Source organism: Cibotium barometz, chromosome 3, assembly GCF_041138505.1.
Source record: "Cibotium barometz isolate CiBa-2024 chromosome 3, ASM4113850v1, whole genome shotgun sequence".
Lineage (NCBI taxonomy): Eukaryota > Viridiplantae > Streptophyta > Polypodiopsida > Cyatheales > Cibotiaceae > Cibotium > Cibotium barometz.
The window spans coordinates 52,231,213-52,295,530 of NC_141048.1; the positions used below are offsets into that span (position 1 = coordinate 52,231,213).

The 64,318-nt window shown below is 44.0% G+C and overlaps 1 protein-coding gene across 1 annotated transcript; it reads right to left on the reverse strand.

Annotated features, from left to right (window-relative positions):
• Nucleotides 1–6,286: 6,286 nt before the first annotated feature.
• Nucleotides 6,287–59,981, reverse strand: CRR7 (chlororespiratory reduction 7). Its single transcript, XM_086823457.1, has 2 exons — nt 59,756–59,981; nt 6,287–6,975 (listed from the first exon to the last, which is right to left on the reverse strand). Exons 1-2 carry the CDS (start codon nt 59,933–59,935, stop codon nt 6,700–6,702), a joined length of 456 nt encoding a protein of 151 aa, XP_086679583.1. The 5' UTR covers nt 59,936–59,981; the 3' UTR covers nt 6,287–6,699.
• Nucleotides 59,982–64,318: the final 4,337 nt, after the last annotated feature.

Genomic DNA, 64,318 nt, shown 5'->3' on the forward strand with positions numbered 1-64,318 from the left:
CAGCAATACTCAGAGAGCTAAAACACATAATGATTCCCATGAATAGAGATCTATAGATTAGTTTAATGTCTTGAAAAAACCCAGCTTATTCAAGTATGAAAAAAATAGTGTTGTTCTTAAGTACTTGTGTACCTAGGCAAAAGGACCCCCTGCAAAGGCAAGGGTGAGAGACATCGTGCAGTGTTCAATAAGAAATCAGACAAGCTAAGTGAGTAAAAGAACCCACCTTCAATCTAATATATGGGTCACTATACTAAGATAGAGTGGAGGAATCTTCATCATAGGAACGTTACTGCCCCACCACCATCCTTTGTGAGATCATGATAAACAATCATGTACAAAGGCGCAGCAAAGTCGCCAACCTATATGCAGTCGGTGTCACCAAAATGTAACTGCCCATCCCCACCCTTGTAAGGTTATGATGAACACATAGACACGGAAAAGTCGCAACATCCAATAGGTCCAATGTGAGAGAGTTTGCAAAAGTAAAGAACCCTAGCAAAGTAGGCTATTATTCCATTTTTGCCATTACATGTGTCACATGAGCACAAATGGAGTGTGTGTGTGTGTGTGTGTGTGTGTGTGTGTGTTATAATAACCCGTCATATAATAGACTACCCTAGGTTCAAATTAAAAGAGACACAATAAAAGCCAACAGATAATTAATAATGAGTCATAATAAAACGTTACAAGGTTTTGCAATTGTCATAAAATTACAGACTAAAAAATAAAATATAATCAAAGCCAGGTGCCAATCCTTTGAAACAATTTGATAGTAGCCACAATGAATAGATGATTCATAACTATAATCGGGTAAGTTGTTACCTATCACCATCAAACACAAACATAAGTTAGTACTTAATGTTACATTTTTTTAAAGACATGTGCCATGGCAAACCCGCACTTGTTATCGATGTCCATATTTATGGTTGTATATAACAAGGTAGGCTACTACACCAAATTTCCAAGTTTATACACCAAACCAACATGTAGTAAGTCAGAGGGTTCTAATTGAGAGCTAAAAAATTATACGTCATGGGAATATTCTATTAAAAAGGGAGAAATACATAAGAACCAATGAACTAAAATGCAAACAAGAAGGTAACACAGTGGTTAAAGATTAAATATCATAAACCATTAACTAACTATTATCGGTTGTCCATAGAACAAGGAAACTTTTTCCTACTTAGAGTACTAATCAAAGTTCTTAAGAATGTCAGTGAGCTTGTCTACATTAAGGAAGGACAAATAGAAGGAAAATAGTAAAATTAACTATTTTGAAAACCATGGGGAGGAAAAACATTTCCAATCAGAATCAAGTCATCATTAAAAATAAGGCTAAAACCATTTCAGCAATTGATCATGGTTGAAGGGATAAGATTAAGTTATTTTGAAGGAAAGAAACTGTCTATAAGGTTCTAGACAGCTTTAAGAACATAGTTGAAAAACTACCAAGAAAAAAAAAGAAGCAGTAAATATTTAAGATCGGACTAATTTATGAACAAGTCAACATTAAACATATGTAAAAACATCAAAAGAGCATGTCAATAGTCAAGTAAAAAAGCTTTTCTAAGGCTAAGGCAACATCAAAACTTAGACATCTGTAATATCACCAAAAGAGCATGTCCACATCAAATACAAAAAATACTTTACCAAGGCTAAGGCACCATCAAATAGATATAAATGAAACTCAATCAATTACGGCAGGATTCTTTTAGGGAACAAAATTGATCAAACACGTTCAGTTAGTTAATTAGTAGAAAAAAGGTAACTCCCCTAGGAAGGAGAGTCAAGTAAGCCCAAACATTTCTAGAATTCAAGAATGCCTGGCAAAAGCACTAATCAAATCATATTGTAGAAAATCAAAAGCTATTGGTTCATTTTTAGTACTTGAAAGACATAAATTCTAAATGCCTTAACATCAATGTTCAATAGCTTGTGAACCTAATCATTGAAATTAAATTAAAATTTACCCAAATTTTAATCATAAATTGAGGTTTTTGCCCTTAAGTGATCCATCTATTTTAGTAATGTAATCAACTAACTTTAAGCCATGAAAATGAGCCTGAAATTACATAATCAAGTGTCTCCAATATACCACATCTATATTCAAATCCAAGTGGATAATATTTCATGACAAATTTAATCTTAAAAGATCTTACAAATAAGGTGATCATCCAAGTGGACAAATTAATTTAGTGATCATTTTATCAATTATCAAGTATATTGAATCTTGATATTATGGTTAGTACTATACAGATTTTAGCATTATGCAAAATATGGTCAAGCCCCTTGGATGCTACCAACAGCTGACAAGGGGTTCAAGCCCCTTTGATAAATTCTCCACGTGATATGGGGGTTCAAGCCCCTTGAATATGACTGCATCTGAAATGGGGGTTCAAGCCCCTTGCATCTGATCTTTGGCTGAAATGGGGGTTCAAGCCCCTTGCATATGATTTCATCTGATATGGGGGTTCAAGCCCCTTACATATGATCTCAACTGATATGGGGGTTCAAGCCCCTTGCATATGATCTGACACCATTGTGCGCAGATTCATTGTCTTTCATATTCATCTGATACCTTCTGCAAATATATATATATATATATATATATATATGATCTCTGAAAGGAATGTGATGGCTCCATTGCCACAAGGCTCATCATGGCCTTAGCGGACACCTTGCCACTTAGCGGATTCAATCTCGCTTGATATATATATATATATATGTATATATATATATATATATATATATATATATGGATGTATGTATTCCCAAATGATTCAGCTTGGCGGCTTTGCATTCTTTGCTCTTCTATGTTATATGATATATATGTGAGTACCATGCCGACACAACAGTCCCATACCCGATGCATCAATCTTCAAAAGATCAGTTTCCAGCCCCATAACCGGTCGCTTTTTAATGCATACATGGCCCCATAACCGGTCGCTTTTTAATGCATACATGGCCCCATACCCGGTCGCTTTTTAATGCATACATGGCCCCTTTGTTTGCTTCATCGATATCTATATGCATATGCTTCATGATTCAACCTTTGTTCGATGTTGTCGGCTACTTTTGTGCCATCAACTCTGTGGCCGTCTCACAGTCCTGCTCAAATTGCCGTTTTTATGATTTTCCCAAATTTCTTGCCGTCTTGGCATCACACACCCTCATGTGGGCTTCCAAATGATCTCTACTTTGATACCAAGTGTCACCAAAGCCCCATGGGTCTCGGGTTGGTTTCCCGACCTCAGAAGGAGGACCAGACTAATGCGAGCAAAAGGTAAAAGCATGATTTAAAAGAATCTATAACAAATTATCCACCCACATAATTCCACCTTTACAATGAGAATTTTAAGAAGACCAACATCTGCATTTAATATGGCCGCCGATAGAGGTTCCATACATTACGAAGATAGCTTTCTTCATACCTGGGTCAATCAATAAATTATGAAGGGTCTCTAGGATTTTATCAATCCTAGATTTTGCATCATTTAAAGACTGCCCATCTAAATTTTCAAGTCCTTGCAAGAGTAAGGGTCAAAACCCTTCATTAGCATTATGTCTAAATTTATTAAGTAAAAATAACCAATCATTAACTGAAGCTGTGACTCATTACTTAGGGCTAAAAGGTCAAAATCTTGAATAGCTTTATGAAAATCAAACGAATCAAAACAAGAAAGCAAAGTTCGAATAAGCCAGGTAGGGAATAGCAAGGGTGTTTTGTAGCCAACTGTAACCAACTTTGGAATCCAATGAAAATTCTGCAAAAGAAGAAGCAAGATAAGTAAATACATCAAAGAAAATACCTAGACTTTTCACAATATGGGAGGGTAACATTGGTGTGTGTGTGTGAGTTGTATAATAACCCATCATATAATAGACTACCCTAGGTTCAAATTAAAAGAGACAATAAAAGCCAACAAATAATTAATAATGACTCATAACCAAAAAAAAAGTTACAAGCCTTAGCAATTGTCATAAAATTACCTTTTTTTACCTACTTAGAGTACCAATAAAAGTTCTTAAGAATGTCAGTGAGCTTGTCCACAGGAAGGAAAAAACATTTCCAATCAGAACTAGAATTGATCTGGCTGAAGGAAGAAGATTGAGTCATTTCGAAGAAAAAAAAAACAATCTATAAGATTCTAGACATCTTTAAGAACATAGCTAAAACCACCAAGCCAAAAATAAAGTAATAAATATTTAAGATCAGACTAACTTATGAACAAGTCAACATCAAATCTCAAACATTTGTAAAAACATCAGAAGAGCATGTCAACAATCAAGTAAAAAACCTTTTCCAAGGCTAAGGCAACATCAAAACTTAGACATCTGTAATATCACTAAAGTAGCATTTCCACAATCAAATACAATAGATACTTTGCCAAGGCTAAGGCTACCATCAGATAGCTATAAATGAAACTCAAACAATTACAGCAAGCTGTCTAAGATTCTTTTAGGAAACAAATTGATCAAACAGGTTCAGTTAGTCAATTAGTAGCGAAAAGGTAACTCTCCTAGGAAGGAGGATCAAGTAAGCCCAAACATTTCTAACCAAATCAGATTTCAGACAATCAAAAGCTCCTGATTCATTTTTAGTACTTGAAAGACAAAAATTCTAAATGCATGAACACTAATGTTCAACAGATTGTGAACCCAATCATTGAAATTAAATTAAAATTTACCCAAATTTTAATCATAAATTGAGGGTTCTTGCCCTTAAGTGATTCGTCTGTTTTAGTAATGTAATCAATTAATTTTAAGCCATGAAAATGAGCCTCAAATTGGAGAATCAAGTGTGCCCAATATACCAGATCTATATTCCAAGTGGATAATATTACAGGACAAAATTAATCTTAAAAGCTTTTACAGATAAGGTGATCATCCAAGTGGACAAAATTAATTCAATGATCATTTTATCAATTGCCCAAGTATACTGAGTCTTGATATTATGGTTAGTGCTGTACAAATTTTAGTTTAAGGTTACCAATTACTAATAAAGTTGTAATTTTAACTTTAAGGAAAAAAATTTCAAAATTGAAGAACTGTATTATGAAAACTCATTCATTATAGTGAGTAATCATCCATAATAATACCATGGCAACCAAATTATATGCGTCTAGACAATCCCATAACCAACAAGCAACCAATCACTACCACCAAGAAAACCAAAATAGTAATCCAAATATGTCAATGAGTTAAAAGTTAATCCTAGATTTAGTACTAAACCAACAGCTTAACAGCTTAGCAATCAACATATATGCTTTGAGACAATCTTGATCAACTACTACAAACACCAAAGAAACCAAAACATGTAGCCTTGCACTACTAAGTAAAGACTTAAAAAATTTTGAATCTCAAAAAAAGACTAACATGAAACCCAGATGTACTAGGTGCTTATCAATAATGTGTTATATAACTCAGTTGTACTCTCATCAGAATACCATATCAAACTTTTTAACAATTATTAAACATCCAAGTTCCTCATCCATTATGTAACCGGAACCTTTTTTTTTTAATGGATGAATTTTATCAAGTTGAGAGTATAATTTAATTTCCATATTAAACTCACTTTCATTAGACATATTAGGACAGTAGATTAACCATCTGAAGACAACTGATTAACCAAACATGTACTTTAGCGTACTAGCCAATGTGTAGGTACTTTGCTTAAAGCAAATCCAAGATTACCAAGAAACCAACCACCCAACATCAAGGCATCCAAAACTTGTGCATTTAGACAATCACAAAACCAACAAGCAACTCTCTGCCACCTTCAGAAAACCAAAAAATGTACCATTACAGTAAGTAGAGGCCCTTAGTGCACTCTACTTGAGTTTGTTGACTCGCCATAAAAGATCCAGACGAAGGTGTTTGCGCAGGCAGAACCGAAAGCAAGGACATCATTAAGCATAAGAAGAAACAAAATTCAGTGCAGAGGCCAAGCCATCAAGCCCTTTAAATAGCCAAGGAACAATCTTCAATAAAATACCCGGTTAGGATAACTGCATGCATTTATATTATATTATATTATACAAGAATATGTACTATATTATATGCACACATGTACAGATATTAACTGTGTTTACAAGAAATTATCTATTCACTTTGGGTATGACTCAAATGCACAAATGAAGTATCTGCTGTGCACCACTAATGCAAGAGACAGCAAGGCTGATACGCATCATCGGTGTGGTGCGGTTCCATCCCTAAGATGATCACTGATGTGAAGGACAGTGGTGATGGGCTCTATGAAGAGCACTCAAGTAGAGCATATAAAAGCTTATAAAACTACAGTTACAAAAGAAAAACAAAAGACTCGGCACACACACTTCCAATCCCAATACTTGAAAGCCCCCAGACATCAAGTTTTTGACATCTTATTTACATGCCAAGTTTACAGCATTATCCGCCACTGATATTGCTACTCCAATGTCCCCACGACTGTATGGTAACACACTCTCATTTGTCTGACTCTTTTTCAACATTATGCTGCACAATCGGCAAGCCTCAGTTTCCATAAAATGGAGATTGTGGCAGCCAAGTCTTGCCAGCAACGCACCTTTTACCAACAAAAAGACCCTGTGCTCCCAAGCAAGCCAAAAAACCCAATAGGACAATGCCAAAATACACTTTACAACCTTACTGGAGCACACCACAAACACCAGGCTACTCACTTAGAAGGTCAAGCTACTAGAGTCGAACTTCAAACCATTGGACTGTGCCTGACCCATCACTTATATCCAGTTCACACGCAGACTCGACAAGATATGTCACAGCTTCATCAAGGTCACTGAACCTTGCCAGATCTGCAGGAAGGGTACTGCTAGGCCAATTCTCAAGCCATCTTCTCAATCTGGCTCGAAGCTCCTCCAAATCCACAAACACCTCATCTTGCCCAGGCTCAATAAGCACATAATCGTCGCAGTCACCGTAGAGTGCGGACCTTGATCCCAACTTAGAAAACAACTGCAGTCAACAACCCAAGTTTGAGAGAGAAATTAGACCATAAACCTCTCTCTCTCTCTCTCTCTCTCTCTCTCTCTCTCTCTCTCAAACTTATTTCATGTTCATTTTGTCCTTTTTTTTTCTGGACATCCAGAAGACATTGACAGTCGTACATTGATTTGTATCATAGGTCGAGTTCGGCCTCTAGTAGACGTTAATACAGCTCTCTCTCTCTCTCTCATTCATTTTTGAAAGAGAAATTTCACCATGAACCTCTCACATCCTTGGAATGGAGCCAAGAAGAGAGACAACAGGTCATGATGCTCTTCACACAGTAAACCTTTATTTCACACAACATCATTCTAGCAGAGTTTGCAGCCCGTCCACTCCACACAAATGCCTCATATCAATTGGTCACATACATACACAGGATGTGACACCTAGGGGCCACGCCAAAGGGCAGACAAAGACTATCATGGCTTGCTTTCACTTCAACTATGCGCCTCGCTTCGTAAAGAGTAGATGATTGCTGGTATGCTTGTGTTATGAGATGGATGCCTTCACATGGGCTTTCTCTCAATGCATTGCCACCACTCTAGTATATTGTACAACCTAATAAATCAATTCCACAAGAAATGAACATAGTGATTGGAGATGACATTTGGAAAATATATATACACAAGACTTGTATCGAGTCGGACAAAGACCCTCCCATCTGGATGAGTGGGATAAAGACCTTGCCATGACAAATTCCTCAGACTAACAAAGAATGGCTTCATTCAAATGCTAGGTTATCATGAGTCCAGACGCGTGCTAGATTAATGCTATCATAAACTGCAAGTACACAAAAGGCAAGGCTAAATTGACCTAATCTACTGTATATTGCATGCATGAATATATACAATGGATAAAAATTAGACCTGTAAAAGATCAAGCTGCATCCTACCATGCGTTAATGCTAAAGATGCATGACAAAAGGTTTCCTGATGTTCTGGCTGTTCTTGGGCTGAATCTGGCTGTTCTTGGGCTGAATCTGGCTGCTTGGGAACACCCTACTTTTGACTCACAATACGCCTCTGCTGCTCTGAAGACTGGCACTTGCAGATACTGGTATATGGATGATCTCATCTGTTTTTCTTAACTACATATTTATAGATTTCTGATGGCTGGTTGTTTTGTGGTCAGCCGTCACTTTTCACCCCAAAGATATTATCATTAATTATGTTCATATTGTGCCCAAAAGATGTCCAACCTATGGGTCCATATCTCGCTGAAAATCATGTCCACGTGGAAGTCACGTAAGTGATGCACATGTGACGTGACATCCCCTCCTCGTTCACTTGGAGCACAGGGGGATATTATTCTGCTTTGCTCCTTTCACTTGCAGAAAAATGGTCATTGTGACTTGGAAATGCGGCTCCAACTTCCAAAACATTGACTATCAAGACTGACGAACTGGAGGAAACAACTCTCCCTGCAGTCAACCTGTAGGCACTCTTGCCTACCTCTTCTAGCTCTTCTTTCAATGCAGTCTCCACTAGAACTCATAACATGGAACTCACTACTGGGACTCAAGTCATCCTCCACTGAAGTGAACTCTGAGAATAAACAGCTAATGGTGTTGCCACCAACTCTGGGTTCTAATAGCCCTTGGAGACTAGATCCGGTACTTGTGTTGGCTCTCAAAATCTCACAACTGTACCTCTTAGTTGACCTCGGCCTGCAACATCCAGACCATCCCATGCATGTTAGAGGATTCCCTGTGACCTTGGTGTTCCGCTAGCTCAAAATCCTATGAAAAAACTCCCTGCTCTTGAGTTTCAACCATTGCGGTGCCTTTGAAGACAGGACAGGGTTAGGGTTAGGGTTTACAGAAAGCAAACAGGCGTGGAAAACCAAGCAGAGGGAGTGAACACGACTGCTGTATATCTCAATGATAGAAAAAAGTGAAGTACAAGCCACATGATAGTGACCCCTAAAGGATAAGTGTTCACATGTCCGGCCATAAATGTGCCGGGTGGACCAAAACACTTATAAACTGCATATAAGTGAAACTGAACTAAACTGGGGGAAAAAACCTCCACTAACTGAAGTAAAAAGTGCCCTAGTAACCTACTGATGATCACTAGCACTCCTCTGGGTGCATACACAGCATAAAACCCAACAAACCCCCCTGGAGTGATATGTGATCACTGTACATCATCCACCAAAAGGAAACAAATTCAAAGCATTGCGGAATGCTTCAAATTTTGGACGTGGTAATGCCTTGGTGAAGATGTCTGCCACATTCTGATCTGTAGGACAGTAGATCAGACTGATATCTCCTGCCTGGAGTCTCTCCCGAACAAAATGATAGTGAATCTCAATGTGTTTCGTGCGAGCATGAAACACAGGATTCCTGGCCACAGCAATGGCACTCTGACTATCAGTATAGATAGGTGTAGGCTCCTCCACTGAAATATCCATATCAGTCATAAGACGACGCAGCCAAACACACTCAACAGTAGTAGTGTAGGCTGCTCTGTACTCTGCCTCACAAGACGAAGTGGCCACTGTGGTCTGTTTCTTGCTTAGCCAAGAAATGCATGAAGCGCCAAGGAAGAAACAATTCCCATTAGTGGAATGTCTGGTATCAAAATCACCAGCCCAATCTGAATCACTGTAAGCATGTAACTTCATGTCACCCCCCTCAGGATAAAGCAACCCAAGAGACAAGGTACCCTGCAAATAACGGAATACACGCTTCACAGCTTGCCAATGTGACAACCGTGGGCTGTGCATGAATCTGCTCAACTGAGAGACTGCATACTGAATATCTCGCCTTGTATTACACAAGTAAATGAGGCACCCAACAGCCTGAGCATATGTAGTGGCATCAAAGGAAACACTGTCATCTTGTAGTGACAGTTTCATCCCAGGCTCCATAGGAGTACTAATAGGCTTGCAATCCTGAAATTTAAACTTCTCCAGAAGTTTAGCAACATAACGTGATTGCAACAACCCAATGCCTCTGTTATCCTGCACAAACTGTATGCCCAAATAGTAATGTACAAGGCCCAAGTCAGACATGTCAAATGTCTGTTGCAATATCTCCTTAAAAGCTGCAATTTTGTCATCATTTGATCCCATGAGCAAGAGATCATCCACATAAAGACTGATGACCAGCAGATCTGTCTCTTCTTTCTTCACATACAAAGTGGCCTCTGATGGACTGTTCACAAATCCCTGAGTGAGTAGAAAAGCATCTATTTTTGCATACCAAGCTCGTGGAGCTTGTTTCAAACCATACAAGGCCTTTTTCAGCCTGCATACTTTCCCCTCATGACCATGTTCTGCAAATCCCATGGGCTGAAATACATATACTTCCTCCTCGAGGTCCCCATGTAGGAATGCAGTCTTTATGTCCAACTGGTGAACAACCCAACCACGATGTGCAGCCAATGCAATGACACACCTAAGTGTCGACATACGGGATGTAGGAGCAAATGTCTCCTCATAATCAATGCCCTTTTTCTGTGCATAGCCCTTTGCAACTAGACGGGCTTTGTACTTGTCAATGGATCCATCTGCATGTCTTTTCAACTTATAGACCCATTTAGTACCAATGGCTTTCTTGCCTTTGGGCAGATCAACCAAATCCCATGTTTGATTCTTTTTAATAGAATCAATCTCATCCTGCATGGCTTTGTTCCAATGCACATTATCTCGTGCATCCACAAATGAATCAGGCTCATCATCATCCTGTAAACTGGCTGCCATAACCAGATTCAAATCCATGATGTGTGCATGCTCATTGGTCCTTGTCTCCCTACGAGTACGACCAGCAAGAGGACCTTCTAAATGGCTGTCCTGTAATGTCCTCAAATACCATCTAGGTATATGTCTGACCTGTGGTGCCTGCTGCCCCATATTTGGTTCAGCTTCTGGCTCATTTGGCTGCTGAATTTCTGCACCACCTACATCATTTGCTGGCTGTCCAGTACCTCATGAGTTGGATCACCAACTGTGGAATGAAACTCCATGGGTAGTAGACCTTCAAACACATCATTTTCAGCCTGATTTGCCTCATAACCAGCCATGGATAATTCTGATTTTTCATCAAAAATCACATCCCGACTGATGAATATCTTCCTGGATAGTGGGTCATATAACCTGTAGCCTTTGCTCTCACGGCTATACCCAACAAAAATGCATTTTGTGGCTTTATCATCAAGCTTCCTCCTTAACTCTTTGGGTATGTGTGCATAAGCAAGACACCCAAAGATACGAAAATGCGATACAGAAGGCTTGCGGCCATGCCAAGCCTCAAAAGGAGTAATAGAAACCAATGCCTTTGTGGGACATCGATTTAAAATATGACAAGCACACATTACTGCTTCCACCCAAAAGATATGTGGTAGTCTTTTTGCTTTTAGCATACATCTGGCCATCTCCATGAGTGACCGATTTTTCCTTTCTGCAACCCCATTCTGCTGTGGAGTGTAAGGAGTAGTATACTGATGTTTTATACCTCTACTCCCAAGAAAGGAATTCAGCACATGTGACATATATTCCCCCCCTCGGTCAGAACGGAGAGTCTTCACCTTGCATCCTGACTCTGTCTCAGCAAGTGCTACAAAGGCCAAAAATGCATCATATACCTGTGATTTCTGTGTCAAAGGATAGACCCAACATATACGAGAGAAGTCATCAATAAATGTTGCAAAATAAAAGCAACCACCTAATGACTTCGTCTGCATGGGACCACAAAGATCACTGTGTATAAGTTGCAACTTTGCAGTTGCTCTTAGAGCCTGATCACGTGGGAAGGAAAACCTGTGCATTTTTCCCAAAATACATCCTTCACAAATGTGATCTGGAGGCTTCTCCATGAGAGGTAGATCTGTAAACATATTATGTCGCTGCATAAGCATAAGACTACCAAAATTTACATGCCCCATGCGAGCATGCCATAACTCCGCATCAACCATAGCTGGAGTAAGAGTGAATGCATGATAAGCAGACTGATCCACTGGCTGAAATGCATCCAACTCATAAAGTCCATGACATAATGTACCAGTAAGCATCAAGGTCAAGGCATTGGCTTTGTCTCTGACCATGCATTTATCATCATCAAAGTGGACTTGCATTCCACAATGTGCTAAAGAAGAAATGGACAACAAATTCTTCTTTATCCCTGGTACATATAAGGCATCTGTAAGGCGGAGAATGGAGCCATCAATGGCTGTAAGCTGAATCTCCCCAATGCCACACACTGGATATGAAGCATTGTTGGCACACTGAACAGTTTTGCCAACAGGGGCAGGGCCAACATGACTAAACAAATCCCTGCGAGATGTGATATGCTTTGAGGCACCACTATCAAAATACCAAGTACATGCATGCTCTGTCAAACTGAGTGCCTGTGAAGACCAAGAGGCATCATAGCTGCATGTAAAAAAACAGTAATCCCTGTCCTCAACAAAAGAAGCAGTCTCTGGAGGAGCTTTAGGAGCATCATTAACAGACATCCCAGCTTCCTTTGCCTTCTCTTTGGCAATCCTCTTCCTACATTCCGTGATGTAGTGACCTGGCTTCTTACAGTAATGACATTTGCCCTTCTTCTTGGGCTATCCATCACCTTTCTTGGTATCCTGTGAAGAACCACCATCACCTGAATTTTGATTTGCACTCTTTGGCTGAGATTTCCCTTTCCCCTTTTGACCTGTAGTAAATGCTTGTTCAGCATTTGTGTTCATATTCATATTCTTCCTCATTTGCTCCTCTTGTAGTAAGAGAGCAACAAGTTCCTGATACTTGAGGGATTCAACAGCATTCCTCATGCTGAGGTTCAAAGAGGTATGGAAAGCCAAGTAAGCTCTTGGCAAAGAGTGCAAGATGGTGGACACAAGCTGTGTCTCAGGAATAATCTCATCCACATTGATGAGTTGCTCTCTCAAATCCTGCAGCTTGTTTAAGTGGCTAGACATATCATCTCCTTCATTCATTTTCTGATTTTCCAGCTCTCTTTTCAAAAATGAGATCCTAGCCTCATTACGAGCAGCATACATCTGCTCCAAAGTCACCCATGCATTCTGTGAAGTGCCAGCTGAACGAATATGAGGTATAATGGACCTCTGAACTGACAATGCAATGAGTGACAAAGCTTGTGCATCCCTGGCATCCCATGTCTTTTGAGCATTTGTTCTCTGAACAGGCAATGGCTGTCCTGGAGCCTGTACCTGTTGTCCTCGTCCACGAGCACCCCCTTGGGGAGGAGTCTCTGGAGCCAATGGACCTGGACGTGGTTCATCACCACTAACAAAATCCCAAAGACCTTTTGCCACAAGCACATTTTTCAGCATAAAACTCCATAAGGAGTAGTTCGTGCCATCCAATTTGTCTTCCTTAGACAAATATGTGAATACATCACTTTGCTGTTGATTTGCCATTATGCTTTACGCACAAAGTTGTACCTGTTTACCAAAAAACCCAATAGCAAAAACCCTGATAACAACTGTACTCCACTGAATACAGTTCACCCAAATCTGCCTGCACTCTCAATCCTCTGAATGTGCAGCTTAATGCACCAATGACTGAGTAGAGCAGCAAATGGCGTACACAATGCCAAAATGCCCCAAAAATGCCCAAATTTGCTGCACCCAAATTGTGCAAAAAAAAAAAACCTGAATATTTTCTTGCTAGAAAAACTGCCTGTTGTGCCTGTATATTTTTCTGGCTAGAAAAACTGCCTGTTGTGCCTGTATATTTTTCACAGAGAAAAATAAGAATGCCCAAAACTCAAAACCTGTAATGCTTACCAGCTGAGATTTAATACGTATGAGTTGATTGTTGTACTCGTAGACTGTTGTACTGTGCAGGTACTGTACGAAAGCAGTCCTCTGTAAGCAAGTAGGTACAGTACGAATACTGAGGCGACCACAGTACTGTGCAGGTACAGTCTGCGCTGAAGGCTTATTGCTGCGCAGGTGACAGTCGGCGCTGTCTGGGGCTGCAGGTGGCGCACAGGTCGGGCTGAAGGCGACGTGAAGGTTACTTGTAGTAACTGTAGGCAGCGTGTTACAGGTGGCGCATAGGTACACGGTCTGAAGGCGGCGCACTGTACCCGACTGAAAAGGAAATGAGTAGTACTTGTAGGCGGCGTACTATAGTACCCGACTGAAGGCGACTGATTACAGGCAGCACGCGTAGAGATTAACTGACGGCGCACAGGTGAAGGTGACTTCGATTGACTGTACGGGCTGGTACAGCTGTACGGGCTGCAGCAACACAGAGCTTCAATGCTCTGCTGAAGGCGGCGCAAGATGTGTACGGGCAGGTAGTGTAGAGCTTCAACGCTCTGATACCAATTGAAGACAGGACAGGGTTAGGGTTAGGGTTAGGGTTTACAGAAAGCAAACAGGCGTGGAAAACCAAGTAGAGGGAGTGAACACGACTGCTGTATATCTCAATGATAGAAAAAAGTGAAGTACAAGCCACATGATAGTGACCCCTAAAGGATAAGTGTTCACATGTCCGGCCATAAATGTGCCGGGTGGACCAAAACACTTATAAACTGCATATAAGTGAAACTGAACTAAACTGGGGGAAAAAACCTCCACTAACTGAAGTAAAAAGTGCCCCAGTAACCTACTGATGATCACTAGCACTCCTCTGGGTGCATACACAGCATAAAACCCAACAACCTTTGTGTCAACGTTGCTTGCATTTCCTTCCAAGGAATGGGAACCACTCCGGTACTCGGGGTGTGCTCCCCGGGGCCTGTATACCAAACGACACAAATACCCTTGTGAGAAAAAAAACTTTCAATGCCTCTTGGTCAAGGCAATGGTGAGGGCTTCATCCCTTCGTGATGAGCAAGGGCGAATTGAGCAGCAAAAGCCACACTACCGAAATGCAACAAAGCCTTCTTTGCCTAGGTGAACAAAATTCAGCACCTTCTCTTATCAAGCCTGACGCTTGTTTTGATATCAATGTAGCATGCACCTATCCAGAGGCGTTTCTGAGATAAGATTAACAATGAAATCACACTTGCTGAAAACTGAATATGCACAGAGATTAGGATTATAAGTTACGCAAGGACACCGTATTGGGTCCCAACTACCCTCTCAAGGGCCCCCACTGCTGTATATTGCTTGATTTATTGCAAGAAGAATGGAGAGGTACAATGACTGAAAGTGTTGTCCACAGGCCTGCACTGGACTAAGACCTTATGGGACTGAATTGGACCTCGATTTGGAGCTGATTTGGGTGCCCTAGGGCTGTGTGTTTGACTGCCCTGTAGCCACCCTTGTTTGCACCTGTGGCTGGCCTGAAATACCCCTGCTGGAAGGGCGCCTCCTTGATGCGTTATGCTGCGGTCCTGGCCGTCTATGATGTGTTAACCTGCAACACTTGTATGGCCTGTGTTTTGATGATGTGAAGCTGAAGATGATGTGCACTATTGGGCTAAAGCTGTAACTTGGTTGAACACAATACTAATCAATACACTTAAATACACTAAGATTTGATGGACACTTGCTCAAATACAAGAAGTAAATTGCTGAATTGACAAGAGACACACAATGAGCCGGAACGGCCGACCCCTCCCTCAAATAAAGTATATTGATCTTGGGAGAATCAAGTACATAGTGTCATAGGCATTTCTGACCAAATTTCCATACCAATGCATATGAATACAGTATTGCAAACAAGTGGTTGTCGATGTGGACTTGCAATCCACACTACCCTCTCAAGTGCCCATGTTCCCTACCATCTGCTCTCTATTGTTCCACCAACACATGGTAGCAACAATCTGCAAGAGAGCACGTAGGACAAGAGAACACTACACAGGGTATGTGATCTTGTAATCCGGTTCCTCCCTGCTACTTACTTCCATATTTAGGCATAAAAGCTTACCAATAGCAAGTAGAGTCGATGACAGCGGAAGTCTTCGCGATGGAAGTCCTTGGAGTGTTGAGATCTTCGATTTGTCACCTTTCTTCGCAACAAAAGTCTTCAAGAGGATGAAGGGAACCTTGAGAAAGCTTCCCCTATGGTTCAACTTGAGAAAGGAGGGCTGAAATTAGGGTTTTCAGCAAAAAGACCAGAAATTACAACAATAAAGAGAGCTGTTTTGCTAAATTTTAGTCATTGGGAGTGTGTAGGAGAGTGATTAGCATCTGGAAACACTCTTGGAAGCTTGAGAAACACCTTAAAAACACAACCAATGGTTGAACACGGAATATCTGGATCTCCAGCCCAATGTGAAGCAGCCCATCCAAGAAGAGTGCACCCTTGGCCATAGAACATGCCAAAGTCCAAACTACCACGCAAGTACCGAAGAACCCTGAGAGCACACCGCCAATGCTACTGACAAGGTTTGCATGTGAAAGAACTCAATAAGCTGACTGTGAAACAAATGTCTAATTGGGAGTAGGTCAACCATACCAAACAATTGACGAGAACCCGATACTGTTCGTGATCAATCCCTGGAGTAGCATCAAGAAGAGAAAGCTTCTCACTAGTATGCTCTTACGTGTGTATGTGTGCGTGGGAGCATATTTTGATATCAAGTTCTATACCCACTATTGGGCACTGATGATGTTAGTGGGAATGTCGTAGTATCTAGTCCATACTATGCATGATGGAGTTGATGGTTTATTGTCTTGTGAATGACTACCATGAGGTTATAAATTGCACATTCTTAAAAGGTGAATTTGGGCATGTTCTTGGATTCATCTAGGTATATAAAGCTTCTCACTAGTATCCATAGGAGAAGATACTGGTCTACATCCAGTCATCTGAAACCTGTCAAGAATCTCTCGTGTGTACTTTTGCTGAGAGAAGAAAATACCCTGAGGGGTCTACCAAATCTCAAAGCCAAGAAAATAGTGCAAACGGCCAAAATCTGTCATCTCAAACTCTGTCTCCAAAGCATCCATGATTGAACGGAGCCTCACAGAATAAGAACTTGTAAAGATGAGGTCATCAACATAGATCACAATGATAACAACTAACCCCCTCTCAAGGAGGATATAAAGGTTCGAATTTGCATGAGGACAGCACAGGCCAAGCTTTTAAAAGAACTCATCAATCCACTGGTACCAAGCCCGCGGAGCCTGCTTCAAACCATACAAAGCTTTCTTCAACCGGTACGCTTGGTCCTGTTTGCCTGGAACCTCAAATCTTGACGGTTGATCAATATACACTTTTTGTGTAAGCTCTCCATTAAGGAAAGCCGACTTGACGTCCATCTGGAATACGGGACATCTATGATGTCTTGCAAGAGCAAGAACGGTTCGAATGGTGGTCATCTGGGCCGTCGGAGCGCAAGTCTCATCGAAGTTAACTCCAGGGCGCTAAGCATAGCCCTTGGCAACCAACCTCGCCTTGTGCTTGCCCAAGCTGCCATCAGCTCGGTACTTCATTTTGAAGATCCACCGCATACCAATCACCTTACGCTGCTGTGGCCTAGGCACCAAAATCCAAGTGCCATTCCGTTCAATAGCATCCAACTCTGCCTGCATATAGCATGACGTCAAGGCTCATGTGAAAGAGCCTTGTCCACAGAAGTGGGATTAGAATGACCATGAATAATAGAGTACATAAGAGCATAGTTAACAAACATGTTGCTCTCATGAATTTGTTTTCCTGTATCTCTGGAAGATCGCCTAAGAGAACCAGGCGGAGGAGCAGAAGGAAGCTCTTATAACCCAAAATCATGAACTGTCTGAAAATACCATCCAGGCACCGATCTACTTGAATTCGTTGGAGGAGGAGCAGAGTCATCATCATCATCTGACTAAGAATCCACAAGTGCAGGTGCAACAGTAGCAGGGGGAGGAGGAGGAGGAGGCGGAGGAAGAAGAAGCTCACCACCCCCCTCGAAAGATGGATGTAGGAGTCTCGTCAAACACCACATCACAGCTCACAACTTTGTCGGCCTGCTGATCATACGGACGATATGCCTTGGACACAGAACTATATCCGAGAAAAGTCATGCGTTGAGACTTCGAGTCCGACTTGGAGCGACGCTCCTTAGGCACATGTACATACGTCGAACAACCAAATACCCGCAAATGAACAATAGAGGGCTTCTCACCATGGAAAGCCTCATATGGAGTTTTATCTGGAAGAGCAGCACTAGGAGACCTATTCTACAATAGAAGCCGCCTCAACCCAGAAACCTCGAGGTAAAGAAGAATGCTCAAGCATAGCACGGGCCATCTCCCATGATGGTCCTGTTCTTCCTCTTTGCAACTCCATTCTGTGATGGAGTATATGCTGTAGTAAGCTGTCTCCAAATGCCATGATCCTTGCAATATTGTTGAAACTCCTGGAATGTGAACTCACCCCCTCTGTCAGTCCTGAGAACCTTGACCGAATAACCAGTCTCTTTTTTCACCTCAACCCTCCAATCACAAAAGTGCTGAAAAGCCTCATCCTTGGACTTCAAAAAGAAAACCCAAGTAAATCTAGAGAAGTCATCCACCATCACAAGCATGTACAACGCCTTACTCAAAGACGTGGTACTCGTAGGACCACATAAGTCTGCATGAACAAGAGCAAGTGATGTCGAAGATCTATGGGTCGCCTCCTTCGGAAAGGCGGCTCGGTGTTGCTTCTCTTGTAAACAAGAGGAACAAACAGAATATGGAGCCTTGATGGTCGGTAAACCCTCAACTAACCCATCCTTCGAAGCTCGCTATAGAAGCTGATAACTCAAATGGCCAAACCGAGCATGCCAAAGAGCTGAAGAAGAACCGGTAGAGAGCAAAGCGGTCAACTTGTATAGGCTACTATCATGGACTCCGTGAGCCAAGATGCTACCAGTCTCCTTATTACGAATAATAATCTCATAACGAGAGAAGATCACCTTTGCACCCTGAGTTGTAAGAGTACTCACTGACAAAAGGTTAAATGCCAAGTTTGGAATGTACAGAACGTTGGAGAAGTACCTCTTGTCCTCGGAGGAGCGGGAGATGGGGATGGTGCCATGTCCATGAACTGGCACGTAGAAGAATCACCCAAAGTCATATTGCCTGTACTGGCAGTAAAGTCCTCGAACCAATCCTGATGAGGTGTCATGTGAGCGGTAGCACCACTATCCACAATCCAAGACCGTGATTGAGAAGTCACAAGAGCCAGTACACGACGAGCACCAGCTAATAAAAGAATACCATCATCCTTGGGTCAAGAGCCATTTCATGGAGCATTAAAAAGCAGCCTACTGTGGTGCTTTCCTCCACACAGGCGAAGTATTGTGCAGTTTGTTATGCTGCATGTGAGGCGATTTGGTTGCGGAGATTATTGGAAGAACTTGTCTTTCCTCCTACCGGATCTACTCTTTTGGTGTGACCATCAGAGTTGAATCGCCATCACCAAGAATCCTGTGTTTCATGCTCGTACGAAACACATTGAGATTCAGTATCACTATGTTCGTGAACGGGTTCTTGCTGGAGATTTGCGTTTGGAGTATTGTCCTTCAGCAAAGAATGTAGCAAATTTGTTCACCAAGCCAGTGTCTCAAGCTTCCTTGGATCCTCATCTTCGGCTTCTCGAAGTTTGTTCAGCATCTCGTGCTGAGAGGAGGTGTTAGCATATTCATCCCCATATTCTGCCCATGTATTGTGTCCACATTTGATCCCTTTTATGGCCCTTGGTTGTGGGCTGGCCACCCCTATTTTCCCCATTTTCCTTGTATTTTTCCAAGGTCGGGTGATGCACCTCCAGTCGGCCAGCTCCTTTGTCCAAGTCGGCCAGTTATCTTTTGTTCCAATCGGCCAGCCCCTCATGACTTATATATAGGTGGGCTAGCCTCTTCACTTTTCAGTAGTATGGTCATCTTTTGTATCCCTCACTTATGAGACCTTTACCTCTCTTGCTCAGGATTGCTTTCATTGCAGTATATTCAGCTTAGTTGCTTCATATCTCTCCCTCTCTTGCACATCTCAGATCAACACACTCTAGTGCTTATCTTGATTCCACTCTGTGCACTCTTTTGTCAGAATATGCAGCGGAGATGAAGACAAGATCTGAAAACACAAGAGCAAGTGCACTGCAGAAAAACACAACAATAAAGAAGGAGAGAGAGAGGCATGTAACTCTGCTATATACACAAGAAATCCCAAAATACAGAATATGAAGTGTGTGGGGGCTAGGGGCCATTTTATATGGCCCCTATGATCCAGTCGGCCAGCACATAAAGCAGCCGACAGCACTCTGATGACACCCAACCTGCAATATCTCCAGTCGGCCAGCAACTTGCAGTTGGCTAGCACTCAGAGTGAGTCGTGGAGAAGCAGAAGCAGTTGGCCATCATAACTGGGTCATCTAGGAGCCACATGACAGCCTCCCACACCAGAGAAAATAGGGAAAAATAGGAAAAAAAAATATGGAGAGTGGGGAAAAATGAGAAAACACCTAAATCAGGCGGCACACCCACAACAGAGGCCCTGGTGTAAATATACAGACAGGAGATGACTGCTAACACCCCCTCTCAACTCCTAGATGTGGAACCAACTCTAGGGAGCTCGAGTGCTGCCGGAGCATAGCCTGAGGTAGAGACTTCGTGAAGAGGTCCACCGCATTGTCCTACGTCGAACAATAAAGAAGCAAGATGTCACCAGCCAAGATCTTCTCGCGTACAAAGTGATATTGTATCTCTATGTGCTTGGTCCGGGCATGGAAGACCGGGCTCCGAGCAATAGCTATACAGCTCTGGTTATCGCACTGGATGATTGTGGGCTCCTTCTGTGTAAACCCAAGCTCGCCAAGCAACCTCTGCAGCCACACAACCTCGCAAGCAGCACCACAAGCACCCCGGTACTCTGCCTCCGTCGATGATAAGGCAATAGTTGGCTGCCTCTTTCTGCTCCATGAAATCGCTCCTGAGCCAAGGGAAAAACTGTAGCCTGATGTGGATCTCCTTGTGTCTGGATCTCCTCCCCAATCTCAGTCACTCCATCCTTGGAGTCTGTCTCCATCCATCAATCCCCTCCTGTGTGGAAGAGTCCAAGATCCTTCGTACCCTGCAAATACCGCAAGATCCGCAATCATGCGTCCCAATGAGACTTCAACGGCGTCTGCATGAATGAGCTCAACAGCCCCACGAAAAAGCTCAAGTCCAATCTGGTGTTCAGCAACCAGATCAATGAACCAACCAGCTTCCGATACACAGAGGCATCAACTGGCTCACAAGGATCATTCACTGTTAGCTTCGTGTTCGGGTCCATCGGCGACGTAATAGCCTTGCAGTTCTCCATCCCAAAGGCCTCAAGCAACTCATGAACATACCGCTGCTGAGAGACAAAAAAACCCCTCTAGGTCTGCCAGATCTCCAATCCCAAGAAGAAGTGGAGTAAGCCTAAGTCGGTTATCTCAAACTCCTTCGACAAGGCAACCTTTGTCACTCCAATGTGCTCCACATGACTGCCGGTGAGAATGAGATCATCCACATAAAGGATGATTAACGTAACCATGCCGCATTACCGAAAGAGATACAGGTTGGGATCTGCAACTAATCTCTGAAATCCAGTCCGGAGAAAGAAGGAATCAATCTTCTGATTCCAAGCCCTAGGAGCCTATTTAAGACCACACAAGGCCTTCCTTAACCTGTAAACCATCCCTTCTGATCCTGGAACCACAAAGCCTGGAGGCTGCTCAACATACACCTCCTCCTATAGGTCACCATTAAGGAAGGCAGATTTGACATCCATCTGATACACAGGCCACCTCTGAGAAGAAGCAAAGCAAGAAAGGTCCGAATTGTGGTCATCCTCACTGTCGGTGCAAAGGTATCCTCATAGTCGATGCCTGGCCGCTGAGCATAACCCTTAGCCACGAGTCTGGCTTTGAGTTTGTCCACCGACCCATCTGACGCATATTTGGTCTTAAAGACCCACTTAACACCAATGACTGACCGTTTTGACGGCCTCGGTACCAATTCCCAAGTGTTGTTCTTCTCGATGGCATCCAGTTCCACCTACATAGAAAGAAGTCACGGGAAGGAGTCATGTTCCAGGAAGCACCACTGTCGAGAATCCACTACCGAGGTTGGAGTCTTTTTGCAGCTGAAACTGAAGAATCAGCACTCTTCCCAGTCCGCTTAGGACACTTCATCCAATAGTGGTCTTTCTCGCCACAATCATTGCAGGTCCTTTCGGCCTTCAGTTTCTCTCGGTCTGCGTCAGGCTTCTTCTCAGAAGACTTCTCCGATGAAGCCTTCCCTTTGCCCTTGTTGTTGTTATTCCGGCCTTTCGACCGTTGGCCAGTTAAGGCCTCCGAACCTCCGCCCTGTGGAGGGTTCGTGAATCTTTCCTCCTGGTCCAAGACCATGGGCACAAGCTCCTCCCATGTGATGGTGCTGAGCCTGCCACTAGTAATCAAAGAAGAGTAAAATGCTAAGTACTGAGAGGGCAAATGTGACAGCAACGTGATGGCCATATCCTCCGATGATATCTCTTTCCCAGCCTGGAGAACTTCCTGCTAAAGAGCCTGCAGCTTGTTGATGTGCTCCCGCATCGTCGACGACTTTGCAGGATTCATCACCCGCATCTGTACTTCCAAGGAGATCCTCTTCATGGGTGATACCCTATTATAGAGAGAAGCCAAATGCTGCCATATACCTCTGGCCAACGTCATATGCTTGATATGATTGATTACTTGCGGTGTGCAGTTGAGGAAAATGAAAGAACGCACCCTGGCATTGTCACGATCCCATAACTGTACTTGTGCCTCGCATTCCTTCCGAATCAAGGGTAACTCCCCTTCTTCTAACTCCGGCCGTGGAACCCCAACAACAATGAAATCAGCAAGGTCATAAGACTCCAAAACAAATTCCATCATTACCTTCCATATGCCGTAGTTGTTCCCGTCCAACTAACGGTCCACTGGGAACGTGAGGAGTGTCGGGATCTTCACATGCTTCTCAGCCATCTCAAGTAAATCTACCATTGCGGGGGAGTAACTGAAAAGGGTAGGTGGGTTGGGAAAAAAAAAACTTAAACCTGCAAGTGGCTGTCCAGCAAATCAGCCCACCTCCCTCTTGCTTCTCCTCTTCCCAAACGGTCCAAAACAGTCCACCAATCAGCAACAAAACAGCCCCCCTCTTGCTCACACAGTTCTCAAGATCTTCCAAGAGCCTAGAGCTCTGATACCATGTCAGAATATGCAGCGGAGATGAAGACAAGATCTGAAAACACAAGAGCAAGTGCACTGCAGAAAAACACAGCAATAGAGAGGGAAGAGAGAGAGGCGTGTAACTCTGCTATATACACAAGAAATCCCAAAATACAGAATATGAAGTGTGTGGGGGCTAGGGGCCATTTTATATGGCCCCTATGATCCAGTCGGCCAACACATAAAGCAGCCAACAGCACTCTGATGACACCGACCTGCAATATCTCCAGTCGGCCAGCACTCAGAGTGAGTCATGGAGAAGCAGAAGCAGTCACCCATCATAACTGGGTCATCCAAGAGCCACAGGATAGTCTCCCACAACAGAGAAAATAGGGAAAAATAGGGAAAAAATATGGAGAGTGGGGAAAAATGAGAACACCTAAATCGGGCGGGCACACCCACAATAGAGGCCCTGGTGTAAATATACAGACAGGGCTAACATCTTTCACCATGGCGGCCATGTGGCCATTTGTAAAGTAATTTTTGGTAATATATCTTCTATTATGAAAAAAAAAAGAGAGGTGATACTCAAGCCAAGAGAGCAAGTTTGCACAACTCAATGATATTCACTGTAATAATGAATCCACCCAAATACATGCTTTTGTAGGCACCAAGGCCTTATCTTTTCCCCCTTAATAAGAGGGTGTTCTTCACACCACTAAGAACACTTGACCAGACTCCATTCTAAATCCAAAATACCCAACAAATCCCCTTCGAAGTGAGGGTGGAGTTGCATGCATAACCTTCAATAGTCCCATACTCCAGTCTCCAACACAAGCAAAGGAACAAGACACGGTCCCCGCAACTGGCTTAGAGACTCATGAACTAACTCAGAGGCATAAAAGTGTAGAGTTTCAGCCCTGCAATGGTGGTCAAAAGAAGAACATGGCTATGGCTGTTGCATTGCCACACAGTAGAGAAAGGGAATGAGAGAAGACAAGTTCAATACTAGAGAGAGGTAAAGTACACGACTCAAATTGATGTGACACTTGCTTGATTATTTCAATGAAAGTACAAGTACCTTTATAGGTTACAAACGCTCTCCTAACATCACAGATTATGTCACTCACACACAAATATCTAGATATTATTTGATACCCCTCTAAGAGGTGGTTCACACACACACACATACTTCCTCACTCTAGGAGTGGATTTCACACACGGGTAAGACCTTGATTCCCAACAATTCTCTCCTCAAGGGATTACCTCATACTATGTCAAGGATAAATCTTAGGCTCATGGCCTAGTTTCTCATCCCAGTTATGGGGCCCCAAGGGTAGAGTACACACGGGATCAGGTCACTCACAAAACATGAACAACACACAACTAATCACAACACAACAATACAACACATAACTTTGGACTCTAAAGGGCCCGATCATCATGGCAATAATTTGCCTCCTGTATGGAAAGCTCTTTCTTCTCAATGATGTTGGCATCTGCTTTTTTATGATAGAAGTACTTTTCATTGTTGTTGTTTTTCCCACAATGTTTGCACACCTTCTTTGAATAGCAGTTTTTTTTTGTATGATTGTTCGTACGACAAAGGGAACATTTGATACCTTTGAGGCTCTTTGTGAAGGAGGAGTTGTCCCCTCCTATTGCCTTATTCTTGAACTTCTCTTTTTCTTTGAACTCTATCTGCAAAGAGATCGTAGAGTCCTTTCCATGTGCTCCAAAGAGTTTATCCAACATCTCACAAGCTTCTTTGGAAGTCGGGAGATACAGCTGTTAGAAGTCATCTCCTGTCCAATTTTATACACCAGGGCCTTTGTTGTGGGTGTGCCCGCCCTTATGAGGTGTTTTCCCATTTTTCCCCACTCTCCGTATTTTTTCCCCCATTTTTTCCCATTTTTCTGAGGCTTGGGAGGGCTGCCAGGTGATGCCAGGAGCACTCTGAAGCTGGCCGACTGGATTTACATCAGTCGTGGGCTATCAGAGTGCTGGCCGACTTGTTCTGTCTAGGCGGAGGCATCTGTAGCTGGCCGACTGCTATTTTCAGCAGTCGTGGACATATTCCTCAGTCGTGGGCTTTCCTGATGCTGGCCGACTGCCCTCTAGGGGAGTATATGTAGGTCCTCAGCCCCCATGCCTTATTTGTATCATATCTCGGGATCTTCTTGTGTATATAGAGCAGAGTTACACGCCTACATCTGTCTCTCTCTTGTGCTGTTTTTCTGCCTGCGTTTTTGCTTTTGCTCTTGTGTTCCCACGCTTGGTCATCATCTCCGCTGCATATTCTGACATGGTATCAGAGCCTAGGCTCTAGATAGGTCTTGGGATTTGTGTGAGCAAGAGGGGGCTGTTTTGTGGCTGATTGGTGGACTGTTTTGGGCTGATCGGGAAGAGGAGAAGCAAGAGGAAGGCGGGCTGATTTGCTGGACAGCCACTTGCAGGTATCAGTTCTTCTTTGTTCCCACCCACCCACTCTTTTCAGAGTACATCCCCGCTATGGCAGATCTGTTTGAGATGGCCGAGAGACATGTGAAGATCCCGACACTCCCCACGTTCCCGGTGGACCGTCAGTTGGACGGGAGCAACTACGGCATATGGAAGGTGATGATGGAATCCGTTCTGGAGTCTTACGACCTCGCCAATTTCGTCGTTGTTGGTGTTCCACGGCCGGAAGTAGAGGAAGGGGAGTTACCGTCAACCCGAAAGGACCGGGAGGCCCAGACGCAGATGTGGGATCGCGTCAACGCCAGGGTCCGTTCGTTTATTTTCCTCAACTGCACACCACAGGTAATCAATCATGTCAAGCACATGACGCTGGCCAGAGGTATATGGCAGCATTTGGCCTCACTTTACAACAGGGTATCGCCCATGAAGAGGATTTCCTTGGAAGTACAGATGCGGGTTATGAGCCCTGCAAAGTCGTCGACGATGCGGGAGCATATTAACAAGCTGCAAGCTCTTCAGCAGGAAGTTCTCCAGGCTGGGAAGGAGATATCATCAGAGGACATGGCCATAACGTTGCTGTCACATTTGCCCTCTTCGTACTCAGCATTCTACTCGTCGTTGATTACCAGTGGCAGGCTCAGCACCATCACATGGGAGGAGCTTGTGCCCATGGTCCTGGACCAGGAGGAACGATTCACGAACCCTCCTCAGGGTGGAGGTTCGGAGGCCTTTACTGGCCAACGGTCGAAAGGCCGTAACTCGGGCAAGGGGAAGGCTTCATCGGAGAAGTTTTCTGAGAAGAAGTCCGACGCTGACCGCGAGAAACTAAAGGCAGAGAGGACCTGTAATGATTGTGGCGAGAAAGGCCACTACTAGAGGCAGTGTCCCAAGCGGAAGACCGAGAAGGGTGAAGACTCCTCAGCAATCATGAAGACTCCGGCTTTTGTGCACCTGGAGGTGATGGACACCGATGCTTCATTTTCTTCAGGCAGGGAGGAGATTGGAGGACTCTCCGCAACGGATACTCGGGAGTGGATTCTCGATAGTGGTGCTTCCAGGCACATGACTCCTTCCCGTTCCGGTTTACACGATCTCTACAGGTGTTCTGGTCATATTCTTACTGGGGATACGTCCACTATCCCAGTTCACAGTGAAGGCAGGATGGAGATAGTTCCCGATGGCAGAGGGGGGAAGCATTCCTCCCAGGTGTTGTATGTTCCGGCACTTGGTTTTCATCTGTTGTCAGTGCATCAAGTGTGCAAGACTGGCGTACGGGTGGAGTTTGATGAGCATTTTGTTGCTCTCCGGGACAAAGCAACAGGCCAAGTGGTTTGGGAAGGCGGAGTGGGAGCACTCTCTCTCCCAGGTCCTCAGGTTTGTGATGAGTGGCACTGTGGTAATGGCTACTCAAGTGTGGATACGCTGCAGGTGCGGGCTTTCCGAGACCAGGTGGTGGATAGCTCGCCAGTAGATGGCAGCAGTTGGCAGGAACTTTCCAGTACTGAGGTTGGTAGTTCTTGTGTTCTTGTATGTTCCGGCACTTGGTTTTCATCTGTTGTCAGTGCATCAAGTGTGCAAGACTGGCGTATGGGTGGAGTTTGATGAGCATTTTGTTGCTCTCCGGGACAAAGCAACAGGCCAAGTGGTTTGGGAAGGCGGAGTGGGAGCACTCTCTCTCCCAGGTCCTCAGGTTTGTGATGAGTGGCACTGTGGTAATGGCTACTCAAGTGTGGATACGCTGCAGGTGCGGGCTTTCCGAGACCAGGTGGTGGATAGCTCGCCAGTAGATGGCAGCAGTTGGCAGGAACTTTCCAGTACTGAGGTTGGTAGTTCTTGTGTTCGTGAGTCAGAGGAAGCTGAACAGGTCACTTATGCTCTGATGTCTCGTAGTGTTCGGGACATAGAACTTCCAGTAGTTGAGGATGTTCTTTCCACGGGGACCTTTCGGAAAGCCAGGCAGGTGACAGGTGATTACTTGCAGAAGGAGGTGGTTTCTCCAGGCTTTGTGGTTCCGGATTCAGAGGGGGTGGTTGACAGGTTTCCGAAGGCCTTGCGTGGTCTTCAGAAGGTTTCCAGGACTTGCTTGTGCACCGTAACAGGTGTTGATCCTTGTGAGCAGTGTGATGTCTCTGTGACTCAGAAGCTGTATGGTTCATCGATCTGGTTGATGGACACCGGATTGGACGGGAGCTTCCTGATGAGGCAGTTGAGCTCTTGGTTGCAGATGTCTCTTTGGGAGGCAGGATTGCGTTTCCTGTGGTTTCTGCAACATGCGAAGGATCATGGACTCTTGTACACAGGAGGGGGATTGTTGGATGGAGTTCGACTCCGCGGTTGGAGTGACTCGGTTTGGGGAGGAGATTCGGACACGAGGGGATCTACTTATGGCCCAGGAGCAGTTTTACGGAGCAGGAGGAGGTTACATGGCAGGTTTGGGCTTCCACTGGAGAAACCCATGGTCATCCAGAGGCACTTTGTTCGTGAACAGATCGTTGCTGATGACATCTTGCTGGAGTTCTGTTCGACGTAGGACAGTACAGTGGACCTCTTCACGAAGTCGCTCTCAGGATTTGCTCAGGCGGCACCCCAGCTCCCAGTGGTTGGTCACACAGCCAGGAGCTGAGAGGGGGTGTTAGAAGTCATCTCCTGTCCAATTTTATACACCAGGGCCTTTGTTGTGGGTGTGCCCGCCCTTATGAGGTGTTTTCCCATTTTTCCCCACTCTCCGTATTTTTTCCCCCATTTTTTCCCATTTTTCTGAGGCTTGGGAGGGCTGCCAGGTGATGCCAGGAGCACTCTGAAGCTGGCCGACTGGATTTACATCAGTCGTGGGCTATCAGAGTGCTGGCCGACTTGTTCTGTCTAGACGGAGGCATCTGTAGCTGGCCGACTGCTATTTTCAGCAGTCATGGACATATTCCTCAGTCATGGGCTTTCCTGATGCTGGCCGACTGCCCTCTAGGGGAGTATATATAGGTCCTCAGCCCCCATGCCTTATTTGTATCATATCTCGGGATCTTCTTGTGTATATAGAGCAGAGTTACACGCCTACATCTGTCTCTCTCTTGTGCTGTTTTTCTGCCTGCGTTTTTGCTTTTGCTCTTGTGTTCCCAGGCTTGGTCATCATCTCCGTTGCATATTCTGACAACAGCAACATGGTGTATGAAGTTGTCAGACACGCCTAGGGCTATGAGGCCAAAGGCTTTCTGATCCCAGAGCTTCCAAGCTCTCTGGGCTTCATCTTCTGCTTCAGGCATCTTTTCCTCCCCCTCAATGAAAGGCTATAAATCCTCTCTCATGAGACTAAATTTCAATTTAGTCTGCCAGGTATGAAAATTATTCCCATCAAATTTTTCACTGAATAGATGAGAGGCCATGATATAAGAAGAGGGTCTTAGCTCTTGTAATGTTTGAGCCAGTGTCTACCCTTTTACAAATAAATCAGGGTTTTCCAAAAATTAGGCTTTCCAAATTTAGGGGTTTTTGAAAATGATGCTATAGGAGGCTATAGCAACATGTTAATGTCATCAATTTTAAGAAACGATGAAAGATTTGGGATTAATGCTTTGCTTAGATTTTCAGAAAATGATGAAAGCCCCAAATCTATACCTTCCTGAGAGTTGTTTGCAGAAGCACTTTGACCCCTTTGATGTGTCTGTTGTTGCAGAGATAGTCGTGAATCTCTTTGCCCTTTTTCGAAATTCCTGCTCTTGATGCTGTGATTCTTTGTTGCAGCGATGGGAGAGCTAAGCTTAGCTTAGCTTAAGCTGTGGAGCTCGTCAGAAGGGCAGTTGTAGGACACTTTGTGCACAGTCATCGCAGACATGTATTCGGGCTGTTGCTGTGTGTAGTCAGGCTGCTGTTGGGCAATGCACAAAGCAGATGGGTAGCTAACAGAGTTGGGTTCACCCACTGTAGTTGGGTATGTGCAACCAGGGGGACAACAGCAAGCAAGGAGAGGCTGAAATATATGCGCAGAGATGTGGGCAGCCAGGTAGATGACGACTTCAAGGCTCTGATACCAAATGTAGGGTTTCAACCCTGTTATGGTGGTCGGAAGATGAACGTGGCTATGGGTGTTGCATTGCACACAATAGAAAGAAAGAAAGAAAGATATATTAAGCGTCTAGTAAAAACCCAATGGGCCTATGAGACCAAAGTGATACAATAATGTCCATGGCATATCTCATCATGGAATGGAAAATAAAACAGAAACAAAACATAAACATAGCTATCTCATTGAGGTGATACAAAATAGTCCATGGAAACTCATCATGGAATACTAGGAACATAGAAACACGAGAGGAGCATTAGCCCCCAGTAGATGGTATACCACTCTCCAAAATATCAGGCATGGGGCTAATGAGCATGGCTGAGAGGTCTCCCTTAGTTACATCACGTGGAGAGGTAGCTCGATGTCGGTGGAGTATGTCTTGGATCTAGAACTAATGACGGGATTGTGGCCAACGTCCGGGGGCGTCGGGCACGCTAGAATGTGGAGGCCCGATCCGAGGTGACTACTCTCAGGTGAGGTGGGTCCACAAGATCCATTGTATCAGTGTCCACCTCCTGGGTCCGAAAGAAACTGGTGATGGTTGGTTGGCAAGGGAGGGGCGGGGTGGCTAGGGCCGAAGCTCTCTCAAGAAAGTGTCCTTGTGTCTGTGGAGCTCAAGCAGGAAGAGGCCTAGGCAACACTGGTCCGGGAAGTCAATGATCCTAGAGAGTGGACCAAATCCTTCACGAAACAAACAATGAAACCTCCCACATATCTCATAGTAAATTAGGCAGCAGCATATGTAATGCTCATCCGTCTCAACCTCTGTGTGGCATATCGGCAAATCCTCTCCTCTTTGGGTCTTCGTATGGGCTTCGCGGCTCTAAAGACACGCTCAGCTCTCTCCACTCTGAGGCGGTGGGATGAAACCCGTATCTAGCCAATCGCAATCCGCATGGCATGGGACATGTGAACACTCTTTGTCATACTCAGGTAGCATGGCTTAGTGCAAAAGACTGCTTACATCAGCATACCAAAACAACCGCACCCCCCCCCAAAACAAAAAAACAAAAAAAAAACCGGCACGGGCACCAACAGGGCAAAAATGGAATAATGGAAAGAGCCTTTTATAGAAAACAAGGCGTTACAAAATCCAAAAGGATCCAAAAATATATATCACATTTTGGGGGACTACCCGAGCAGAGAACCCAACACATACAATTGAAAAGAAAGATTTTCGGAAGTTATCAAACTTCCCCCATGGTAGAATGTCGATGATGATCTGATGTCGTCTTCCTGCGTCAACGTCGCCAAGATTCCGACACTTGATGGTCAGGTGTGGGGAATGTACTTGCAAGGAACAAATGCTTCGTGACGATGCTTGCAGTACTGATAGGTACAATCCTTTTTTGCATGATGGCCACGGCAGTGTACCTGTGGAAACCAATGAGCTCCTCCATTGTATTTTAACTCAAAGTGATTTTGATATGATTACTTGATATTGCATTAGCAAGATTGTTGTTGCAAAGCTAGTCCCTGGGAGTAGTGTGCTCAAAGGAGCATACCATTGGCTCTCAGATCAGTTCCAAAGGTGGAGCCTCAGGCATGATCATTCTCAACAGGAAACCATAGCTGTGTTAAGAGAAGGGGATTTCAGGCATGGGGACAAAGTGGAACAAATGCACAGTTCTCTAACCACAATCAGAGTCAATGGTCCAGGGAGGAAGGATCACAAGTTTCCAACCCATCATCAAGTTTAGCACGAGGCAATGTAACGTGCACAGCCGTGGACATGGCAAACTGTAATGGACCTTACCTAGCTATGACAAACTGTAATGGACCTTACCTAGCTATGACGTGATTAGCTTGCAAGCTTCAGAGCAGAAAGAGAACTCGCAGAGAGAGAGAGAGAGACGCGTAGAGGATACTAGATCAGATCCCAACTCCTTGCACGACTTTCCCCTTGATTGGGCCTTTCTAGAATAATTTACGTAAGGCCTCGTTCACACACATGCTTAAATGTGTGCTTATTGTCGTGCCCCCTGATCCACTGTGTGTTTCCCGCATAACTATTCATAACATCACATTTCCTCCCCCTTAAGAAATGTTTTCGTCCTCGAAAACGTCATTGGAAGGTTCTAAAACAAAATTGATTTCTTAATGGTGCTTACTCTCTCCCATGTAGAACTCTCTTCTGAATAATCTTTCCACTTAACTAAACATTCTTTATAGATGGTATGTCTAGTTCTCTTTTCACGAGTGTCTAGTATCTTCTCTGGCTCATGTGGAAGTGATTGTGTGTCAATGAGTTCTACTATCTAATCATCTTATAGAAGATTATCAGATTCACCTAATCTCTTTTTGAGCCTGCTTACATGGAACACTGGATGTACTCCACTTGTTTCTGGTAATTGGAGTTTGTAAGCCATATCTCCTACTCTCTTAAGTACTGTGAAAGGTCCACAATACCTAGGTGATAAATTTGGACATGGTCCAGTCTTCATGGTCTCAGATTGTGCAGGCACTCTTAAATAGACTTGTTCTCCTTCCTCAAAGGTAAGAGATCTCCTATGAGGACCGGCATAGGTTCTAGCTCGATCTTGAGATTTCCTAATACTGCTTTTAGCAAGACTTAGCATTTCATTCATATCCTATAGAAAATCTTTAGCTGCCTATACCTTCTCCTTTTGCAGTCCTACTGCATAGGGAGCTCTAGGTTGAAACCATACATCAGCATGAAAGGACTATATCCCGTGGAAGAGTGTTTGGCACTGTTATATGCAAACTCTACTACAGGTAAATATTCTTCACAATTAGTTTGCCGTTTAGTAACACACGCTCGTAACACGTCTTCTAGGATTTGGTTAACCCTCTCAGTTTGCCCATCTGTCTGCAGATGCTCAACAGTGCTCATGCTAAGTTTAGTATCTAATCTTGTAAAGACAGCTCTCCAAAAATGACTATTGAATTTCCTATCTCGATCAGATACAATGTCTGCTGGTAGACCATACAATCGGTATAGGTTCTCAACAAACAATCTAGCCAATTCAAGAGTTTTTACATCAGATTTAGTTGGAATAAACCTAGTCATTTTGGTTAACCTATCCACAATTACCCAAACAGAGTCATGCCCTCTCTGTGTTTTAGGTAATCCTACAATAAAATCCATGGAGATACTCTCCCATTTCCCTGAAGGAATGTCTAATGGGTGAAGAAGTCCTCCCAACTTTAGTCTCTCAGCTTTATTGATTTGGCATTTACAACATTTGACTACATAGTCAAGGACGTCCTTATACATTCCTGACCAATAAAACTGTATTTTAACAAGGCCATAGGTCTTCTTAACTCCTGGGTGTCCCGCACTAGGACTATCATGACACTCGTAGAGTATCTGGCGCCTCATGTCTTGGTCCTTTGGAACACACACTCTACCCTTGTAGAGTAGATAGCCATCGTCTATGGCAAAATTCTTCCACTTGAATCCTTCTTGAGCACCCGTCGATGCTTCTTCATTGGAATTTGGAAACCTCGTCATTAGAATCCCCTTTTTCAATGGTTTTCCATATCTTGGAATATGTAGGATCAACCTAACATGTCCCTCTCATTGACTCAAGCAAATCATTAGTGAATTGAGTAAAAGTCAACTCAGAGTTCGCCCCATCTAGCTTTACGACCCTTCAAACCTCCTTGATTAGAAAGCCACTTAATGCTTTCTTGATCAAACACTATCATAACTTTCACTTTGGCACCATACAAATAGTGCCTCCATTTCTTCAAAGCATGAACTATTGTTACGACCCTGTGTTTTTCTCTGGACAACAAGCAGGTGGGCACGGGCACGTGATGGACAATGTGAAAGGCATCAGCTTGGAATTGAGAAAGAAACCCATGTGTGGCCAGCCCAAGTGTGAAAGGGGACAAAAGGATTTTAAGTTTTTAAGGTTTTAAAACCTTAGATGATTAGAAATAATAATATTTTTGGAAGCATGCGTTTTGCTTTTAGTTATTGGCTTTTGTGAAGAAAAGCGATTTGAATCGCATCCTGGTTATAAAGCGAAGGGTGGTGGCGTGTAGTGGTGTGGCGCGTAGTGGTGTGGCGCATCTTCCTGGCGATCGCAGCCTGAATCTCTCTCCCCCACGTGGGCTGGCTACAGTCGTAGTGTGGTCATGTGGCGTATGGCTTCTTCTCCTCGGGCTTGGCTTCTTCTCCCATGTATGTGTGTGGCGTGCGTGTGGCGCATGGCTGGTCGCCAGAGAGCACAAACAAGCTTCAGCGCAGGGCTGCAGGAGTACGAGGACTGGCTGCAGGAGCCGCATCCAGGCGCAACGTGCTATATGTGGGCTGGCTACAGGAGTCGCATCCAGCCTGTTGCAGATACGTGGACTGAGCTGGTTTGTGTAGGCCTGCAGGACAAGAAGCACGCGTGGGCTGCGTGTGTGGAAGCAGCCAGGCAGGCGACCTTCAGCAGAGAGCTATGGTGCCGGTTCTTACCAAGTTTCTGCAGAGAGCTCAGTCGAAGGACCAGGGGGGGGTGTGCTCTACCACGGAACCGGGGTCCATGATCAGAGCTTGGTTGATGGCGTGACTGGAGCTATGGCCGGTGGCATCTCTAGCACCATCACCTCACAAGCTGTGGCAGGTGGCCTTATTCTCCAAACCTTTTTGATGCAGGAGATTAGAGATAGGCTTTTTCTCTCTCTCTCTCTCTCTCATCATGGATTGCAGGCTCTGTTGAAGAGATTGGGATACAGAGGATCAAGCTAAGATGCACGGGATGATGTTCTTGGAAGAGATGTATTGTTCCTCTTCGTCTTGGACTTATGTGTATTCAAGGATTGCTTGACACGTCCTCTATCTTTCTCTCTCTGGGTTTTGGCAGCCGTGCTTGGATGGTATATCTGTCATGGAAACAGGACATTGGTTTATTCGAGAGGAAACAGGATTTTGGTATCGAGGAAACAGGCCTATGGTTTATGGGATACAGGTCTTTGGTTTATCGAATACAAGTCTTTGGATTATTGAATACAGGTCTTTGGTTTCATGTGGAAAGGATGTCTTTGGATTCATGTGAACAGGTTGTAGTTTCTCGAGGTTACATGCAAGCTATGGCTACAGGGAAGGACATGTGGTACGGTACAGCCCTACTGCTGTTTGGAAAGGGTTTGAGAGATCCATGGTAGAGATGGAGAAGACCTTTCAAGTTGGGTGGTGTTGTACAGGTGTGCCTTCTCTATGGTATGTTGTGCTGTGATAACGAGAGTTCTTATTTGGAAGTCCTGGGTGAAACTATAAGGGATCCTATTGGTGGAGGATTCTACAAGTTGTACTTTGTACTTAAATTTGATCAAGTCGTTTTCGGGCCAATGGGTGTCCGTGAACTATTTGCAGGAGCACTCTAGCTCCCCCTGTTTGTTTCCTTTTCCAAGTCCCCATGGGTGATGAAGTGTTTTGTGTCCGAGTGTTTGTTTCACCGCCCGTCAAATTTCTGAAGGCCGGTTTCAACTATAGCATACAACTCCCTCTCATAGACTTAGTAATTTTGTTGTGCACAGTCTAGTTTCTTACTTTCAAATGCTATTGGTCGACCTTCTTGAGTTAAAACCACACCTATAGCAAAATTGCTAGCATCAGTCTCAACCACAAAGGGTTTGTTGGGATCCACAATATATAAAATTGGAGCCGTAGCTATTGCTACTTTTAGCTTTTCCATGCTTTGCCTTTGTTTAGTTCCCCATTCAAATGTTTTCCCTTTCCCTTTAAGTTGATCAGTCATGGGAACTGCTATCTTGGCATAGTCACAAATAAATTTACGATAGAATCCAGACATCCCTAAGAAGCTCTACAGCTCTTCTAAATTCCTAGGTTCAAGCCACTACAAAATAGCCTTAAACTTTTCTGGATCCATACTAATACCATGTCTAGAAATGATATGGCCAAGATATTTAACTTGATCTGCAAAGAATTCGCACTTGGATTCTTTGGCATAAAGGGAATTCTCTTGTAACAATTGAAACGCTTTTCTTAAATGTTCCAAATGTTCTTCTTTAGTTTTACTATAGATGAGGATATCATCAAGAAATACGACTATAAACTTTCCTAGATAGGGCCGTAAAACACTATTCATATGTTTCATGGATGTGGCTGGAGCATTGGTAAGTCCAAAGGGCATTACCAAAAATTCATAGGACCCATACCTAGTTCTAAAGGCTCTTTTTGAAATATCCTGAGTCTCAATTCTTACATGATGATAGCCTGATCTCAAATCAATCTTAGTAAAGTAACGAGCTCCTTGAAGTTGATCAAAAAGATCTTCCATTCTTGGCATAGGAAACTTGTTCCTTATCGTGAGATTGTTTAATACTTTATAATCGACACAAAGTCGCATAGAACCGTCTTTTTTCTTCACCAATAAAATTGGCAAAGCCCATGGTGAATTGCTAGGTTTAATGAAACCTTTATCCATATAGTCTTTCAACTGCCTCTCGACCTCTATGTGTTGTGCTTCACTTAATCTATAAGGTGGTTTACAAACAGGTCTAGCATCTTTAACCATTTCAATTGCATGATTGATTTCACCTCTTAGGTGGTAAACCACTAGGTCAGCACGAAAAACATCTTTAAACTCAACAAGCAATTCACTTAATTCATGTTCACTTTATCATCACTACTCACACACGAAAAGAAGTCTTTCTTTTGCATTTCAAAAACAGAGTACTTATTTACAAGAGACTGACACCAAACCATATATACATCACGAGATTGTCTTTCAAGAAGCTTCTGCAATTCAAGAGAACACATCAAAGGAGAATTTGGCACATCGTGTTCACCTTGAATAACATAAGTTTTTCCCTCCTTTTCAAATTCTAGTGAGTGTAGCTTCTTTTGAGCACTCTCTACCTAGGACTACATCTGTTCGATCCATATTCATGATTTGGAAATCAAGATTATCTTTATAGTCTTGAATTTCAATTTCCAAATTGGATACCATCGTGTTCCATATTTTCTTGTCCTCTCCTTGCATCATGGAGACGACATATTGATGAGCACTAGCAAGTTGAGAAAGCTTGAGCTTCTTGACAAGGGCGTAATTCACAAAATTGTGAGTGACTGAGTCATTTATCATGACCCTGGCCCTTTTACCTTTAACAAACCCATGCATCTTAACTAATTCATGCGGACCAAAGGTATATTTCCACACGGCAGATGACACACAACACTAATGTGTAAGGTCCTCATGCAACACCTCAATAGATTTATACTTTTCATTTCCTATAATTGAAAGTGTTTGCTCAACATGGATTTGCTTTTCTTTGTTTCCCTTATCCTTATTATCTTCCCCCTTTTTCTTTTTCCTAGGACAATTCCATGGAGAATGATTGGGTGAGAGACATGTGAAACACAAATTTTCTTTTTTGGCCTTTTCGAAGTCCTCTACCAGCATCTCTAGCTTTAGGGTCCGTCTCAATGGGGTTAGTAGTACCACCCAAGCGTGGGTGGTCCTCATAGATTTGGGCGAACTTAAATCGCCTCCTCTAGAGTCTTAGGTGCACTATGTTTCACTTCTGTTTTAAAAGTTTTATCTAACCCCCTTAGAAAACCCCTAGTCTTTTGAAAGTCATCGATCCCTTGCAGCTTGAGGATTATTTCACGGCAATCCACAATATAGGTGAGCAAAGGTCTTCCCTTTTGCACAACCTTATCCCAATCCTCCCAATTTCTCTCAAGTTCATTCTCGAGAAGAAATTCTTTCAAAAAGATGGTTTCAAATTGAGCCCAATCCTCTGGAATACTCCCAATTTCCTTGAGGCTCATCCACCATTTATAGGCTTTTGGCCCTAGCAATAAACTAGCCTCAAGTATTTTTAAGTCTATGAAGGTCCTGCCATTTTTGTAAAAAGGTATAGACAAAATCTTTATTTCTGTCTTTTTCCTCACCATTAAATTGTGGCGGTTTCATGTCTTTTAGAACTAGATTTTCTCTTATTCTCATTACCTTTGGGACTGTTTCTTATGAGAGCGTAGTTCTTTCTTTAGTAACCATACCAACATCTTTCAATGTAGAGGGCATGTCTGAGTCAATTGGTCTCGAAGCTTGAGCCAATTTCTTCTTTCCCTTGTCCGTCATTTCAGCTAACTTAGTTAGCTGAAGTTTCATATTGTCAAGGGCGTCAAAGAAAGAACGAATGTGAATTTCTAAACTGTCTACCCGATTTTCTAAGAAATCATGCTGTTGACAGGTAGGTCCCTCTTCTTCCCATTCCCATTCATTTTTTTGTTCTAAAGTGTTTGTCTCAGTCATGATTTGATCCTAGTTTGTGGTGTTTATGGTGTCAGTGTTTCCCTCTACGGAATTTTTTTTTCTCACTGGAAATTGAAAAAGCAAAGTAAAACAAACACTTTTCGAAAATGTACACAAAGGCACAAATTCTACTTCCTGATGGGTGCCATAGACGGCTCTGTGGCGGGAGCAGCTTATCTTTGCCGACTTTCTGGCGTGGAAACGGCCTCTCTCAGGGTCACACACCAAGCTAAAATAGCGGGCTGCCGTAAATCCCTTTTGTTGCTAGACTTTAACGAATTGCCTTCGGCTATGGCTATCGTCTCTATTGCCGGTCTATTTAATCGCCGCCTCTTGCAATTGGTTAGGTTACCTTCTTTTGCTGCCTGCGTGTATGAGAGAGATGGCGAGCTGAAGCTACTTGAGCTCGTGTTCGTGTGTGTCTCCTCGTGGGTGTGAAGAGAGAGACGAGTTCCATGAAGAATCGGCCACTCACAGGCTGTCCTGACGTGCTGTTTTTGACGGGCGTGGATAGAGGATGGGCTACATGCCGTGCGCCACCAACCGTCGCCCTTTAGGCCTTCTACTGTGCTGCCCTCTATTGCCCGTAAGGGCTGCTATTGAGATGACAGACAAAGAGGCTAGATATGGTAAACTTGATCGCCCCTACCAACTCTGATACCAGTGTAATGGACCTTACCTAGCTATGGCGTGACTAGCTTGCAAGCTTCAGAGCAGAAAGAGAACTCACAGAGAAAGAGAGACGCGTAGAAGATGCTGGATCAGATCCCAACTCCTTGCACGACTTTCCCCTTGATTGGGCCTTTCTAGAATAATCTACATAAGGCCTCGTTCACACGTGTGCTTAAATGTGTGCTTATTGTCGTGCCCCCTGATCCACTACGTGTTTCCCGCATAATTATTCATAACGTCACACTAACCCTAGATCTCATCCCTGATTTAGGTAGCAATTTTAGGGTAGATTTAGGGCACTAGTAAGCTCAGGTTTGGAAGAAGCAGCAAGTCCACCATTATCAAGCTTTGGGAGGCTTGCCCACAGCAGGTGCTTAGATGTGGGTACCATCAGCCTTCAGGGCTGACCGACATGAGTATTCAGGACTTCTGGCATTTTTATATCAGTTTTGGACCAAACGGAGCTGGTCGACTGCAGTCCGCCAAGTTATAAGACATTATGAGAGCCTATAAAAGGCTAGGCCAGCATCAGTCATAGTCATCTGCATCCCTTTCGAGGCAGGTCATAGTAAGTCAACAATCAATCCATTTAGTCAAAATTCAGTCCTCTTTTGGAAGGCCAAAGACCACAGTCATATACATTTTTTTGTACCATATCAATATAGTGAAAATACAGTTCATCTCTGTTGGCGGCGGAACAGCTCATCTAGCCGTCGCCAAGGTTCCTCCCTTCTGTAATGGACTCATCATGAGTCAGGGTTTTCTTGTTTTGTAACAGTTTTGTAACAGATTCTTGGAAATGGGTAGTACCTGTATGGATGTAAGGAGCCAAAGAGGGAGTCTCCCCGGGGTGTCTTGTGGATGTGTGTGTGACACTTTCATGTTCAAAAGAGAATGTCTTCAGGGTAGTCCATCTTGTTGCTACTCTATGTTGCATAGTTCTATCTCCCTTGTTGCTACTCTGTGTTGCATAGTTCTACCTCTCTTATTGCTACTCTGTGTTGTATGAATGTTGGCTTTTGGTGTTAACTACTATCGGGAGGCATGACTGAATGGAAATCTAACCCGCACATAATCTTAGTTAACTCCCTTGTGTATGGGTAGACCGGAGCTCAACGCTCTTCATTGGCTTATTGCATTAGGCACAGTAGAGATAGTCGTTGCTCTTCAGGAGCCAACTAGGTGGTACGGAACCACTTAAGTGTCAAGTCTTGACGTACGGCGACACTTTTGGCAATCCTCCTAGAAAACTCGCATGCCAGGAAGGGGAGTAGGAAGGTAAGGGGTTAGTTCTGCATAGGAAGCTTGAATTGTTTTCATGTGCATGACATGCATGTTCTCCTGATTAAAACTCAGGACGTAGAAGAGTTAGTCGGAGTGGGTCACGAGAGGAAGTGTGCATGTCATGGTGTCCAAAATGTTCATGAGTGTGTCATAGTAGTGCAATGGACGGTGCATTGCGAATGAAGGAAGTTCAACCAAAGCAAATGCAGTACCGCCACATGCACAGAGAGGTCTCCAAAAATGAGCAACAGCTGCATCGTGAAGAAAGACTTTTGGAAGGGGCCCTGCACCAGCAAGAGCAAGAACAACAAAATCAAGATTCCATAAGAGATCAAGAGAGAGAGGAAGAGCACCAGGAGCTCCAAAACAAGAGGCAAGGAGACCAAGAAGGAGAAGAACAAGTAGCCTTGGAAAGGATGTCTCTGAAATACCCAAAATTCAAGGGCAAAAGTGAGGAGGATCCAGATGCTCATGTCTTTGCCTTTGAGCCCATCTTCTTGGCTACCAAAGCCCCATTGCCACAAAAAATAGAGTATTTTGCAACAACTATGGGTAGCAAGGCCACCAGCAGGTACGCATAATACGGTCTTGACCGTTTCCAAACGTTTGAGGAACTAAATAGAGCTTTCCTGAAGAGATTCCGGAGAGACAAGACCACCACGGAGGTACTAGAGAAGCTGCAAAGGCTAACTTAGAAGAGGCCAACAGAAGATTATGCAACAAAATTCAAAGTATTATTAATGCGTCTGGACTAGCCCAACAAACCTACAGCATCCACACTGAGTCAGTGGTTTGTGAGAGGATTGAGAGAAAAGCTTCAAGCTGCAAATGGTAATAGCCTTCTACGATTTGGAGACTCTCACATTTAAGCTAGCGGTGGAAGGAGCAACAAGGGCTGAAGGAATCTTGAGGCAAACAAGGAAAGACCCCAAGAAGAAAAAGAAAAGGACTGACAAAAGAAAAGAGAAGGAAGAAGGTCGGATTCTGGCGAAGACACCTTGGAATACTCTAGTCAAGACCCAGATGCCGAAGAGCAGAGGCCCCGGAAGAAGAAAGGCAGGAAGCAAGCAATGGATGTTCAGGAAGAACTGAAGACCGCTCTAGCCAAGCTTGCTGGAGACACACAGTATCCGGATTGAGACCACACGTCTAGTGCACCAAGTGTAATAACCAGGGTCACACGAAAAAAGAATGTCAAATGAAAACCACCCTGCAAAAATGTGCCATTTACAATAAGAAGAACCACACCACTCATTCATGCTTTTACAACACTCGAAACAGCAACCCGAAGGTAGTAGAAAGGCAACAATGTCAACAACAACAAATTCCAGCTATCATCAATCAAATCACCACTAGGCATCAAAATAATAGACCTTATGGAAGAGAAGGAGGTGGAAGATTCAAACAAAGAGGAGCTCCATTGATATGCTCTACTCCTTCCAAGTAGTTTAATCCTTCTACATGCAATGCTTGCTAGACTTATCTTGTCCTTTCCTGCAATCAAGATGTGGCCTTATTTTTTTCCTTTCGGATCATGATCCTGTTAGTTTCCTAGTTATGTTCGGTTTTTCCACTCCTGAGCCTTGTTCTTTCCAACAACTCTTCTCCTCTGATAATTCCGATTGACCTGACCCTCTGTCATGGCCCTGTGAAAATGGAGCAGTACAAGTGTGGGCATGGTGGTTGCAGAGTCAGAATATTTTAAGATTCACATGGGGGGGTGCCCAGACAGAGTTTAAGATGTGTGGACATTCCTAGGTGTGAAGGGGGGAACTAGAAACATTAAACTTTAATGTTTATTAAAGTTTGCCCCTAGGCCTTAGTGGCCCTAGGGAACTTATTAAAGTTTGGGGCCCTAGGGATTATTTTGGGGAGGAGCCACTTTTGGAGTGTTTCTCTCTCCTCTCTCTCTCTCTCTCTCTTCCCTTTTGGGGAGTCGTGGAGCAAAAGTGAGATTACAAGCGTGGAAAAGCTGTGGAAGGAGGAGGCGGCTGCTGGAGATTGTTTGCTTCTGTTTTCTCTGTGCAAACCAGCCGTACAGCCTGTACAGACAGGCTGCAGGCTCTTTCTTGGTCCACGCTACACACAGGCGGCTGCTGAAATCTCCTGTAAGCACTCTTTCTCTGCTGGATTCTCTGCGCACAGGTCCTGTGCAAGCTGTACCAGCAAGTACACAGCCAGTACAATACTGTATGGCTGCCGTACAGTGTACGGACAGCCAGGTACAGCAAGTACAGTTGTTGCAAGCGGTGCAGACAGGTGCTGGACAGGCCTGGTTACTCAGATTCAGGCGACCAGAATCAGGACAGCAGGCTGCCTGTGCAAGTACAACTCCTGGCACGTATCCCGGGGTGGTACAAACGGGTACAGTGCTGATTTTCAGATCTGTATTTTCAAGGACAGCATAAGAGTGAACATCAGGAGGAGGGTACAAGCAAGTACAAGCACATGTGTGACGCAGGGTTGTGGATACAAGCGCCTGCAAAAGTACAGATTGGTGCTGTTGCTTCCTCCAGTGCTGTTTCACGAGCTGAATTTGGTAAGCTCTGTTTCTGTTCATCCATCTCTCTTTCTACTGCTTGATGTCTGTTGTTTGCAGATATGAGTTATCTAGCCCCTTGTGAGAGGAGGGGTATGGCAAATTGACAAGGGTTGAGACAGAGTTTGGACAGCATATGTATGTTTGAGCTGAGATGATGTATCATGCACTTGAGTTATGCCAGATGTATGCCCATGGCTGGCCTGCTTAGTGATCTTGGCTGATCAGAGGGAGGCACAGTGTGTTATTTGGAGACACAAATCTGTGTGCATAGATCCTCTGTGCTAAGAAGGATTTGTGGGCCGTCAGATTGGATATACAGGTGTAAACTCTTGGCTGATCTTTGTGTTGTACTCAGCCATTCATATTATTATAATTGAATAAAGAAATACCGCAAGGGGCGCCAAGCTTTGGGGCCAACAGGTGTCGCTGTGTTTTCAGATTTGGGCACTCTAGCTCCAATCTGCTTTGTTTCACATCTAGACTACAAGTGGACGGGTGATTGCTAATCTACCGCACTCTGGTTTTCTATCAGAGGCCGGTTTCAAGGTTCCGTTGCCGGGACCAATCATCAACTTTCTGAAGGGGGTGAGCTCGTGGTTGCTTTGAAGAAAGCCATCGCTGAAAATTCAGCAATCATGTCTGATACAGAGGATGAGTACTTCTATCATGAAGAAGAAGAGCAAGAGACTTCTCCTGAAAGAGATGTATCTGAGGATATTTTTGCAGGAGAACAGGCTGCAGATGTTGAGCCTTATGAGGATATAACACAGCCAGAAGATGTGCATGGTAAAGAGGATGATGATGCTCGGTTCAAAGATCGCTTGGCTAGTGTTATGGATACTTTTATGCAGCTCACACAGAGCGAGAGATTTGCTGAATTTATGAGATCTCGCACAGAGCCCCAGAAAAAGAAGAAGAAGGTTCGTTCGAAGAATCTTCCACAGGGTCATAGTGGTGCCATCCCACAGGAACCATCTTTTGGCCAGTTTCCGAATATGCAGCATGCTTATGGTGCAAACTCTCAGAGTTCCTTCTATGGACAGCCACCTATTCCTCAACAGAATATGCATCCAGGTTATTTTGGTGGTGGCTCGGTGTTCCAATCCATGACTGGGGGTTATCCTCAGGGAGGCATGGGTATGTATGGGCCTTTTGGAGCCAATTTTCAGCCTGGCATGCAAGGGAATATGTATGGTGGTATGCAGTCCGGTATGGCTGGAAATATGTTTGCAGGCATGCAACCTGGGATGCAAGGCAATATGTTTGGTGGTATGCAGCCAGGTATGCATAATGGAATGTTTGGAAACATGACTGGAATGTATGGTATGCCTGGCATGGGAATGGGAAATGTTGACCCAATGATGGGTATGAATGTTGGGGGCAGCAATCTTGCGAAACCACTTCCATATGATAATCTAACGCCTATGGGAAAGGCGAAGGATTACAAGGAAGGGGGAGCTGCAGTGAAGTTTGACACTTTCAGTGGGGCCAAGGATAAACTTAAAGCATTTACCTTTTTACAGCAGTTTGATGCTGCTTTTTCTGGTGGGAATTACACAGAGTCCTCTAAGGTGAGGAAAGCTGCCACTTTTCTCAAGGGCAATGCTTTGCAGTGGTGGTCTACTCTTCTTTTGCAGGGCATAGCATCCACCACATGGGTCCAATTCAAACAGGTTTTCTCTTCCGTATGGCTCACATCTACATTTGAGGTGGATGTTATGACCGCATGGCACAAGCTGGATGCTTCAAAGTGTGATAGTTTGGAGGATTATAACAAGAAGTTTTGGGAAGCTCTACTCCCAGTGACTTCTTATCGTGCTGTGCCATTATCTGAGCAGGTAGAGAAGTATTGTTGTGGGCTGCCCAAAGAGGTACGAGATTATTGTATAAAGACGAGTAACGAACATGTCACAGATGATTGAAAATGCTATGACAGCTAATGCGTTACTCACAGGTGGTTCATCTGGGTTTAAAGGCAGTAAGAAATTGGGCAAGAAAGCTGAAAAATTTGGGCATGCTTCTCGTGATGCTAAAGGGTCTTCAGAGACAAAGTATAAGAAGTTGCCAATGCCCAAGAGGACTTCTGAGGAAAGACAGGCTTTGAGAGATGCTCAAAAGTGTTTTTACTGTACTGAAGAGGGGCATATGTCATTCAATTGTCCCAAAAGAACGTCCAAAAAGGACCCTGACAATAAAGGAGAGCCCAAGCCAAAGAAACCAAAGCCTTCTGCAGGCTTAGTTCCTGATCTTGTGGGGGAGCAGCTAGGTGATGAAGCTACAGAGTTGTGCAGGGCATGGGGCAAAGTGAGAGATCAAAATGCTTTGATCTTCTTTGACACAGGTGCTAGAGCCAACTTTATTTCACCAGCTTTGGTTGGCCGCATAGTTGCCAGGCGTTTCAGAAACGGCAGGTATGAAACGGGTTTCATACGTTTTGAAACGTTTCATAAAAGGTAAGAAACGGGTACAAAAAGGTTTCATACAAAATAGAAAAAACATGTATATTTTTAACTTGAAATATAGAAAAGAAAAAACTATTGACATAACTTATAAGAGACCACATTGAATTCATTTCAATAAAAACAAAATACATGTAAGATATGATGATATCACAAATCACGTGGGTGATCACTGATGACTAAGCAGAAATCAAAAGGATCACCACGTGGGTGATGAGTCATGACTCAAAATCCAAGATCAAAATAAATAGCATGTCCAAAGTTCAAACTAAATAACATGTCTAAATAAAATGATACTGGCAGCAGCTGCTAGCTACTATCTGCATCCTCATGCTCATCCTCATCTGCATCTTTTGCCTTTGCAGCCTCACTCTCAAGGTAGCCGAGTCCTCAAATGCCTCATCCTCTAGAGGTGCAGGTGCACCACTAGTACTAGCCTCTCGAGAAGATCGTGTAGTGCGAGCCGGAGCCATGATCTCCTCATAGAGCATAGAATAGATGTCTCTCTCCTCCTGAGGAATGTCGGGAATTGTTGGGGTAAAGGCCCCAAGTATGTACAAGCGTGTACATGTGTATAAGTGTATGCCCATTATTTGGTCCGTTTCACATTCACTTATTAATAAGTGTGGAGTGCACTCCAAGTCATATGTGTGGAGTGCACTCCAAGTCATTGTAAAGGTCACTCTTCTTATAAAGGGGTTGTGGTGTGCCCCTAACTACAACAAGCCAACTATTCACACCCACCAAACATTGGTGTGCTCTCTCTCCCTCTCTCTCTCTCTTACTCTCCCTCTCTGTGTATGTCTCTCCCATGAAACCCTAAAGCCGCAGGTCCTCCTTGCTCCTTCAACTGGTATCAGAGCCTGGTTCTCTTGCTTAGGGTTTTGGCTGCGGTGCTCTTCTGTTCTCCTCTCATCTCCCTCGACCTTGGGGACTACTTTTGTCGCGAAGAACTCCAATTCTGTAGCGAAGAAAGCTTGGGGACGACTTCTGTCGCGAAGAACTTCAACTGGCAACCAAAGTGAATACTTGACTCTCTACAAACCTGTGCAAACACTACACCCAAATGCACACAAAGTGCTCAACCCTGTGCAAACACTGCACCCAAATGTTCTCCCAAGGTATATCTCCCACTGCGGAATCTGTGCAAAACACTGCACCCAAATGTTCTCCCAAGGTATATACCCCGCATCTCCACCATCGCAGAAGCGAAGCAACTGGACCTCAGACGTGCAGAGGGCGCCCATGGCCCCTGTGGCAAGGCTGAGGTCCAGTTGCTTCGCTTCTGCGATTTCCCCCTCTCTCTCTCTTACTGCTGAAGAGTGGGAAGATGTGGATGAGCTTGCGAGATCCACTATCATGTTGTCTGTGTCAGACTCATTACTTTTCAGCATTCGTGAAGAGAAGACTGCTTGGGGAATGTGGCAGAGATTGCAGGACTTGTATGCCCAACAAAGTGCCTCAAGCAAAGTGTATTGGTTGAAGAAACTCATAGGCCTTCAGATGAAGGAAGGGGCTTCTATGACAGCCCATCTCAATGAGTTTAATGGTATTGTCAGCCAGGTTATAACAAAAAGGTGGCTTTGAACTCATCGTCCATTGCCAACTTTTGATTTATAACCTGGCTGACAATACCATTAAACTCATTGAGATGGGCTGTCATAGAAGCCCCTTCCTTCATCTGAAGGCCTATGAGTTTCTTCAACCAATACACTTTGCTTGAGGCACTTTGTTGGGCATACAAGTCCTGCAATCTCTGCCACATTCCCCAAGCAGTCTTCTCTTCACGAATGCTGAAAAGTAATGAGTCTGACACAGACAACATGATAGTGGATCTCGCAAGCTCATCCACATCTTCCCACTCTTCAGCAGTAAGAGAAGCAGGCATTACACCCTTTTCTTTGATAGGCTTGTGCTGCTTCTTCTGGAGCAACACATTGTAGCACTGAGTTTGCCAAATGTCATAATTATGAGAGCCTTCAAGCTTCTTGATGTGAAGCAAAGAAGAACTTTCACCTGTGGTTGCCATAGCAAAGTACAACCAAAGTCAATACTTGACTCTCTACAAACCTGTGCAAACACTACACCCAAATGCACACAAAGTGCTCAACCCTGTGCAAACACTGCACCCAAATGTTCTCCCAAGATATACCTTGGGAGAACATTTGGGTGCAGTGTTTTGCACAGATTCCGCAGTGGGAGATATACCTTGGGAGAACATTTGGGTGCAGTGTTTTGCACAGATTCCGCAGTGGGAGATATACCTTGGGAGAACATTTGGGTGCAGTGTTTGCACAGGGTTGAGCACTTTGTGTGCATTTGGGTGTAGTGTTTGCACAGGTTTGTAGAGAGTCAAGTATTGACTTTGGTTGTACTTTGCTATGGCAACCACAGGTGAAAGTTCTTCTTTGCTTCACATCAAGAAGCTTGAAGGCTCTCATAATTATGACATTTGGCAAACTCAGTGCTACAATGTGTTGCTCCAGAAGAAGCAGCACAAGCCTATCAAAGAAAAGGGTGTAATGCCTGCTTCTCTTACTGCTGAAGAGTGGGAAGATGTGGATGAGCTTGCGAGATCCACTATCATGTTGTCTGTGTCAGACTCATTACTTTTCAGCATTCGTGAAGAGAAGACTGCTTGGGGAATGTGGCAGAGATTGCAGGACTTGTATGCCCAACAAAGTGCCTCAAGCAAAGTGTATTGGTTGAAGAAACTCATAGGCCTTCAGATGAAGGAAGGGGCTTCTATGACAGCCCATCTCAATGAGTTTAATGGTATTGTCAGCCAGGTTATAAATCAAAAGTTGGCAATGGACGATGAGTTCAAAGCCACCTTTTTGTTATGCACTTTGCCAGAGAGTTGGGACACATTCAGGACAGCCACTAGCAATTCGCATGCTATGCTGTCATATGCAGATGTTGAGGGTGCTCTTCTTCAAGAAGAGATGAACAGGAAAAACAACTCTGTTGGAAAGTCCAATGCAATGAATGCACGTGGGAGATCCCAGCAAAGGGGGAAAAGCCAAGAAAGGGGAAGGAGCAAGTCTCGCTCCAAAAAGGACTTGGAATGCCATTATTGTGGCAAGAAGGGACACTTCAAAAAGCAATGCTACAAGTGGAAAAATGATCAAAAGGAAAAGGGAAAAGGCAAAGACAAGGATGAAGCAAGTGAAGCCAAAGATGCAAAGCCAAAGGGTAAAAGTGGAGTCAAGATTGAAGAAGTCAATGTGTCACATGCAGGTGACAGTGTGGATGAAGTCCTATTTACGTCTTCACTTGATGCCCATTCACTTCTTACAGGTGGTCATGGTATGCACTCATGGATCATTGATTCAGGTGCCTCCTTTCATGTCACAGGTTGCAGAGACTTGTTTGTCAGGTACACTGCTGGCAATGAAGGAGTTGTTTATTTGGGTGATAACCATGCATGCAAGATACTTGGCAGAGGTGATGTGAGGCTTGTATTTTCAGATGGCTCACAGCTTATGCTCCATGATGTCAGGCATGTGCCTGAGATCAAGAAGAATCTGCTTTCTACTGGACAGCTTGATGATGCTGATTATGTTACCACATTTGGTAGTGGAAAGTGGAAGATTAGTAAGGGCTCACTGGTTGTTGCCAGAGGCTCTAAGGTTGATACTCTATACTTCATGTATGCTGGTGTTTGTCACCATGCCGATGTGAATGCAACCGAGTTGCCGCAAATCTCTTTGTGGCATAACCGGTTGGGACACATGAGTGTCAAAGGAATGGAGCTCTTATCTCGTTATGGTTATTTGCCTTCTCTTAAGTTCTCAGGTTTTCAGTTTTGTGAGCATTGCATCTATGGTAGGCAACTACAGTGCCCTCACAAGAAAGCTCTTGGACAGAAAGATGCTCAGTTAGAGCTTGTGCATACAGATGTATGTGAGATGCCTCAGCTTTCATTGGGTGGGGCAAAGTATTTTGTGTCATTTATTGATGATGCCACACGTAAGGTGTGGGCATATCCTCTTCGTCTGAAGAGTGATACATTTTCAGTGTTTGAGAAGTTTGTTGCTCATGTTGAGAATCAAACTGGCAAAACACTGAAGGCTTTGCGTTCCGATAATGGTGGAGAGTATATGTCCAAACAGTTTCAGGACTTTTGTGATGCTAAAGGCATCAAGAGGGAGCTCTCTACTCCTTATGATCCTCCACAAAACGGGACAGCAGAGAGGATGAACAGGACCATTCAGGAGAAGGTCCGTTCTATGTTGTCACATGCTGCATTACCTCATGGTTTTTGGGCTGAAGCTGTTATGACAGCCGTTCACCTTATAAACAGGTCACCTAACACGAGGCTTGGTGGGAAAGTGCCAGAAGAAGTATGGACAGGGAAGCCTCCGTCATACAAGCACTTGAGAGTGTTTGGTTGCGTTGCGTACGTGCACATACGCAGGGAAATGCGCACCAAACTTGATCCTAAGTCTCATAAATGCATATTCCTAGGATATGGTGACAAAGGTGAAATGGGGTATAGACTTTGGGATCCCATGAATAGAAAGATCATACGCAGCAATGATGTCATTTTTGATGAAACATGCATGTATAAGGAGCCTGCAAGGCAACAGGAGCCTGGCAGAGTCATCTTTGATGATGATGGACATCATGGACAACAACAAAGGGCTGTAAATCAGCCATTACAGCAGGAAAACCAGCCCTTAAATGGTGCTGAAAATGGTCCAAATGGACAGCCAGATATGGCAGAAGATATCCCTATGGATATACCACAGTTAGAGGAGATACCGGGCATGATTTTTCAGCCTTATGGCATGGAACAGGAGCCACCGATGGGTGATATGCAGGCTGGACAGCAACCTGCAAATGATGGTCATTGGGTACGGAGGTCCACTAGACCCTCCAGAGTCCCTGACAGGTTTGTTCCAGGGGTTGACTACTTGATGCTCACTGACTGTGGGGAGCCCTCATGTTACAAAGAGGCTTTACAGAGGGCAGATAAGGCTCTATGGGAGCGTGCTATGCAGTCAGAGATGGATTCTTTGCATAAGAATAGCACATGGGATTTGGTGCAGCTACCTACTGGCAAAAAGACATTGCCATGCAAGTGGGTTTACAGGCTCAAAGTTACACCTGGGACTAAGCCAAGGTACAAAGCCAGATTAGTGGCAAAGGGCTTTAAGCAGGAATATGGTGTGGACTTTGATGAGATCTTCTCTCCAGTGGTCAAAATGACTACACTTAGAGCTGTGTTAGCTTTGGTTGCACATGAGGATCTGGAATTGGTTCAGATGGATGTGAAGACAGCCTTTCTTCACGGAGATCTCCATGAGGAGATATATATGAAGCAGCCAGAGGGTTATGCAGTGAAAGGGAAAGAGAAGCTTGTATGCAAGCTGAAAAAGAGTCTTTATGGGCTCAAACAGGCACCAAGGGAATGGTATCATAAATTTGATACATTCATGAAATCCCAAGATTTCAGGAGAAGTGACATAGATCACTGCTTGTACACCAAGAAAGCTTTGGATGGCAGTCTATTGATCCTCATCTTGTATGTTGATGATATGTTGATTGCCGGGAAATCTCGTAAGGAGATGGATGCCTTGAAGCAGAGGCTGCATCAGACCTTTGATATGAAGGATTTGGGTGATGCAAATCACATCTTGGGTATGCGGATTCTTCGGGACAGAAATCAGCATGTGTTGTATTTGTCTCAGAAGGAATACATTGGCAAAGTCTTGCAGAGGTTCAATATGGATGGGGGGAAGAAGACTAGTACTCCGTTGCCTCCATATGTGAAACTCAGTGCTATGGACAGCCCACAGTCAGATAGAGACAGGGCTGATATGGCCAAGATTCCGTATGCCTCAGCTTGTGGCAGTCTCATGTATGCCATGGTTGCTACCAGACCAGACATTGCATTTGCAGTTGGTGTGGTTAGCAGATATATGGCCAACCCTGGCAAGAAGCATTGGGAAGCAGTGAAGGGTATCATGAGATACCTAAAAGGCACACAGGATATGTGCATTTGCTTTGGCAAACAGGATGCATTAGTGCATGGTTACACGGATTCGGATTATGCCGGTCATCCAGATAACCGGAAGTCTACTACCGGTTATGTGTTTACATTCACAGGAGGTGCAGTATCATGGATATCCAGGATGCAGAAGTGCATTGCCTTATCTACTACAGAGGCCGAGTATATTGCAGCCACAGAGGCTTGCAAGGAAGCATTATGGCTATCTCGGTTAGTGGCAGATTTGGGCTATACAGGGGATATTCCATTGTTGCATTGTGACAGTCAGAGTGCCATCCAGTTGGCAAAGAACCCTGTCTTTCATGCAAAGACGAAGCATGTGGATGTGAAGTATCACTTCATCAGAGAGGTGATAGAGGACAAGCTGATTCAGCTTGTCAAGATTCATACGGATGACAACCCAGCGGATCTGTTGACCAAGAGTTTACCTCCAGAGAGGTTTGCTCACTGCAGGCACTTGATGGGCATTGGATGATCAGACATCTGCTGATCTCTCTCCTCTTTTAGGCACACACTGGCCTTTAAGTGGGAGGTTGTTGGGGTAAAGGCCCCAAGTATGTACAAGCGTGTACATGTGTATAAGTGTATGCCCATTATTTGGTCCGTTTCACATTCACTTATTAATAAGTGTGGAGTGCACTCCAAGTCATATGTGTGGAGTGCACTCCAAGTCATTGTAAAGGTCACTCTTCTTATAAAGGGGTTGTGGTGTGCCCCTAACTACAACAAGCCAACTATTCACACCCACCAAACATTGGTGTGCTCTCTCTCCCTCTCTCTCTCTCTTACTCTCCCTCTCTGTGTATGTCTCTCCCATGAAACCCTAAAGCCGCAGGTCCTCCTTGCTCCTTCAGGAATCTCCTTGCACTTCATGATATCAATCTTATCTGGATTCACTTGGCGAGGCTCAATGGGATGACCCTTTTGTTCTAGCAATCAGAGATTGCAATGACAAAAGACAAGCCTCTCCAATTGTGCTGAGGAGAGTCTATTTCTCTTTTTCGTGTGAAAAAGAGCCCATGTACTCCAGTTTCTCTCACAAGGCCCTGAACTGCAATCCTGGGAGAGAACTCTCAATGCAATCCGTCTCTACATTGTACACACAAAAAAATATTAAAAAAATAAAAAAATAAAAAAATAAAAAAATAAAAAAAATGGATGATGAAAAAAACGCGGTTCATACAGGACGAAACGTTTCGAAACGTTTCGTACGTTTCGAACCTGTATGAAACGCGTTTCTATGCAACTGTGGTTGGCCGATTGGGGATTCGCGCAGAGGAGATGGGGCCGTTACATGAGGCAAATATGGCTTGTCCAGGGTATGCAGAACCCGTTACTCCTATCATTGGGAAGCTTCGGCTTCGTTTGCAGGGTTATGTGGACAGCGAAGAGTTCTTCATCATGCCTTTGGATGGCTGTGATGTTTTGTTGGGGATGCCATGGTGCCACAGGGTACATGCGGTGGTGGATACTTACAATAGGAAAATCACTCTGACTCATAGAGTGAAAGAGCATGTATTGGATGTAAAACTCAAAGGGGAATCTGTTCCTATTGTATCCGCTTCGGCGATTTCATCAGTAATGAAAAAGCATCTTTCCACGTACTTGATTTATGTAAAGGATGCACAGGATGATGAGTCTAAGTCTAATTTGTCTATGTTAGATAAGGACAGGACTGATTTCTTAAGTGGGTTTCAAGACTGTTTTTCCGAGTCATTGCCAGGAGAATTACCTCCTGAGAGGCCAGAAGATCATGCCATAGATCTGATTCCTGGTAGTACTCCACCGAATAGACCGCCGTACCGTGTTAGTGCAGCCCAATAGGAAGAGATTATTAGTCAGGTGCAGGAGCTTTTGAATAAAGGGTTGATACAGCCTAGCTCATCACCCTTTTGCTCACCTGTGCTCTTAGTGCAGAAGAAGGATGGTTCTTGGCGCATGTGTATTGATTACAGGGCGCTGAACAAGAATACCATCAAGAATCGATTCCCCATACCGAGGATCGATGACATCTTGGACCGCTTACAGGGCTCCACAGTTTTTAGTCGTATTGACTTGAAAGCGGGTATCATCAGATACGCATTAGACCCGAGGATGTGCATAAGACAGCATTCCGAACCACATTTGGGTTGTATGAGTTCTTGGTTATGCCCTTTGGTTTGACAAATGCGCCTGCCACATTTAACAGAATGATGGACAGGATTTTCAGGCCTCATAGAGAGTTTGTGGGCACATTCTTTGATGATATGATTGTGCATTCACGAACTGAGGAAGAGCATAGAAGGCATTTGGCCATTGTGTTTGTAGAACTCAGAAACCATAGGTTGGTGGTTAATGGCAAGAAGAGTGAGTTTTTCTTGCAGGAGATACATTTCTTGGGGCATATTGTGTCTGGTCATGGAGTCCATATGGATCCAGCAAAGGTGGAAGCAATACTTAATTGGCCAGCTTTGAGGACCGTGCATGATGTACGCAGTTTTCTAGGATTGTGTTCCTACTACAGGCGTTACATACGGCACTTTGCTGAAATTGCTTCGCCTCTTCATGCTTTGACGAAGAAAGCAACTCCGTTTAGATGGGCTGATCGGGAAATTACAGCATTCAAAAAGCTCAAAGAAAAGCTTACTTCGGACCCAGTATTGGTGTTACTGGACCTCCGAAAGGCTTTTGTTGTCCAGTGTGATGCATGTGGAAGTAGCATTGGTGCAGTTCTCATGCAAGAGGGACATGTGATAGCCTATGAGAGTAGAGTTTTGCAAGATGCTGAGAAGCATTTACAGGTGTATGAGAAAGAGATGTTGGCTGTAATTCACACTCTTTCTACATGGAAACACTACTTGCTTGGGACTGATTTCACTGTACAGACAGATCATCAGACCTTGCGTTACTTCCTCACGTAGACTAAGCTTTCAGAGAAGCATATGCGTTGGGCAAACTTTTTGTCGATGTTTCACTTCCAGATTGTGCATGTGGAAGGCAAAAAGAATGTAGTGGCAGATGCTTTGTCACGCAAGCCACAGGTCTCTGCAGTTTCACTTGCTTATCATCATGAGCTTGATGAAATGAAAGAGCAGTATGCCCATGATGAGGATTTTGAAAGGTTGTATGATCAGATGTCTGAGGGTCAGCGGCATGAGCACTATACTCTCAGAGATGGGTTTTTATTGATGCATGGCAGACTGTGTGTTACCAGGCCATTGCGACTCAAGGTTATGATTGAAAGTCATGCTCCACCGTATGCAGGTCATAGAGGTATTGACGCCACGGTCAAAGCAGTGGAGACTTTCTTTTATTGGCCAACCTTGAGAAGAGATGTTGATGCCTTTGTGAGGCAATGCATCGTATGTCAGAAGGTAAAGTTTGACCGTCAGAAGACACCTGGGTTATTACAGCCTTTACCTACTCCGGATAGACCTTGGGAGAGCATTGCCATGGATTTTGTATTTGATCTTCCACGGACACAAACGGGAAATGATGGCATCTGGACTATCATATGCAGGTTCAGTAAGCAGGCTCATTTCATTCCCGTGCGGAAGACAATTAAAGTGGATCATATGGTGAAGTTGTTCATGGCGAACATCTTCAAGTATCATGGCTTGCCTACGTCTATCATTAGTGACCGTGATCCACGGATGACGAGTTTGTTTTGGAGAGGGTTGTTTGACAACATGGGTACAACTCTCAAGTTTTCATCGCTCAAGTTTTCATCGTCATTTCATCCACAGACAGATGGTCAGTCAGAAGAGGCTAACTCTACAGTGTTGGATCTTCTCAAGTGTTATGTGTCAAAGCACAAGCAACAATGGGAAAAGTATCTTCCTTTGGTGGAGTTTGCATATAACAACACTGTACATAGCTCGACAACTCTCAAGTTTTCATCGTCATTTCATCCACAGACAGATGGTCAGTCAGAAGAGGCTAACTCTACAGTGTTGGATCTTCTCAAGTGTTATGTGTCAAAGCACAAGCAACAATGGGAAAAGTATCTTTCTTTGGTGGAGTTTGCATATAACAACACTGTACATAGCTCGACAGGCAAGGCGCCTTTTGAGATTGTAGAAGGAGGGAAGAAGGTACCACCCATTTTGCATACAAAGGATAAGATCTTTGAGGCTGATCAGTATGTGGAGAGCTTGGATGAAGCTTATCGGAGAGTTAAGTTGGCCCTCCAGAAAACTCAGCAGAAGCAAAAGAAAGCCGCAGACCGTCACAGACGTGATTTACAGTTTGCATTGGATGATTGGGTTCTTTTGCGCTTTGAAAAGGCTAGACTCAAGAAGATGAAGGGTAAAGAGCGCTTATTCCCTAAGTTGAGCATGCGATATTATGGACCTTTTCAGGTTTTGGAAAAGATTGGTGAGGTAACCTATCGTTTGAAGTTACCAGATCACTGGAGGATTCATAATGCTTTTCACGTGAGTCTTCTTAGACCTTTCCGTGGGGATGTGCCTGAGGATGTATCAGATGAGGCTCAGCCGGAAGTTGAGGAACTTGATGAGGTTCTGATTCCAGAGCAGATACTGGCACATAAAGAAAGGAAGGTACGAGGTAAAGTTTCCCGTCGCTATCTTGTGAAGTTCAAGAACTATTCACCGATGGATGCGAAGTGGATGGAGGAAGGTGACTTAACAGATTCACCTCAGGTTTTGCAGCTTTATCTCGATGCCTCTGAGTTAGAGCCGACTCTTATTGTGGCTCATTCAAGTTCAGCAGAGCATGGGTCTGGAGCATTACCTGATGCTCAAGAGGGGGGTAGCACCTCCACTCCCTTGATACAGACAGGCTCAGATGACATCTAGAGGTCGCTTGGTGCAGTTTTTATCTCACCCGAAGGTACTGAGGCTGACAGTACATCTGTTTATGGGACTTCTATGATATATGTGTACTAGTCACATGAGATTTTTGTGGATATGTATGGTTCACAGTGGTATACGACTTGGACTATTACTATGCCATTGGTTTACAGTGAATGATGATACATGTGTATGGCTTAGAGAGATTGGGACGCTGATCTTGCCATATTGTATATTTCACTTTGGATATTTTGATGCATCACCAGAATGCAATCGAGGACGCTTGCCATTTTTCAAGAGGGGGGTATGTCATGGCCCTGTGAAAATGGAGCAGTACAAGTGTGGGCATGGTGGTTGCAGAGTCAGAATATTTTAAGATTCACATGGGGGGTGCCCGGACAGAGTTTAAGATGTGTGGACATTCCTAGGTGTGAAGGGGGGAACTAGAAACATTAAACTTTAATGTTTATTAAAGTTTGCCCCTAGGCCTTAGTGGCCCTAGGGAACTTATTAAAGTTTGGGGCCCTAGGGATTATTTTGGGGAGGAGCCACTTTTGGAGTGTTTCTCTCTCCTCTCTCTCTCTCTCTTCCCTTTTGGGGAGGCTGTACCAGCAAAAGTGAGATTACAAGCGTGGAAAAGCTGTGGAAGGAGGAGGAGGCTGCTGGAGATTGATTGCTTCTGTTTTCTCTGTGCAAACCAGCCATACAGCCTGTACGGACAGGCTGCAGGCTCTTTCTTGGTCCACGCTACACACAGGCGGCTGCTGAAATCTGCTGTAAGCACTCTTTCTCTGCTGGATTCTCTGCGCACAGGTCCTGTGCAGGCTGTACCAGCAAGTACACAGCCAGTACAGTACTGTACGGCTGCCGTACAGTGTACGGACAGCCAGGTACAGCAAGTGCAGTTGTTGCAGGCGGTGCAGACAGGTGCTGGACAGGCCTGGTTACTCAGATTCAGGCGACCAGAATCAGGACAGCAGGCTGCCTGTGCAAGTACAACTCCTGGCACGTATCCCGAGGTGGTACAGACGGGTACAGTGCTGATTTTCAGATCTGTATTTTCAAGGACAGCATAAGAGTGAACATCAGGAGGAGGGTACAAGCAAGTACAAGCACATGTGTGAAGCAGGGTTGTGGATACAAGCGCCTGCAAAAGTACAGATTGGTGCTGTTGCTTCCTCCAGTGCTGTTTCACGAGCTGAATTTGGTAAGCTCTGTTTCTGTTCATCTATCTCTCTTTCTACTGCTTGATGTCTGTTGCAGATATGAGTTATCTGGCCCCTTGTGAGAGGAGGGGTATGGCAGATTGACAAGGGTTGAGACAGAGTTTGGACAGCATATGTATGTTTGAGCTGAGATGATGTATCATGCACTTGAGTTATGCCAGATGTATGCCCATGGTTGGCCTGCTTAGTGATCTTGGCTGATCAGAGGGAGGCACAGTGTGTTATTTGGAGACACAGATCTGTGTGCATAGATCCTCTGTGCTAAGAAGGATTTGTGGGCCGTCAGATTGGATATACAGGTGTAAACTCTTGGCTGATCTTTGTGTTGTACTCAGCCATTCATATTATTATAATTGAATAAAGAAATACCGCAAGGGGCGCCAAGCTTTGGGGCCAACAAGTGTCGCTGTGTTTTCAGATTTGGGCACTCTAGCTCCAATCTGCTTTGTTTCACATCTAGACTACAAGTGGACGGGTGATTGCTAATCTACCGCACTCTGGTTTTCTATCAGAGGCCGGTTTCACCCTCCTTTGATCAACCATCCTGATCTTAAATAGAGCAGATTGTATTTCTGTGGTTCCTAGTTTCTTTTCCAAACTCTTTGATATTATGTTGACTCTAGATCTCCCATCTAGGATCACTTGTGACACTGTCTGCCCTCTTATTTTTGTAGTTACTTCAGGAACAGCCGTGTTGCAATCTTGAACTGTTTCATTATTCTACACTCCGCAGTCAGAGTCCACACTTCCCGAACGGGCACTTGCACCAACTTTTCATTTGGCACTATGACCTGGAGCAACTTTTGCTTGTAGTTAGGTACCACATTTAGCATTTGATCTAGTGTTATATTCAACTTCATTTTGCTGAGATGCTCCCATAGGTCATATTCTTCTTCAGGGTTACTCCTCCTTACTTCCTGACTTGACATAATTTGGCTTCTGTTCATCTTTGCTTCTTCCTTATTGGCTTCTTTTTCTCTTTACTCACCTTCTCCTATCAGTTCTTTTGTCCAAACTTGCTTGGGATTCTTTTCCGATTCCTTTTGCTGGGTGATTTTTCTACTATAGGCTGTTGTGGGCTCCAGTTGGCACTCCACACCCCTTCTTGAGTCATCTTCACACTGCCTAATGGCTTTTTCCCTGCTGCAATGTCTTGTCTCTTAGTGACCAAACTTGTTCTGTCCAGATTAGTGTCAGCTTGCTCGTTCAGTGACCAAACTTGTTCTGTCCAGATTAGTGTCAGCTTGCTCGTTGAGGAGCAGGCTTTCTTGCATCACCCGTACCACTTCTCGTACACTCTACACAAGCTTAGTGATTTGTTCTTGGACCCTCTACCACCCTACCACTATTCTACCCTCTACCACCCTACCCACTATTCTAGCTTCAACTTTTCTTCCGGATCAGCATTCCTACCTGACCTAGGTCCTTGCGACCTTGTCACTGCCATTACTATTGGTGGCTTCTCTTGATGCTTCTCTGTCCATACCATGTTTACTTCTGCGTCAACTCCTGCTCGGTTTGCTTCCCTTTGTGGTCTTACTTCTTGTAGTTCCTCCTAATGACGACGTCGCACGGGACAGTCAATTTGCCTGTGCCCAGGGGCGTTACAGTAGTAGCCCAAGCGTAGGGCAACTATGGCCCTCCAATTCATGTCATGCTTGACTAAGTGCCCTTGCATTTGGCTGAAAGCCTATCAATGCTCGGAACACATCATCATCATTCCAAAGGGTGGCTCACAGTACGGACTGGCACTGCTCCATGTGCTAGACATGCACACCTGACCATGACCATCTTGCCGAAGCAATTAGACAGCGGGTAAAACTGAAACAATCAAACCATATGATACCACCAACCCAGCCCAGCTGTTCGTTAGCTTGCCCTGAAGGCTGACGGCCCAAAATTTGGGGAAACCCCCCTTTTGCCACCCTAAGAGGTTCTTCACATGGCCAGGCCTTGGGCACCTGGGCTGGACTGCTTCTGTCTGGTCTAAAGCTGCCCGAACACCTCCAAACTTGGCCCTTTCTCCTCTACATTGAATCTATGCTGGGTTTTCCTTACATCTAGTGTCCAACTTCCATCTCTTTTGTTCCCCAATCTGCTCATTCTCATAGGCCAATGCCTGCAGAGAATCTAAGCCAAGCATGCACCTTACTCCACCTGTGTTCAAACACTAACCTCACCATCACTCAGTGGCTTTGTCCCTTAATCAAATAGGGGTCACAGTGGTATCTATCTCACCCACACTATCCTGTGCATGCATCCGAGGTGAGTTCAAGTCAGCCTCATAGATAACAAAATATGATTCGTCTATATCTTTTTCGTTTTCTGCAGAACAATGGCAATGGGAAGGAGCGCCAAAATTCAGTTAGGTACGAACCATGACAGGATGGACTGAATGCTTCTTATGATCTCTTTCATAGAATTTTGAATCCAGATATGTAAGGTTAGAGTTGGGAGCAGAGCTATGCATATTACAGCATTTCAGGCTATATTTCATTGATACATGCTCGGACTGACATATATGCATTTGTTACGAATGTCACGGCATCTCAAGAGTACATCAACGTGTGGACTGACTTCAAGATAAGGGCATGGGTTCTGTACGCCACAGCATTTCAAGTTTTCCGTGATACATGTGTGCGTACAGACTGACATGTAAGCCTAGATAAAGGGCATGGGTTATGGATGTTGGATCATTTCAAGAAACTCCGATACATGGTTACTGTGTATGCTGCCATGTGTTATGGATGTCACAGGCATTTCAAGGCCCCCAGGCTCATGTGTACGGACTAAAATGTAAGCTAAGAGATGGGAGCATGGGTTATGGATGTCAAAATTTCTCCTAATACACGTGCAAGGACAACGACTAGAATCAATTGAATGAGAAAACGAGAGAAAATCCGTGCTTTAAAATATAGGATGCAATGGTGTACAGTTCGTAATGACTAACTTACCGGGAACAGAGAGCCAATTGGACGTGGACAGCTGGCACTCAGAGGCCTTGCAAAGCAGGTGCTAGAGAGCCGTGCTGTCAAGGGAGTGCAGGCGAGGCAGGGCTGCAGAGGCTTGTGATTGTTATCGAGAGGGTCACGTACCAAAGCAGGAGTGAACGAGTACAAGAACACCTTAGTCATGTCTACGAGTACCCATCTTATCTCATCCGATCTTCTATATCTATATTCTATTATCTCTATATCTATATCTATATATATATATATATATATATAATTTTAGGGGTCCCTGCCCTCTACGTGTCCCTTTTTTTGGTCGACCTCCTCCACGTGTACACTTGTACACTGCATGGTTGCAGGTTGGGTCACCACCACTCCAATGCAGCGCTGCCCCTCTCCATTGCAGGTCCTAAGGGTTGATGTAGCGCAGCGCCGCCCCTTTCCATTGCACGTCCACAGGGTTGATGCTCTGGCAACAATGAGAACGGTCCCAGGTTGCAGGCGCACATCGTGGCCGCCTTCATTATTGCTTACACGGCCAGCTTCGCCATTTGAATGCACCTCTCCTCTTCTCTACGCGTTGTTGCTTCTAGTCACATGCACTTGGTAAGTTTCCTCTCTCTCTCTCTCTCTCTCTCTCTCTCTCTCTCTCTCTCTCTCTCTCACACACACACACACACACACACAGTGCCTGATGTCTTTCTTTTTTTGTTTTCTGCATGCTCTGAAGTGCTCTACACAATTGCGGATAATCGGTGGTGAGCTATTTACTGTCTCTGCGAGCTACTAACTCTCTCCTTCACGGTTTTTGCTCCTAGTTGTCCACGTCCTGTTGTTGCTGCTAAGTTTCCTCTCTCGAGCGAGCGAGCGAGCGAGCGAAGGCGCAGTCAACCTACATGGATGTATCTGTGTGTTGTGTGTGTGTGTGTGGGTAGCGTGTGTCTATTGTGTGGTTGTGCGGGTCCACGTCAACCAACCTATCAACCACATCAACAGAGAGTAAGCTCGTTGTGTTTTTTTAATTGAGTAAGCCTACAAAGCGTTGTGTTTTTTTAAATTGTTTAAACATTTTTTATTGCATGTGTGAGAGAGAAGGAGTGGTGAAGACGCATGTGAGAGAGAGAGAGAGAGAGAGAGAGAGAGAGAGAGAGAGAGAGAGAGAGAAAAGCGCTCTATTTTTAAAAAATTTGTCTCAAAGTTTTTTTATTACATGTGTGCGAGAGAGAAGGATCGGTGAAAGCTTGTGCTCGGAGAGAGAGAGAGAGAGAGAGAGAGAGAGAGAGAGAGAGAGAGGGGTTGTGAATTCTTTGCTCTTTTTTTTTTAATGTTTGAAACGTTTATATATGATTATGGTTGTTTTTTTTACATACATTCAAATATGCATGCGCAAGAACTATGGTGCAGCTCTTTGCTATTCTTTTGAAACTTGCATATGGTTGTTTTTTACACACACACACACATTCAAATATGCCTACGCAAGAATTATGGTGCACGTACACTTTGCATGCACACACACACACACATATTCAAACATGCATGCATGCATACACATGTATGTAACATTTATATTTTATATGCCCGTATATATGTTACATATCCGTAACGCCGCTACGGGCGTTACCACAAGAGGGGACGGCCTCTGGCTCACCACCCAGCCATAGAGGAAGAATGAGGATTGCCCCTCATCCCCCAAGCTATATAGTGTGTGGCCTGCCGTCCACACTAGCCTGACCGCCCATGACTCTGCATGGGCGTCCGCATGGGCGTCCTCTCCCACTAAACCCCGGATATAGCCATCCGGTCTGCCGTCGATCTCACAGGCGTTACAGCCTACGTGACATTACCGCCCCCTTAAGAAGAGTTTTTGTCCTCGAAAACAAACTGGGAAAACCTTTTGGAAATTGCACTACGGCGTTCCCAGGTTGCTACCTCCTCATTCCTATCTGTCCATTTAACAAGTACCTCTTGGTACACTTTATGTCGGGTTTGTCTGTCACGATACTCTAGAATCTTTTCAGGTTCATATGGTATCTTTGGTGGCTCTATCAAGTCCACCAAAATCTCTGGAGAAACTGTGTTTTCTAACCCGTGAACTGATTTCTTCAGTTTATAAACATGGAAGATAGGATGGACTTGAGAACTCTCCGGTAACTCAAGTTTATATGCTACGTCCCCAATCTTCTTAAGGATTTTAAAAGGATCACAATATCTCGGAGAAAGTTTATCACACTTTCCCGTTTTCATGGTTTCTGACTGCGCAGGAACCTTGAGGAATACAAAGTCACCTTCTGCAAAGGTCACCTTTCTACGTCCTTTATCCGCATAAGTTTTAGCGCGATCCTGAGCGCTACGAATGCTCTCATGTGCGGCTCTGAGCATATCATTCGTATCTTCAAGGAAATCCTTGACATATTGAATCTTCTCCTTTTCTAGGCCTACAGCCATCGGAGATCTCGGCTGGAATCCATACATTAACATGAATGGTGTAAATCCAGTCGTCGTCGCTGAGTGTTTGGAGCTGTTATAGGCAAACTCCAATAAGGGCAAGTATTCTTCCCAATTAGATTGCTTCTTACTAACATAAGAACACAGCATATTTTCTAGAATTTGGTTAACTCTTTCAGTTTGACCATCAGACTCCGGATGATCTGCCGTACTCATACTCAGAGTAGTATCCAACTTTTTGAAGATTTCCCTTCAAAAATGACTGTTGAGAACTTTCTATCTCTATCCGACACTATATCTGCGGGCAAGCCATATAGCTTGTAGAGATGTTCAATAAAGAGTTTTGCCAACTCTGGCGTTTTAACAATTTTCTTCGTGGCAATAAACTTTGCCATTTTAGTTGTCCACTACTACCCACACCGAGTCATTCCCTCGACTCGTCTTGGGTAAACCGGTAATGAAATCCATGGAAATGCTTTCCCATTTCCCTTGAGGAATCTGCAGCAGTGGATGGAGTAGTCCTCCAACCTTAAGACGTTCATGTTTATTGACCTGGCACTTACTGCATTTCAGCACATAAGTCTGGATGTTCTTAAACAAACTAGGCCAATAAAACTGTCTTTTTACTAGTGCATAGGTCTTCTGAATCCCAGGATGACCCGCACTTGGACTATCATGACTTTCTTTAAGAATTTGGGCTCGAAAGTCACCACCAATAGTTGGTACACATACTCTACCCTTGTAAAGTAAGTACCCGTCGTCAACGGAGTAATTAGCATATTTCTCCCACGTGTCCGGTCGAGCTCGACCGCCTCTACGGGCAATCCGACGTGCCATTAACTGGGGAAGTCATTGGTAAGCAAATGTCTAGTAGTACTCACGCAAGCCGTGATTTGGTATTTCAACCAAAACCCCAAGGCAAATTTCATGCCTTGATTTTGCATCATGTCATTAGCACAGAAGCTAATGTACTGGAGAGCACTCTAGTAGCGCAAGTTCTTAGACTATGGTACTAGATATTTGTAGACTACGCTACCATGTTGCATCACCAACTTGTTAAAACTTCTCCTTGGAAAGCTCTACGGCCATAGGAGAAATAAACTAGAGCCAATCTAATCATGCATCACAAGGATTAGTTCTAAAGCTGAGAGATACTTTCTCTTTTAGAGTAACATCTTTACACAAGCATATGCTCTAGAATCTTGTTAAGTTTCTAACTACCATCAATCTACGGATGGTTAAACTCCACTCTAACTCAGAGTAAATGTAAGTTTTTTGAAGATTTCTCTTCAAATATAACAATCAAACTTCCTATCTCTTATGCCATACTATATCTGCGGAGGCAGACCATATAGTATGTAGAGATGTTTGATAAAGATTCTTGCACCACTACGGGTGTCTGGAGTTACATCCAATCACTTACAATTCTTTGTTGCTATTACCAGACACATCCCTTCAAGTATTGTCTGGACTCACACAACTATTCGAGTTTTAATATTTAAGGATATCCCTCCTTTCTCGCAAGAAAGGTTTTTGTCCTCAAAAACTCTACTGTCAAGCGGACTACGCGCTAGTGTCATAGGTCCAAGAACAAATCTAGACCGTGTTTAATATCATATGTTATAATTTGAGTCCTTCCAAGAAACTTTTAAACATCTCGCAACGAAGATGTGGTATAGTGTCTACGCACATATGGTGGTACTATTGATAAACTGCTTTGCAACAGATCAGTGGTTTCACACTTGTAACAAAGTGCTTCATTGTTGCATATTATTACCCTTCATAAGCAGTTACACACTTATGAATTATTTGGGTGGGTTGTACCATCTATCAAGAAAAATTCCAAACTACTAATAACCACATTATCAATCCACAGATAATGACTGAGCTTGCTGCGAAGCCATAGGTTGCTAGATAATTGATGGTAATTACACAAGCCCAATGTCCCATTACATCGTACATTCAATATAAATGCAAACATCACAGTACTTCGTGATGATGAACTTAGGAATTTCATCCTATCCTGCCGGTCCTCTTAGCCCAAGTAAAACTCACCGCAGTTTTAGATTTACACTATAGCCAAACTACGTGACTTTGATGGTCAATACTAAGTCTATGCTC

Bases quoted from the DNA above. Each gene is read 5' to 3' on its own strand.
- CRR7 (XM_086823457.1), bottom strand. From the start codon at position 59,935: ATGACTAAGGTGTTCTTGTACTCGTTCACTCCTGCTTTGGTACGTGAC. The intron at 6,976-59,755 runs GTAAGTTAGTCA...TGTTGACTGCAG, and splicing joins CAATTGGCTCTCTGTTCCCG to TTGTTTTCTAAGTTGGGATC.